Genomic DNA, 72,089 nt, shown 5'->3' with positions numbered 1-72,089 from the left:
TTTATCCATTCACCCTTGATAGACGTTTCAGTCATTTCTATCTTCTGGCTATTGTGAACGGTGCTGCTATGAATATTAATGTACAGGTTTTTGTTTGAACACCTGTTTTCAGTTCTTCAGGGTCTGTATCTAGGAGTGGGTTTGTTGAAGCTTATGGTAATTGTATTTTTTTAATCTTTTTGAGGAAATACCAAACTGGTGTACACATATGCTGCAGTATTTTCCATTTCCACAAGCAATATTTGAGGGTTCTGATTTCTCTACATTGTTGCTAACATTTGTTACTTTCAGTTTTCTTGATTATAACCATTCTAGTGTTTGTGAAGGGGGATCACATTATGGTATTCATTTGCATTTCCACCATGACTGTTGATGTTTGACATCTTTTATGTGCTTGTTGACCATTTGTATTTCTTGTCTGGAGACGAGTCTGTTCAAGTTCTTTTCCATTTTAAAACTTGAGTTGCCTTTTTGTTGATGATTTGTAAAAGTTCTTGATATATTCTGAAGAACAGACTCTTGTCAGATATATCATGTGAAATACTTTATTCTGTGAGTTGTGTTTTCACTTTCTGGATAGCACCTTTTGATGCAGAAAAGTGTTTAAAACTGAGGAAATCTAATCTATCCATTATTACATGGATGTTATAACCTTCTGCCTTTGTTTATCTGTAACTTCCCACTCCAACGATAAGAAACCTGGCTTTTTGTCATTCATTGAATTCATTTCTTGTTCCATTCCAGATTACAGACATAGTAGTTTCACTACTAGCTAATACCCCCATGGGAAAGAACTGACAGAGTCCAGTATTTGTGTATGCTACATTTTGCCTTTGTTCCATGGATTCCGTTCTTTTCCATAGTTACTTAGGTCAGTACCTTTTGCCCCACCACCAACTGTGAGTTTTTTTTTTCATACGTTTCTAAATCAGTTAGATTCTTTGTCATATTCTCTATTCCAACCTGTGACACTCCCATATCATAAAAAAGCTAAATTTAAGTATATTATGATTTACTTGCTAGGTTGTAAAAATCCATTAGAAAAGACTAATGCATAGTGTCAGGTATCCATCACTAAAGTATCATATGTAATATTTCAACCCCCCACCCCATAACCTGTTTACCTTCTCTGTTTTACCTGTTCCAGAATGTCATATAAATGGAGTCATACAGTGTGTAGCCTCCTCAGACTGAATTCTTTCACTTAGCAATATACCTGTAAGATTCATCCATGTTTTTTGCATGGATTGATAGTTTATTTCCTCCTCTTTCTGAATAGTATTCGAAAACGTGTATGGGAGGAAAAATAATTTTCCCTTTACCCTCCTAGGTTCCTGGTTGAGGAACACCCCCTGCTGTGATAAAAGTCATCCATAATCATACAGACAAATGCAAATAGATATAGTATCTTTTTTTTGCAAAATTTTAGCCATGAGTCAGTAAAACTGAGTAATATAATCATCAGTTTATATAAAATAATAGGCTCTGAATTGTGTTTCTGGCAGATGAAACAAGAAAGATTACTTGCTTAGCGAGAACTAAAGCTTTTTACTAATATTTGTGGAGAAGACTTTTAAGATTTGGATTTGCCCTGATATGTAACCTTATGGAGGCTGTGGACCAAAGTCTGTAACAAAGGAACTTCTGGAAATACCATGTGTCCATCTTGGTGTTTTTTAAAGCCAATCTGAGTGGATAAAATATCCAGTTTGTCTACAGTTAGCCTTTTCCTTTTCAGTCTCAGATAGTGCTTTTAGTGAACTAGGTTACTTTCCAATGGTTGGGCATGCAAAGGAAGAAAGCATTGCACTTTTTGGGGGGGAGAGAGAGTGTTAATTGCGCTTCAGGTGAAGAAATAAATGTCTCATACTTTATGACAGGAAGCAAGAAGCACAATTAAAAGAAAGGCACCCTCAAGTTAGACTTATATCCTTGGATGTTCTCATTTAAAGACATGGTTCTCCTACCTCAACATAATAAAGGCCATATACAACAAACCCACAGCAAACATCATTCTCAATGGTGAAAAACTGAAAGCATTTCCTCTAAGATCAGGAACAAGACAAGGATGTCCACTCTCACCACTATTATTCAACATAGTTTTGGAAGTCCTAGCCACGGCAATCAGAGAAGAAAAAGAAATAAAAGGAATATAAATTGGAAAAGAAGTAAAACTGTCACTGTTTGCCGATGACATGATACTATACATAGAGAATCCTAAAGATGCCACCAGAAAACTACTAGAGCTCATCAATGAATTTGGCAAAGTTGCAGGATACAAAATCAACACACAGAAATCTCTTGCATTCCTATACACTAATGATGAAGAATCTGAAAGAGAAATTAAGAAAACACTCCCATTTACCATTGCAACAAAAAGAATAAAATACCTAGGAATAAACCTACCTAGGGAGACAAAAGACCTGTATGCAGAAAACTATAAGACGCTGATGAAAGAAATTAAAGATGATACCAACAGATGGAGAGATATACCATGTTCTTGGATTGGAAGAATCAATATTGTGAAAATGACTATACTACCCAAAGCAATCTACAGATTCAGTGCAATCCCTATCAAATTACCAATGGTATTTTTTATGAAACTAGAACAAAAAATCTTAAAATTTGTATGGAGACACAAAAGACCCCAAACAGCCAAAGCAGTCTTGAGGGAAAAAAACAGAGCGGGAAGAATCAGACTCCCTGACTTCAGGCTATACTACAAAGCTACAGTAATCAAGACAATATGGTACTGGCACAAAAACGGAAACATAGATGAATGGAACAAATAGAAAGCCCAGAGATAAACCCATGCACCTATGGTCAACTAATCTGTGACAAGGGAAGCAAGGGTATACAATGGAGAAAAGACAGTCTCTTCAATAAGTGGTGCTGGGAAAACTGGACAGCTACATGTAGAAGAATGAAATTAGAACACTCCCTAACACCATACACAAAAATAAACTCAAAATGGATTAGAGACCTAAATGTAAGACCGGACACTATAAAACTCTTAGAAGAAAACATAGGAAGAACACTCTTTGACATAAATCACAGCAAGATCTTTTTTGATCCATCTCCTAGAGTAAGGGAAATAAAACCAAAAATAAACAAATGGGACCTAACGAAACTTCAAAGCTTTTGCACAGCAAAGGAAACCATAAACAAGACGAAAAGACAACCCTCAGAATAGGAGAAAATATTTGCAAACGAATCAACGGACAAAGGATTAATCTCCAAAATATATAAACAGCTCATGCAGCTCAATATTAGAAAAACAAACAACCCAATCCAAAAATGGGCAGAAGACCTAAATAGACATTTCTCCAAAGAAGACATACAAATGGCCAAGAAGCACTTGAAAAGCTGCTCAACATCACTAATTATTAGAGAAATGCAAATCAAAACTACAATGAGGTATCACCTCACACCCGTTAGAATGGGCATCATCAGAAAATCTACAAACAACAAATGCTGGAGAGAGTGTGGAGAAAAGGGAACCCCCTTGCACCGTTGGTGGGAATGTAAATTGATACAGCTACTATGGAGAACAGTGTGGAGGTTCCTTAAAAAACTAAAAATAGAATTACCTTTTGATCCAGCAACCCCACTACTGGGCATATACCCAGAGAAAACCATTATTCAAAAAGACACGTGCACCCCAGTGTTCATTGCAGCACTATTTACAATAGCCAGGTCATGGAAGCACCCTAAATGCCCATCGTCAGATGAATGGATAAAGAAGATATGGTACATATATACAATGTAATATTACTCGGCCATAAAAAGGAATGAAATTGGGTCATTTGTTGAGACGTGGATGGATCTAGAGACTGTCATACAGAGTGAAGTTAAGTCAGAAAGAGAAAAACAAATATCGTATATTAACACATATATGTGGAACCTAGAAAAATGGTACAGATGAACCGGTTTGCAGGGCAGAAATTGAGACACAGATGTAGAGAACAAACGTATGGACACCAAGAGGGGAAAGCGGCAGGGGGTGGTGGTGGTGTGATGAATTGGGCGATTGGGATTGACATGTATACACTGATATGTATAAATTTGATGACTAATAAGAACCTGCTGTATAAAAAATAATAAAATTAAATTTAAAAAAAGAAATAATAAAGACATGGTTCGCAGGACCTGGAGAACACACCTCTTGCTGGTAGAAGAGCCTGAGGAGAGATGTAAGCATTTTAAAGAAGGAATTCTGGGGGCATATTTCTTATTATCAGAGGTGTAGGGCAATTACTATTTAAGTTTTTCTTCTTTCTTGAGTGTAGGACAGTTCTTTTTCTAATGACCTGACATGAGAAGGAAGTAGAGGCTTTGATATCGGTGAGATGGGTTGGTGGGCTTTGAATTCCTCCTAGAGCCACAGTTCTGTTTCTGTATCGATGAGATTAGTAAAGCAAGGGTGGCTGCTTTTAATTCTTCAAAGAATTGCATATCCCACTTAGTGATAACATCAAGAGGCTGACGTGCCCATTCAACTTCTTTTTTTTTGCGGTACGCGGGCCTCTCACTGTAGTGGCCTCTCCCGTTGCACAGCACAGGCTCCGGACGCGCAGGCTCAGCGGCCATGGCTCACGGGCCCAGCCACTCCACAGCATGTGGGATCTTCCCGAACCAGGGCACGAACCCGTGTCCCCTGTATCGGCAGGCAGACTCTCAACCACTGCGCCACCAGGGAAGCCCTAACTTCTTTATCTTGAATTTGCTTCTTTATATCAAGGAAAAGATTTCCAACTGAGATGTAAATCAGAAGATTCCTGTGTCCAGATTTAGAGCTGTGTGCCTTTGGATGTTTTCATAGGTCCTTCCACAAAGGCTCGGCATGGCCTCTCTCCCTCAGAGCGCATAGTTCCATTTTAGCCCAGTTGGTCTTAGCAGAGAAGGCCTCACAAATAGCTTCTCTTAGGCCCTGAACATCAGCTTCCAATTGGGCCACGTTCTGAAAATTAGCAAGAGATCCTGGCAAAGGATCTGGCCATTAGCGAACTTGGATTTTCTCCAGGGGACTATCTGGGAGATGGCATGAGCACAGTATAATGTGAGTGGGAGGGCTGATGGTGTAGATGGATTTTAGTTTTTGCTCTAAATCTGATTTCTGTTCTTTTGTTTTGTTAAGGAAGTGTTCTTAGGCTCACCATGATCTTCCTTTGTCTTTCTTTTAATTTGATCATCTGAGAGGTTTCAATAGGATATTTGTTTTAGGGTGAGAACCTTTTAAAAAAATCCTTGCAAATGTCTTATCAGATATTTGGCCAAAACAACCAGTAAATTCTCCTGGCAGTATTGAGCTCTCTTTTTCCTCCCAGGGAGTCTCCAAATGTATATTCCAAACATGACACAAATCCAGTAAGCCATTTTATTGCTTAACCATGGACAAAAAGGTGTCACTAAAGAGGGTAAAAAGGCATCCCCCATGATCTAGTGAGTCACTCCCAAAGACAGCCAAAAGAAATAAAGACTAGATGAACCCCTAAGAGCTGGCAGCCTCCATAGGTAGAACATCAGCCTCAAGTGGGATGCAGCCCACATTTCTGGACAGCCAGCTACAAATTCTGAGGCCCCAAATGTGACAGTTGGCTGTCTACGGATGCAGGGTACACAGGCGGTGTTCCCCGCAGGAGGAAAGCCATAGAGAGAACATCCTGGATCCAAGCCAAGCTCCCAGGACACCAAATAGGGCAAAAGGGAAAGCAGTGCTGCACCTGGAGGGAAAGGACCCCAAAACTGAGGGTCATGCAAGATCACAACACCCAGAGAAGTAGTCCCTCCAGGTGTTTCCTCCTGCCAGTCTAAATTTGGACAGGAGACAAGGAGAGACTGTTACTGCTCTCAGTTGACCCGTTCAGAGCAGATATCTGGGAGGCTGACTTGGTCAAAATTTTTACCGTTTCTTAGTTCTTTCAGACATCCTGAGATCCCGTCACAGCCTCTGGAGTGAGTGGTGTGTCCCAGCCTTGCCTTTGTTTTTGCCAAAACTGTGAGGGAGCAGAAAATTTTCCTCCGCCTTCTCAGGATTAGTGGCTGGGGCTTGTAAATTAAACTTACAGAAGACAGCCAACCAAAAAAGTAACTAACATGGTAAATGGTGAAAGTTAAAGGCTTATAAACCTAACTTAATAGGGGAAACAGAGAGGGTAGAATTGGCTTCTGTGGGAAGAACAGATAGGTTTCTCCAGGAATACAAACGGGTATTTTGGAAAACAATGAGAGTTTGTGACAATGTTTGTCTGTACAAGGATGCGTGATTTTTGCATCTTCTTCAGGGTCATAAAACACCCTGCAGAAGGATTTATGGTAGGTTTACTCTTGGTCTCTCTTCTGGGAAGAGAAGCCACTCTGAAGAGGGAATTTATGGCCATGGTCATTCTAAGAAGTTTCAGCTTTTATTCCGATAAGGGGAGCTCCAAGAAGGCTTTTTTCCTGCATGTGTTGAATCTCACGTATCTTCAGCTTAAATTGTTTTTATACCAACCATGGGGCTCCGCCTGGCTCTCCATACCTCCAACTTTGTTCTTCTTTTTCAAGATTCCTTGATCTATTCTGAGTGTTACATTTTCCACATGAATTTTAGATTTGTTGTCAATTTCTGCAAAACACCACCTGGGTATTTGGTAGGGATTCTTTGAATCTTTTGGTCTATTTATGGAGTATTACCATCTTAATAGACTTAAGCCTACTGATCCATGAATATGGGATTATTTTCCATGAATTTAGGTCTTTTTAAAAGAATATATTTATTATTTATTTTTGACTGTGTTGGATCTTTGTTGCTGAGCGCGGGCTTTCTTTAGTTGTGGTGAGCGGGGGCTACTCTTCATTGTAGTGTGCGGGCTTCTCATTGCGGTGGCTTCTCTTGTTGTGGAGCACGGGCTCTAGGCAGGCTCAGTAGTTGTGGCGCACGGGCTTCGTTGCTCCTCAGCATGTGGGATCTTCCCGGACCAGGGCTCGAACCCGTGTCGCCTGCACTGGCAGGCGGATTCTTAACCTCTGCGCCACCAGGGAAGTCCCTAGGTCTTTCTTAATTCCTTTCAACAAGCTATTGTAGTTTTCAGCGTACAAGTCTTGGACTTCCTTCCTCACCTCCAGTGGATGCTGATTCAGAACATACATTACCTCCTGGAGAAACTTGCCCCAACCCTGCCATGTCCTGCCACCTAGCTGGCCTGGAGCTGAGTCACCAAAAGATTTTGTTCTTTACTTGATTCTTAATTCCTTTAGAATTCATTATTTCACCCTCATAAATGTTTATTATCCTTGTAGTAAATCTTTTAAAAATAAAAATGAAATAATGTAATTTAGTTACTCCATAGATGAGTGATGAATGGAGCACATATGATTATAATCGTTTTGGAATCATAAAGGTAATACACACACATTATAAGAAATTGACATATCACCTAAGGAGAAGATAGTTGCAAATCCCACCCCCAGAGGTGACTGTCCTGAGTGGTTTGGTGCATATCTCTCAGGCTCTGTCTCATTCTGTCTCTATCTCTGTCTCTCTCACTCTCACAGAAGCAGATTCATTTACATCTGCGTTGATTTCACATGTATGTAGTCTTACAGATGGGATCCTGGATGCAGACGGTTGGTCCACCTGCGTCCCACGTAAAGAACCCTGAAGTCTCCCCTATCTCCGCTGTCATCAGGTAGAGACCCTGCGCCCACTTTCCCCAGCTGCACAGCATTCACTCATCTTTGTGGACCAGAACTGATAGATCATTTCCCCCTCCATGAACATTAGTGTTGCTTACAATTCCCTACTATTTCAACCAGGGCTGTGATGAATACCCTTGAAAAGACATCTTTGAAAAGTTGTGCAGAAATTTCAGTGGGATCAACTCTAAGGATTAGCACTGGTAGTAAAGGGATGTACCTGTGGAGCTTTGATGGGTCTTGCCCACTGTTCTGCCCTAGAGGACTGTCCATTCACTCTTCCCTCTAGGGGATCTGCTGGGGCCTTTGCTTCCTCACGTTGTTACCAGGGCTGGTGGTCACCAGACTAAAAACCTGCCAGCGCGATGGTGCCCAATGCTCTCTCCATAGAATTTATGTTTGCGTGTGTCCTAACCTGAGTGGTCAAGCATCTCTAAGATATACTGGCCGTAGGCATGGCCTCTCGTTGAAATTGTGTGTGTTTGCTCTGTTTCTTTTTAGAACATTGATTTTTGAGAGATTTTTGGACTACAGGGATGTTCAGCCTTTCTCTGGGCTTGGATCATGGGGAATGCTTTTCCAGCTTGTGATTTGTCTTTCCAGCTGTCTTTCTTGGTCGGTTGGTTGGTTTGCTTTTACCACATGAGAAGCTAAGCATTTCCCTTCTGTCTTCTGGCTCTGGTGTCACACTTAGAACAGCAGTGTCTACCCCGAAATTATGCACATATTTACTAAAATCTTGTACATCTCATCTTTAATCCATCTAGATTTCCCTTTCAAATAACAAAAATGCTATTTCAAATAAAAACAAAAATTCACCAGTCCCCTCTTAAAATATGTGGGCAGACACAAAAAGCCACCTTTTGTATGATCTCATTTCTAGGAAACATCCAGAATAGGTAAAGAAACAGAGAAATAAAGAGGATTAGGGGTTGTGAGAGGGTGGAGGAGGGAAGAATGGGGAGTGCATGCTTTGGATACAGGATTTTATTTTGGGGGAATGAAACAGTCTGGAACTAGACAGTGGTGGTGGCTGCACAGCGTTGTGAATGTACTTAATGCCCCTGAATCGCACAGTTTGAAATTGAAAAAGTTTAAATTTTATTATTTTACACTTAAAACACTTAAAGTACAGGATGTCATAAATAATGTGAAAGAAAACAATAAAATTACAAAACACCCAAACACAAACAACAACAAGGGAAGTAAAGTAAACTTCAGGTCGGGGAGGGTGGATGGTATAAATCAGGAGCTGACGGTGATGGTGGTTGCAGATCTGGCTCTGCCCATGGGGCTGGTGATTTCGGAAATGGCGCTGGGTCTCCTGCAGGTTCTCCCTGCAGGGGTGGTAAATTAACATCTGGATCTGGGACTCCTGCAAAAGCAGCTGCAGGTTCTCCCTGCCCAGGTGGTGGATCCTCATCTGGCTCTGGGTCTCCTGCTGGAGCTGTGAGAAAAGAAAAGATTACCCACAGGCCTGCCTTTTCACGAGCATTTCCAGGGACAGAAATCTTCCCAGAGCCTTCCAGAGAAGTCCCAGCCCAGGAACCCACAGCAGGATGTCTTCTCTGACTGCAGTCCACCACATGGGTGGTCTGATGCCAGTCTTTGCTCCTGGCCCAGCACCAGCCTCTAGGGACTCCTCCCCGTGTGGCCCGGCACTCACCCCTCCCCACACACTCCCACGCACCCACCCCTTCTCTCCTTTGGGCTCGGCCACAGTGAGAGGCTCCAGGGCCTCCAGCTGACTCAGGCGAAGGTTGACACGGTACTCCAGGTCAGAGCCAGATATGCTGAGCTGCACGTAAGCCGGGGACAGGACCCTGGGGAGTGGCGTGGCTGGTGTCTGGGCAGGAGGCCTTCATCTCTGGGTCCTGGTTCTGGACAGCCCTCCGTGGCCACACTCAATGGGAGCCTGCGTTGGCCCTCGTTGGCAGTGTGGCTCACGGCCCCCTCTCTTGGGGAGATGGATTGGGAGTCCCTGTCGACCAGTCCTCGCTTATCTCCAGAGTGGGGCTCTGTGATGACAGTGACCAGCAGCCGGCCCGGCCCGGCCCAGCCCAGAGGTATCAGAGCCCTGCCCAGCCATAATCACTGATTCTTCTGCCCACTTGACCTCTGCTCCCCGATCAGGCACAGACATGTGTCCGCTCAGATATCCACCCAGGAGGAAGGAAATACATCTGGAGGGCTTGGGGTAAACCTTGGGCAGGGGGGCGCTGCCCCAGCTCTCCACATCCCACCCAGCCAGCTTTAACCTGGGGTGTGGACATGACCGGCCCACCAGGCTTCTGACCCCTCATCAGCCTGCTCTTGCTGAGGCAGACCTACCCCACGTAAGTCCCCCACCTCCACACATACAGGGAGGGGACACAGGGCTACCTGAGTGGGATCAGAGTGGTGACCTGGCCTAGGCTGGCCTGCCCTGGGCCTCCCTTTGTTACCTTTGGATCCCTCTAGGCAAATGGCCAGAGGCATCTGGGGTGAGACCTGACCCAACGTCTGGAGCGTCAGTAAAGGCTCTCACTGTGGACTTTCCTGAGACCGCGTCCTCAGGATATTGGGACACAGCAGAACATATCAATTTGAGCATCTCCAACCAAGTGAACTGGGTAGGGGCTTCTCTAGAATGTGGGTGCATAGTTACTCAGGTTCCAAGCTGTGTTGGGCTCTGTTGCCAGGGAAGTGAGGTCGCTTCCTAGGGTCCCTTTACCCAGGTTTCTTCCTTACACAGAGCTCCCCAAGGGCACCTCTGGGCTGCTGACGGCTCACCGCCTCCCCATGCCATGTCCATGCACAGTGACACCAACACAGCCCACTCCACAGCCCTGGGGAGGCCAGGGTGCAGCCAGGACCCCGGCTGAGGACACAGCTGCTTTCAGACCTGGCTCCTCCTCCTCCCCAGTGATGTGACCCTGACAAGCCATGTGCCTCTCAGGAACTCCCCAGTCTCCCACCTGCACAGCAGAGGTCATTCTAGCAGCTACTTCCTAGGGAGTCCATCACGTGTATAGACGTATAAACACCAGCTACAGTGCCTGTAAAACCCCCTGGGCTGGTATCACATGTAGCTCATGCAGAGACTTAGCGAAGGAAGGATTACATAAAGGGCTGGCGTAGCACAGAATACAACTGAAACAGGCCTGCGTCTGCTCTGGGATCTGGGGAAAGTCACTCCCCTTCCCGCCTGTTTCCCATCCCTCCTCCACCATGGGAGGGTTGAAATTAAATAAAATTCAGACATCATCCCCTTTGGCATACAACCTTCCAGGTTCTCCTGGTATGGTTTTTTAAATTTATTTATTTATTTATTTATTATTTTTGGCTGTGTTGGGTCTTCGTTGCTGTGCGCCAGCTTTCTCTAGTTGTGGCGAGCAGAGGATACTCTTCGTGCGGTACGCAGGCCTCTCATCGTGGTGGCTTCTCATTGCAGAGCACAGGCTCTAGGCGTGTGGGCTTCAGTAGTTGCAGCATGCGAGCTCAGTAGTTGTGGCTCATGGGCTCTAGAGTGCAGGTTCAGTAGTTGCGGTGCACGGGCTTAGTTGCTCCGCGGCATGTGGGATCTTCCCGGACCAGGGATCAAACCTGCGTCCCCTGCATTGGCAGGAGGATTCTTAACCACTGCGCCACCAGGGAAGTCCTCCTGTTATGTTTAGATTCAGGAACCAGTGTCTCATCTCAGCCTCTGTGGTGCCACCTGGTCAAACGTCCTTGTGTAATCCCCACCCCTCCAGGGTGCATGGACATTGTGACTGGGTTCTAACATGAAGACTGATTTATGAAAAGTCTGTGACTTCTACTCGATACCTCTCCCTTGCGTTCATTCTCTTTCTCTGTCTGTCAGTGCCTCTCTCTCTCTGTTTCTCTCTCTCTTTCTTATATGTATGTATGTATGTATATATTGTTAGGGCCCAGAGCAGGTCACTTCTAAATATGTCTTAATGACATATTAATTCTTTTGAATTAATGTTACTTAAGAAAAGACCCATGCAAGAGAGACACTTTCCATATTCTCTCTGTCTCCTGGAAAGCAGGAAATAAATCTCTCCTATGAAAGGTGCACCACCTGGGGGCTGAGGGCTGAGGGCTGCAGGCATGCTGCCTGCTGCAAATCAGTTCATTCTGGGAATCGTCTGTTGTGATTCCTGAGGTGTGAGGTAGCTTTGTGATGACAGAGGTCCTTGTTTTTCTTTGTGGATTGCCTTTTTGTGTTGTGTGTTAAAACTCAAAGCTCATGATCTGCACGACCAAACCCAAGCTCCTATTGATTTTCTTCTGTTTTCTTCTATAATTTTGAATAGTTTTGCATTTTAAGTTTGTCTGTGAATAATTTTGAATGAATTTGGTGTAAGTTGTGAAGTTTGCGTCATTTCATGCCATATGGTGTCCAATGAATTGTTCCTTAACTATTTTTAGAAAAGTTTTAGGACACTCTCCATTTCAGTTTGAATTTCTGCAGTTTAGTGGGTTCAGCAGTTCTGCCAGCAGGGAGCGCTGTCTCCAGTGAACTGTGAGTCAGGTGCAGCCTGCACGTCCCGCCCTGACCACAGACGAGACTGAGCCCGCCTCTCTCACCCACGGCGCACGCGTGTTCCTCCGGTCTTGGCTCTGCGCGCCGCTGACAGGAGTTCGTCTCAGGCGCCGCCAGAGCTTGTGCTGGGATGGCCGGGTCAGCGTCTCTGCTGACAGGAGCTGAGTCTCCTTTAGACTCGCCGGGGCTTGGGCTTCAGGACAAGACGGGGCTGTGTCCATGCTGACAGGAGCTGGGTTTCCTGACGACCCAGGAGACGCCAAGAGGAAAAGGTGAGAAGTGAGGAGAAGCTTCCTTTGTGTGTGTGACTGACTGCTGAGGGAGGGGTGTCCGTCTTCATGCCACCCAGGAAGGGCTTGATGTGGAAAACTGCGTTTTTAGTCAGTTTGGTTTTTGTTTGTTTGTTTTTTTTTTGGTACGCGGGCCTCTCACTGTTGCGGTCTCTCCCGCTGCGGAGCACAGGCTCCAGACGCGCAGGTTCAGCGGCCATGGCTCACGGGCCCAGCCGCTCCGCGGCATGTGGGATCTTCCCGGACCGGGGCACGAACCCGCGTCCCCCGCATCGGCAGGCGGACTCTCAACCACTGCGCCACCAGGGAAGCCCCTTTAGTCAGTTTTGTGTGCAGTGTAACCGGCATGAGTTATGTGGTGTCCATTTTTCCCAGCACTGCTTATTGTGGGGACTGTCGTTCCCCTTGGTGTGTCCTTGGCCCATTTGTCGCAAAGTAACTGACCCCATCTGTGTGGCATTAATTCTGGGTTCTGTTCTGTTCCTCTGGGCCCTGCGCCTGTTTTTGTGCCAGTTCCACACTTTTTTGGCCACTGTAGCTTCACAATATAGTGTGAAGTCAGGGAGCAAGGTGCCTGCAGCCTGTTCTCCTTTCTCAGGGTCGCTTTGGCTATTTGGGGTCCTTTATGGTTCCACACAAATGATAGGATGATTTTTTTTTTTTTTTTTTTTGCCGTACGCGGGCCTCTCCCTTTGCGGAGCACAGGCTCCGGACGCGCAGGCTCAGCGGCCATGGCTCACGAGCCCAGCCGCTCCGCGGCATGTGGGATCTTCCTGGACCGGGGCACGAACCCGTGTCCCCTGCACTGGCAGGCGGACTCTCAACCACTGCGCCACCAGGGAAGCCCTGTTAGGATGATTTGTTTTATTTCTGTGAAAAATACCATTGGAAATTTGGTAGGGATGGCATTCACTGTGTACGTTGCTTTGGGCAGAATGGAAATTTTAACAATAATTCTTCCATTCCCTGAGAAGGGGCTATCTTTCCATTTATTTGTGTCTTTTTCAGTTTCTTCATCGATGTCTTAAAGTTTTCAGTGTGTAGGTCTTTCAAGTCCTTGGTTAAATTTATTCCTAGGTATTTTGTTCTTTTTGATGCAATTGTAATAGGGTTGTTTTCCTTCTCTTTCTGATAGTTCATTACTAGTGTTTAGAAATGCAATTGATTTCTGTGTATTGGTTTTGTAACTTTACTGAATTCATGTATTAGTTCTAATAGTTTTTTTGGTGTGATGATGTAGAAAACTGGAACTTGAAAATCCCACTGTTTCTATCGCATCCAGATCATCCACAACACCAAAGACATAGTGGCTCCTAATCTAATCTTTCCACAGTGCCTGTAGATACCATGTGGACTTTGGGTGAACTGGATCTGGGTAAGCCTTGGCTTCTATATGGAAGTTTGATGTTTTCTCTGCTTTTCTGGCATGGTAATGACAGGGCGTTTTGAAAAGTAACTTACTTCCCAGTTATTTCGAACGTACAAACAACTTTACATACATAAAAACAAGTCATATCTTGATCAAGTATATTCCTAAATATTAATGTTGACATTATTTAAAATGGAATTGTTTTCATAAATTGTTTTTCATCTTATTTATTGCTGGGGTACACATATAAGATAGATTTTCATGAATTGATAATTTGTCCTATAATTTTGCTGAATTAGTTGATAGCTCAAATAATTTTTTGTTGATATAGGAAGTTTTATATACAAGATGTGATCTGTGTTCTGTGAATAGACACAGCTTTAATTTTTCCATTCACACATGGATGCCTTTTATTTCTTACCTAGAGACTCAGGTTAGAACTTCCAGTACACTATTGAGTAACAGCAGTGAAGGCCAGCTTCCTAGCCTTGTTCCTGATTTCAGGAGTAAATCTTTCAGGCTTTAACATTGAGTATGATGTTTTCTGTGGCTTTGTGTACAACTCTTTTTGATACTGAACAAATTTCCTTTTATTACTACTTTTTAAAAAAAATTTTATTGGAGTATAGTTGATTTTCAATGTTGTGTTACTTTCTGCTGTACAGCAAAGTGAATCAGTTATACATATACATATATTCACTCTTTTTTAGATTCTTTTCACATGTAGGTCATTACTGAGTAGAGTTCCCTGTGCTCTACAGTAGGTCCTTATTAGTTATGTAGTTTATATATAGTCGTGTGTATATGTCAATCCCAGTCTCCCAATTTATCCTTCCCCCTCTTTCCCCCCCTGGTAACCATAAGATTGTTTTCTATATACCAATACATCTGTGACTCTATTTCTGTTTTGTAAATAAGTTCATTTGTACCATTTTTTTGGATTCCACATATAAGCGATATCATACACTGTTTGCCCTTCTCTGACTTACTTCACTCAGTATGACAATCTCTTGGTCCATCCATGTGGCTGCAAATGGCATTATTTCATTCTCTTTTACAGGTGGGTAATATTCCATTGTTTATATGTACATATCTTCTTTATCTATTCCTCTGTCAATGGACATTTAGGTTATTCCTACTTTTGAGTGTTTGTATCATGAAATAGCACTGAATTTTGATTATAGCTTTTTCTGCAATAATTGATATGATCATGTGTTTTTACTTCACACCTTTATTGTGGTTTAAATACATTGCTTAGCTTTAATATGTTGAACAAGCTGAAATTTCTGGTGTAGAGACGCTTATGGCATCATCCGTTTAATATTCTTTTGCTTTCATGTTGCTCTTATTTTGTGGAGGATTCTTACATTCCTATTTATAAGTTATACTGATGTAGTTTTCTTTTTTATGATGTGTTTGTATGATTTGATTAGATTTGGCTTGGTGTTAGTGGTTTGGAGGGTTAGTGTTAGGGCTGAGACTTGCGGGGGCTGGGGCTGGGTTATGGTTTATGGTTATGACATATGTACGGTTAATGAATACATTTTACAGTTTATGGATTTGGTCACGGTTGTAGTTTTCTTTATTGGTTAAGGTTTATGGTTTTGGTCTCATTGTGTTAGGGTATGGGTTAGGATTGGGATACAGGTAGGATATGGGTATGAGTATGGGTTAGGTTTAGGGTATGGGCTAGGGTTAAGGTTAGGTCAGGGTTTAGGGTCAGGGTCCGAGTTTAGGATTAGGATCAGTGTCAGGGTGAGTGAGGATCAAGGTTGAGCTAGGCCATTGTTTTTCTGCTCCTCCAGCCCTGGGCCCTGATAGATGAATGTAATGTCTGCTCTGGTCACTCAGCTGATTCAAATTGAACTCAACCTCAGTCAAGGGTACTTAGGGTCTCAGAGGTCATGCAGGGTTTTCCTCTACCCTCCCACCTGGGAAGGGATGCTGGCCCCACTCTGTCTGAGCAGCCACAGTCCAGCGCAGCTCTGACATGCAAGGTACTCTGTAGACATGTGTGGATTTATACAGGACTGGGTGCATCAAGCTGCCGGCCCATCGGTGCTACCTTGTTGAGGGCCGGTGGGGCCCTCCTGGGACTGGATGGATCCTCTGTTCCATCTGCATGGGTGTAAAAACAGTCAAGTCTCAGAACAGCCTTGGCCTCTGAGCATCCAGGCAGGCATCCGTGGTCCTCCAGCTCAGGTCAGCCTTTGCCCCTCAAGCCCCTGTGGCCAATTACCGAGCCGATTGTGCTGCTGGGTAATTGAACAGCTACCTGGGTATCCTAGACAGTTCCTTGGGATGTTTCAGTTCCCAATATCCACGTGGTTGAAACAAATGCCTCCTCCCTCATTGCCTCTTAGCCTGCCAAGAGAGGTAATAACCCTCCAAACATTGAGTGTGGCCCTGGTCATGACAACCATACACAGACTGTGGCCCTGCAATCCTTCAACCTTCTGGTTGTAACAAAGATTGACATTCATATCCATTGAGAATCAAAGGTATTGAAGCACCACCTAGAGGGGCGGGATAGGGAGGGTTGGAAGGAGACGCAAGAGGGAGGAGATATGGGGATATATGTATATGTATAGCTGATTCACTTTGTTATACAGCAGAAACTAACACACCATTGTAAAGCAATTATACTCCAATAAAGGTGTTAAAAAAAAAAAGGTATTGAAGCATCTGGGACTCCTAACAGACAGTTTCACATTGAGGCCATATTGTTGGGGAGATATGTGCATCCCTGTCCCATACCCTGTGGTCTCTGGAAAGCCACCAACTGTGTTATCATGGTATAAAATAATCCTTGAGACTCCCACTGTTTCACTGAGTAATAATTTCTCTACTTTTTGTATAGAGAAGAGACTGGAAAATGAGCAAATTTGTTCTTCATGGGTGGGTGATTAATGGGAACATGGGGCATGATGCCTGGGCTCCCACCTCCCAGGGACAGGAATGAGATCTCTTGCCTTCCGAGGACACACAGGCTATTCTTGACCAATCTCTGAGATGTGTGGACCCGATGCCCAAGGCAGGAGCCCTGAGTTTCCCACCAACAACAAAGTTGCTTTTCAGCAAGTGGAAGAGCTTCTTGCCATCCTGGGAGGACAGCAAGAGCACTGGAAGGGTGGCCACAGCCCCTGACCCTAAGTGAACCGTTTCCCTCCTGGGCTTCAGATTCTGTGCTGTGCAGTGGGCTGTCAGTGATGTGGAATCTGCTGCTTCCCCCAACCCAGCATCTATTCTCAGCATCTCAGCTTTTGGGAATTACATCCTACCTGCTTCCAGTCCACACTTTTGCAGAGGGTTGATCCCATGTTCCACTCACCTCAAAAATGGGCATATGATCCATGTCTAGCCAGTCCCATGTTCCATCCTCTTGTTCAAGGATGAGAATGTGACCCAAGCTGAGCAAAGGTCTTTAAAGCTGTGACTTTTCTTTTTTTTTTTTTTACATCTTTATTGGAGTATAATTGCTTTACAATGGTGTGTTAGTTTCTGCTTTATAATAAAGTGAATCAGTTATACATATACATATGTTCCCATTATCTCTTCCCTCTTGCGTCTCCCTCCCTCCCACCCCTCCAGGCGGTCACAAAGCACCGAGCTGATCTCCCTGTGCTATGCAGCTGCTTCCCACTAGCTATCTACCTTACGTTTTAAAGCTGTGACTTTTCATGGAACCTAAAGAAGGAGAGACCCTTCCCAGTAGAATGGACATGAGTGGATGTCAGCCTGGAGTTGCTGGAGGCCCCTGATACAGAAAGAGAGACTGTACCTGTGGATGGGGCCACCACAAAGTCACTTAGTAGGACAAAGGGACCAGGTCACACTATGAGAGTGTGAGCCCGTGTTCCACCAGGCCCAAAACCACTGTTATAACTGCTTCTTGCAAGTAGAAATAAATATTTCTATTATTAAGAAATTTATTAATTTATTTTTACATCAGTAATTGTGTCCAGTCCCTTGGAATCAAAAAAGTCCTAGCTTACACATCAGAATCAGTAATCCCCGAGACTCCCTCTCGCAGGGTGTTCTCATTCAGGGCGTCATGGTGGGTGGAGGTGAAGACACTGGGTGGGGTCAGATCGTAGGGGAGCTGCTGGACATCTCTGTTCCTGTTCCTTCCCTGTCCAGGAGAGGGAAACCCCAGCATAATGAGGAGAACTAGCAGGGGAAAGAGGTCCCTAGGTGGCTAATTGGTATGTTTGTATTTTCCTAATTTTAGAATCATTTTGTTAATGTGTTTTTATTACAAAATCACCCATTTCCTCTACATTTCCAGTTTGATACAATAGGTTTTTAATTTGATTTTTAATTTTCCCTCCCTTTTAGCTTCCTACAGACCTGTCACAGTTAATGAACACATATTAATACCTTTTTATTAACTGAAGTCCATATTTTATTCTGTTTCCCTTTGTTCTACCTTTTTCCGTTCCAGATCCCATCCAGGGCACCACATAACATATAGTCATCATGTCTGTTCAGGCTCTTCTGGGTTTTGACAGTTTCTCAGACTATCCTTGTTTCTATGACCTCGACAGGGTTGAGGGGGACTAGTCAGGTATTTTGCAGACTGTTCCGCATTGGGATTTACTTGGTGTTTTTCTCATGATTAGACTGGGTTTATGGGTTTTGAGGAAGTTAGGTCAGAGAGGTCAAGTGCATTCTCATCATTTTATGTCAAGGGAGCAGGATCTCAAGGCAACTTATCACCGTTCATGTTAACTTTGGTCATATGGCTGAGGTCGTGTTTGTCAGTTTTCCCTGTGAAGTTATTTTTCCCGTGTCCATACTGTATGTCTCATTTAGGAAGCACCCACACTTCAGAAGAGGGTTGGGTTACCTCCTTGATGGATGGCTGTGTGTCTTTATCAGTTATTTGGAATTCTTCTGCATAGGACATTTCTATTCAACCCAATTCATAAAAATGTTTGTAATCACTTATTTTACTAGTGTGGGCACCTGAATAGTTATTTTATACTTGTGGTTATAATTCAGCACTACAGTATTTGGGTGCTTAATTCATTCTTGCTTTGGATATTGAGAGCTTTTTCATTGTCTTGTGGAATTATGTCAAATGAAAACATCTTGTGGGGTTTTTTTTTCTTGGTACTTCTTTACTTTCTGATAATTCAAGATTATCCTGGCTCATATATTTACTCTCTCAGTCCTAGTAGCAGCCATTTCTTCAAAGAGCCCTGATTCCTTTTATTAGAGGATGGTATTAAAAAACTTACCTTTGGGGACTTCCCTGGTGGTCCAGTGGGTAAGACTCTGCACTCCCAATGCAGGGGGCCCGGGTTCGATCCCTGGTCAGGGAACTAGATCCCACATGCATGCCACAACTAAGAAGTCCTCAACCCCACGTGCCGCGACTAAGACCCGGCACAGCCAAAATAAATAAGAAAATATTTAACAACAACAAAAAAAGATCTCCCATTAAAAAAAAACAACAACTTACATTTGGAAGCCAAATGTACCCAGCTGACAATGCACTGAAATATGTATTCCAACTTAAGCGTATACACCTAATTATAAACATTTTTTTAAATTTTATTTTTGGCTGCGTTGGGTCTTCATTGCTGCACACGGGCTTTCTCTAGTTGAGGCGAGCGGGGGCTACTCTTCATTGCGGTGCACAGGCTTCTCATTGTGGTGGCTTCTCTTGTTGCAGAGCACGAGCTCTAGAGCACGCGGGCTTCAGTAGTTGCGACATGCGGGCTCAGTAGTTGTGGCTCACGGGCTCTAGAGCGCAGACTCAGTAGTTGTGGCGCATGGGCTTAGCTGCTCCACAGCATGTGGGATCTTCCTGGACCAGGGCTCGAACCTGTGTCCCCTGCATTGGCAGGCAGATTCTTAACCACTGCGCCATCAGGGAAGTCCTATAAGCATTTCTATGTGGAACTGTTTGTATCCATGTTAAGCTAAAGATGAGTTTACATAAATGCCACCAACCTGATCCATTATTACATGGATATTGTAACCTTCTCCCTTTGCTTATCTGTAACTTCCTACTCCAATGGTGAGAAACCTGGCTTCCACCATCTGTCATTTTTTGAATTCATTGCTTGCTCCATTCCAGATTACAAATACAGTGGTTTCAGCATTCTTAGCTCCTACCCCCAGGGAAAGAACTTTATAAAATAGAGTCCAGGGACTTCCCTGGACTAATTTTCCCTTTCTTTTTTCTTCATTGAGATCCCCCATGTAATAATGAAAATGAAAGGCAGATGAACTGGAGAAAAACATTCAGAAGTTTAATAACGTGTGTACCTCCTATATGCAAGAGAGATATTCAGGAAAACTGAGTAACGCCCTGAAATGGCCCAAGCCATCACCTTAAATACCATCTTCATCTAAAGACAAAAAAAGGAAGGAAGGGTATGGTTGTTGTGCAGATTTAAGTCTTACCTTCTCCATTGATAAGAGTTTCTTGAGATTTATTCATCCTTCCATTCTTGGTATGGAGAGAGAGAGACCTTTCAAATGGAGACTTCCCTTATAAATGTCAACTTCCTTCACAAAAGGGCAATCTTGACTTGATTTTCACAGATTCTTATGTGTTTTCTTTTTTTAAAAAAAAGAAATCAGCTCAAAGTAATCCTTATGCCAACAGGCATATTTTGGGGTGGCATATTCTGCTCCCCTTGAAATGAATGTACCCCAATTTGCTTATGCATTCTTCTACTGAAGGACATCCTGGTTTCTTTAAGTTTATAGCCATTATGAATAGAGTTGCTGTGCTTAATTACATCCTTGTTTGCACTTGGACATAGTTCTTAAAAGCAGTTGTCTAAATACTGGACGCACGATGTTGGATCCTCAGGTGAGCCTTATTTAGCTTTGGAAAAAACTTCTAAAATGTCTTTTAAAGTAGCTATATATGCATTTCACCAGCAGTGAAGGAGAGCTCTTGTTTTTCCTCACCCTCCATCAATCAGTAATGGTTTTTTTTTGAGTTTATTAGTTCTAATAGGTGTGCAGTGCTATCTCATTGTTGTTTTAATTTGCAATTCCCTGATGGTATATGATGTTATTTACTATCTGTATATCTTCTTTGGCCAGGTGTCTGTTCCGGTCTTTACCCATTTTTAATGGGGTTTGTTCTAGAGTTCTTGGTGTAATTTGAATACATATCTTTTATCAGTTACGTATTTTGAAAATATTTTTCTTTCAGTGTGTAGCTTGTCTTTTGGTTTTCTGAATAAGATATTTCATAGAGTTTAAAGTTTAAAATTCTTTAAATCCATGTTCAAAATTTTATTTCTTAGGCTTTTGAGACTTTGTGTTAAAATTCATCACCAGGGCCTCCCTGGTGGCGCAGTGGTTGAGAGTCTGCCTGCCAATGCAGGGGATACGGGTTCGTGCCCCGGTCTGGGAGGATCCCATATGCCGCGGAGCGGCTGGGCCCGTGAGCCATGGCCGCTGGGCCTGCGCGTCCGGAGCCTGTGCTCCGCAACGGGGGAGGCCACAACAGTGAGAGGCCCGCATACCGCAAAAAAAAAAAAATTCATCACCAAACCCAAGGTTATGTAGATTTCCTTCTATGTTTTCACCTATAATTTTTATAGTTTTACATTTTAAATTTGTCTATGGACAATTTTGAGTGAATTTTGGTGTAAGTTGTAAAGTTTGTGTCTACAGTCTTTTGATTGCATATGGTTTCCGATTTATTATTCTATAACTATTTTTGGAGAAGTCATGGGATATTTGGCTCCATCTCGGTTTGAATTTCCAAATTTAGTGGTTCTGCAGGCTCGCCAGTTGTGAGCATGGGCTCCAGGGAACTGAGAGGTTGAGGTCTGCACTTCCCAGCTGGCCAGCAGGCGGCACCAAGTCCACCTCTCTGATACTTGAGGTGCATGTGTGTTCCACTGGTGGACTTGGCTCATGAAGGAACTTGGCTACTTGTGCCACTGATAGAAGCTCGGTCTCTTCAGGATCCACCATGGTTTCAGCTTTGGAACAACACTTGTCTGAGTCCATGCAGACAAACCCAGTGTCTTCAGGAACCAGCAGGAGGTGCCACCTTGGGAGTAAAAGGTGAGGAAAAATGGGAGAAGCTTGCTGTGTGTGCCTTACAGCTAAGGGTGGGGGCGGGGTGTGTGTGTCCATTTTCAGAGGACCCAGCAGAGGAAGGACTTGATGTGGAAAATTGTGGATTTTAGTTAGTTTTGTATATGGTGTTGATGGTGTCCAGTTTTCTTGGCAACATTTATTGAGGGGACTGTCTTTTCCCCATTTTGTGTTCTTAACTCCTTTGTCGTGAATTTACAGACAACATACAAATGGGTTTCTTTCTGTGCTCTCTATTCTGTTCCTCTGGCCCATGTGATTGTTTTTGTGCCAATACCATACTGTTTTGGTTACTGTAGCTTCATTATGTAGTGTGAAGTCAGGGAGGGAGATGATTCCAGCAGTGCTTATCTTTCTCAGGATGGCTTAGGCTATTCAGAGTTCTTTGTTGTTCCATACAAGTGGTAGCATTGTTTGTTCTGTTTCCATGAAAGATACCATTTGAATATTGGAGGGATTGCATTGAACATGTACACTGCTTCTGTTGCTGAATTAAGTTGTATGGACCCCTCCTTGGAGGTCCATATGACTTGATTCTGTAACAAATTTTAGTGAGCCAGCCAGAGGGTGGCCTTGGATCTGCCATTCTATCCAGTAATTCAGCCAGGACTTGCTTGCTGACCTAGGATTGACAAAGCTGGCTAAATAACTGGGTAGTTTGCCCCAATCCTTGACCTCTGGGCCAGTGAGGGCTACTGAATCCAGTCTGAGATCAAAAAGCAGCCAAGGGTTAGGTAGAGTGCTCCCTAGGTAAAGACCGGTTCCCCACCCTTGCGTATCTATAGCAAGGATGCTTGCTACACATTGGGGTAGTATCCAGGGGACGGCTAGCACAGGGGGCCCTGACCCTACTTCAGCCAGTAAAGCCAAGGTTGGTTGTAGGGGTTGGCTGGTTGAAGGAAAGGATCCTGGCCTGGCTAGAAGCAGACCCCTGTCTAGAGGACTGGACTGGGAAACTGGTTATCTAAATATAGCCGATCCTCTAGTAGTGGGTGAGATTGGATAATAGGCTGTCTAGTTGGACTGGTTCCCAGCAAGGGGACTGGACTGGACAAGAAGCCCTCTGGAGGCCACCACATGGTAAGAACATCGCTTTGTTTTCTGTGTGTATCGTAAGTCCTAGTCTCTGTTCTTTATACAATTGAAGCTTCAGTCTCTGTTCTGTGTGGTCTTATCTGTCCTAATGTCTTGGAAATCCTTAATGCAACTATGGGCACGGATCGAGCACATAAAAGCCACTAGGGCACTCACCACTGGAACACTCCTGTGAAAGGATAAGTCAGTCACAGACCAGGGTAGATGAGCACTAGGCACCCTGCTGACTGGAAACAAATGTCCGTGTAAGTAGGCACACTGTAAAACGCTCAAGCCACCCAGTCCCTGCTGTGTTCCCTATATCCTTTAGGATATAGTCAAAAATCCAAGAGCACGTCTTTTGTGTTGGTCTGTCTTACCCCAATTTGCCATCCCAGGGCAGGGTACCCGTCTCTGTCGGGTAGATCTCTCCCCACTACTGTCCATCACAGATCTCTTGGAATCCCTCCTCAGACGTGAACCCTTTAAAAATCTTATTTTTGTCAGGTTTCAGGAAAATCGCTTTGCCTAGCTGGGGAAAGAAGAAGACCCCCAAATCGTCCGAAGTCCTTGGGTCCTTGTAGCTGGTTGTATAGAGAACTGGACACATGCCAAATGGGCATTTGGCCTCCCTGCTCAATCACCTGTAACCAAGCAGGGACAAGCCCTCTTTGAACAGTCTCCTTGAATGCTGGAGAGGCTCTCTGGGTAATTTATTTGGCTAGAGAACCCTTATTTCACACTCCACCTTCACCCTATCTCCAGGGACTGCTTGCTGAAAGCACCCACCTACATCAGGTATCTCCTACAGCCCCACAGTGGGTCTGGGAATGTCTAATTGCTGACTTAAGAGGGGATCTGGGACTTCCCTGGTGGCGCAGTGGTTAAGAATCTGCCTGCCAGTGCAGGGGACACGGGTTCGAGCCCTGGTCTAGGAAGATCCCATATTCCGCGGAGCAACTAAGCCCGTGCGCCAGAACTACTGAGCCTGCGCTCTAGAGCCCATGAGCCACAACTACTGAAGCCCGTGCACCTAGAGCCCGTGCTCCACAACAAGAGAAGCCACCACAATGAGAAGCTCGTGCACCGTAACGAAGCCCCCACTCGCCACAACTAGAGAAAGCCCGCGGGCAGCAACAAAGACTGAACACAGCCAAAAAAAAAAAAAAAGAGAGAGAGAGGGAGGGGGGACCTTATAATTAAGGCCCTCTTAGATAGCATCTCCCCTCCCATCCCTGACAAAGATTGGTTCACGTTTCAGTTACAGCACCTAGATCACCTGGTGTGGGCTAGATCTTGTGGGATCTGCATCGCCACCAACCCTAGAAGGAGGCCACTGGGAAGTTGGAAACAGACTAGAAATAAGGACTCCTCAGTAGGGGTAACCAAGCCTCTATCCCAGCGAAATCGCCACTAGGGTGCATCTTCCATCACTAGAAATTACTGCCCACTAACAAACAGCTTCTTTTCTTTTGCAACATCACATGGCCCTAGTATAAACTGGTGGATGGAGAAAGTTGGCCAACTAATGGCTTTCTAAATTATAATACCATTTTTCAATTGGACCTCTGTTGCCAGCATTTGAAAAATATGGGACGAGATCCCCTGTGTCCAATTTTTCATGGTGCTTTGCAAAAACAAGGGCCTCCGTGAGAAATGCAAGGTTATCTCTAATCCCTCTCTCTCTCCTGGTACTGGAATCTCAGCCTGAAGATTCTCTTTTTTTTTTTTTTTGTGGTCCGCGGGCCTCTCACTGTTGTGGCCTCTCCTGTTGCGGAGCACAGGCTCCGGACGCACAGGCTCAGTGGCCACGGCTCACGGGCCCAGCCGCTCCGCGGCATGTGGGATCTTCCCGGACCGGGGCACGAACCCACATGCCCTGCATCGGCAGGCGGACTCTCAACCACTGCACCACCAGGGAAGCCCCTGAAGATTCTCTTGACTTCCTCTCTCTGCCAAGCGTAGCTTCTCCCCCTTCTGACAGTTCACCCGAGACTCCTGAGTCATCTACCCCTACCTGACCTGGTTCCCTGACACCTTCTACTCCCTCAAATTCACAGCCACCCTACCTGGTGCCCTTGCCACCTCCCCGACTCTCCCACCTCCATCTCTCGGCATGCCTCCCTTGGGGACTAGTCCAGTTCACACCCGTAGCGGCATTCAGTACCAGCCCTCTGGAAGCAATAGGCTATTCCCCCTTTCGGAGGTCCTTAATGGAGAGGGCAGACTGACCACTGTGCATGTACCCTTATCTTCCTCAGATCTATGTAACTGGAAGGATCGATCCAAGGGTTTGAAAGAAGATACCAAGGGGGTCCTTGCTTTAGTCTGGGGAATATTCCACACTCCTTTCCCCACTTGGGTGGATGTCCAAACCCTCCTGAACATCATATTCTCTGTGGAAGAAGAGACACTGATTATAACTAATGCAACTGAGGAAGCTGATAAGACCAAGCAAAATAATGCAGGACAAGCTCTATACCAGCCTTGAATCCAGGCCATTCCCTATATGGACCCTGGGTGGGACCATTAAGAGGAAAATAGTCAGCAGCACCTCACACATTTCAGGGATTTGATTTTTAAGGGCATTCAGCTGGCTGGGAAGAAACCCATAAATGGGAGTAGGGTTCAGGGAGTCATCCAGAGACTGAAGGAAAACCCCGTGGCTTTCCTGGAATGCCTAAGGGAGTGCCTTTGTGGGTACACGAAGGTGAACCTGGAGTCAGTGGAAGGGTAGGCCATTCTTAAGTCCCATTTCACTTCCCAGAGCGCCCCAAACATTAGAAAATTACAGAAGTTAGAGATAGGGCGGGCGCACTACGCCTTCTTCCTGGGGTGGAGTCAGCATTTCGGGTGTTCAACAACCAGGATCTGGAGGCAAATGCCAAGGAAGATAGACCAGTGGAACCAACTGCCAGTATTCTGGCTTCAGCAGTTCAGGGTCAGTCAACCTCCCAGTGATGATGGGGCCTCCCCCAAAGGGACCCTGTGACATCAATGAGTCACCCCAGGTTTTGAAGACCACACCCACAGTGGAGAGAAGAGCTCAAAGCCAGTCCGTGTGCATACTGCAGGGAGGAGGGCCATGGGGAGGGGGATGCCCCACACATCTCAGAAGGAAGCTAAAGGGACCACCGTGTCCAGGCGCACCCTTGCTGGTCGCACACATGAAAGAAGAAGAGGACTGAAGGGGCCCAGGGGCTCCTTGGAGAAGCCTTGGCTGACCCTGACTGTGGGGGTAAAACACACTTTCTAGTTCACTTTCTAGTCAACACAGGGGCCATCTACTCAGTCTTGAACACCCGACAAGGCAGAATGACCAAGGATAAATGTAAGATAATGGGAGTGGAAGGGAAGCCACAGGAACATAATTTTATAGAGCCCCTTGAGTGCGATCTGAAAGGGAGAATGGTATCTCACTCTTCTATGTACCAGAATGCCCAATTCCCCTAATAGGAAAAGACTTACTATACAAATTGGGAGCTACAATTTATCTCTGAGACAAAAACCTTACCACTGAAAAGCCCAGAATACCCAAGGTGGATGATTAACAGTCATGGGCAGCTGTTCCCCTCAACAGTCACTGCACTGCAGGCCATCCTGGAAGCTCACCAGAGGACACATTATGGGCAGAAGGCCCTATATCAATGGTTCATCAGGGACTTCCCTGGTGGTTCACTGGCTAAGACTGTGCTCCCAGTGCAGGGGGCCTGGGTTCGATCCCCGTCAGGGAACTAGATCCCACATGCTGCAACTAAGAGTTTGCATGCCGCAACTAAAGATCTTGCACGTTGCAACGAAGATCCCACGTGCCGCAACTAAGACCCAGCACAGCCAAATAAATTTTTTTTTTAATGGCTCATCAAATCCATGACTGCCCCCAATTTCTGTAGTCTCCTTAAACAGGTGGTTGAAGCTTGCCCTATCTGCCTCCAGAATAAGCCCAACACAAACCCCCCAACCAGGGTCAAGGGAGTGACCCCCACCCAGCATAGAGGCACATATCCAGGTCAAGACTGGCAACCTGATTTTAAAGTAATGCCCTGGACACAAGGAAATTTTAGATACTTGCTGGTTTTGACTGACACCTTCTCCGGCTGGATGGAAGCATTCCCCACTTGAACCGAGATTGCCTGGGAGGTCTCTAAGGCCCTGTTCAAGGAAATAATCCCTCAGTTTGGGCTCCCTAAGTCCATCCAGAATGACAGTGGGCCTGCCTTTGTTTCCCAAATTACTAAGGGAGTCGCTAGAGCTCTAGGAATTAAATGTGGTTTACACTCCACTTGGAGATGACAATCCTCAAGAAAAGCAGAATAGGGCTTCCCTGGTGGCGCAGTGGCTGAGAGTCTGCCTGCTAATGCAGGGGACGCGGGTTCGAGCCCTGGTCTGGGAGGGTCCCACATGCTGCAGAGCGGCTGGGCCTGTGGGCCACAGCTACTGAGCCTGCGCGTCTGGAGCCTGTGCTCTGCAATGGGAGAGGCCGCGATAGTGAGAGGCCCGCGCACCGCGATGAAGAGTGGCCCCCGCTTCCCGCAACTTGGGAAGGCCCTCGCGCAGAGACAAAGACCCAACACAGCAAAAATAAATAAATTAATAAACTCCTACCCCCAACATCTTAAAAAAAAAAAGAAAAGCAGAATAAATCAAACCCTCAAAAGAAACTTAGCCAAACCATGTCAAAACAGTCATCAACCCTGGATCTCCCTTCTCCCCATAGCACTTTTGAGACTGTGAATAGCCCCTAAAGGAAAGCTCAGGTTAAGTCCATATGAGCCCATGTACAGGAGGCCCATTCCTGAAGGACCCGGCTCCAAGACCAATCTTAAGGATATGGACTGGCAGAAATATACCTTACAGACAGTACGTACTGACATATCTGGGGCCCAATTCAGCCTGCACCCAACTTGCAAGTGGTTCCAGCAAACACACAGGTGTGCTCACAGGCACGCACAGCACACTAACATCTGCACGTGCACAGCACAGATACACACACACACGCATATGAACACATGCATATGCATGCATAGCACATGCACACACTAACGTGTACATGTGCAAATGCACACGCACCCACACATGCACACGCACAGCACACACACGCGGGATAAAGTGAATACTGTAAAGCGTTAATTCCTGAACACAAGTGGAGCTCATATGTATTCTTCCCTTTTTCTTAGCTTTGATGTGTTTCAAAATAAAACGTTTAAGAAAAAAGTTAATGGTAAATGATTTTTGATTCATAGGACTTTCTGAAGTTATTCCACAAATATTATAAGACGTGAGAAGTTAATGTAGGTATTACATGTGTCCTTTGAGGGATGAATGGAGAAGCAAAACACGGTCCATCCATTCCATGGAATGTTATTCAGCCTAAAAAGCTTGAAGGCAGTTCTGACAGGCTGCAGCATGGATGAACCTGGACAGCATTATTCTCAGTGACATAAGCCAGACACAAAAGAACAAATAATGTTTGATCCACTCACACAAGGCCCCTAGAGCAGTCCGATCCATAGAGACAGAAAGTAGGATGGTGGGTGCCAGGGGCTGAGGGAGGGGGAATGGGGAGTCAGTGTTGAATGGGGACAGTTTCAGTTTTGCAAGATGAAAAAGTTCTGGAGGTAGATGGCAGTCGTGGTTGCACAGCAGTGTGAATTACTTCATGTCCCTGAAATGTGCATTTAAAAATGGTTAAGATGGTAAATTTTATGTTATGTGCACTTGACCACAATTTTTAAAACTTAAAAAAAAAACAGTAAATAGTCCATGAATGCAACAAGATGCACACTTTACTAATAACCCAGGGAATTAAGACCATAAGAAAAAATTATGCCTAGACCTACCAGACTGGCAGACATTAAAAACACGGTATCAAATATCAGCGGGATGTGGAGCAATGGAAAGCCGGGTACATGGTGGGCATGCAACCACTTCTGAAACAATCTGGCCTCAGCGAAGTCCCTACACACAGACCCACACTGCTGCTCCCAGTTCAACACAAACCCATGAGCACTGCACCAGGACACACAGTCATGGACTCTGTAGCCACAGGAGCCAAACCCAAAACCAACCTGAAGGACGTCACAAGCAGAGGTAGAAATGAACTATGCACACTCCTACGAAGCATGCTCGTGTTCACCACAGTTTTCCAGCTGCCTTCCCGTAACTTACTCCCCTCAAAAGAAACCCAAAACCCTCTGCTTTGTACAGCCCCAGATGGGTGACAAGCCGGAGTTCTATTCACTCTTGGGGTGACCATCAGTGGGTGCCCCCCTGCATATGTGCGACATCATGAATGCGTCTGTGAACTAACATGATCCTAATGAACTTGTGTGTGCCTTTCTCTTGTTGATCTGTCCTTGGCCCGTCTTGTGCATGGGGCCCCCGCCAGAGAACCCAAGATGGGCAGAGAACAAGATGTTCTCTCCTCCTCTGCAGCGAGACCCTCCCACGATATGTGGTCACCCCAGAAACCTGGTCAGCCCAGGTACCTGGTCATCCTGGATATCTGATTGGTTGCTCATCCTCCACCCCCCCCCAGGTGATGTCTGATTGCAAGGATCCCGGTAGATCAGTTTAGCCAGGATCCCCACTGACCCCCAATGTATAATCTTAGCAAGAGTCCATCTCTGCCTCCTCATTCTGCTCATTGGCTGTAAACCCCTTGCCCACACTGAATTCAGAATGGAGCCTGGTTCTATACAGAGGCTTCTTTTCCCCCATTGCAGTAGCTCCTGAATAAAATCTGTTTTTGTGGGTTTCCCTGGTGGTGCAGTGGTTGAGAGTCCACCTGCCGATGCAGGGGACACAGGTTCGTGCCCCGAGCCGGGAAGATCCCACATGCTACGGAGCGGCTGGGCCCGTGAGCCATGGCTGCTGAGCCTGCGCGTCCGGAGCCTGTGCTCCGCAACGGGAGAGGCCACAGCAGTGAGAGGCCCACGTACCGCCCCCCACCCCCAAAAAATCTGTTTTTGCTGCCTTCATCACCATCTGGCTCTAGTTCTCTTTGAGAGAGGACACAGCAGGAAGAGAAGACAGCGGTCTACACACCAAAGAGGGAGCCCGCAGGAGAAACCAACCCTGCCAACACCTTGAACTCGGAGCTCCAGGCTCTGGAACCCATGAGACAATAAATGTCTGTTGTTTAACCACCCAGTCTGTGGTGTTTGTTACAGCAGCCCCAGGAAACACAGACACCATCCTCTGAGAGACGTGATGAAGAGCTGGGTTTGCACCTGAGCTCCACCACCAGCAAGCCACCCTTGGACCAGTTACCCCACCATCCATGCCTTGGTTTCTCATCTGTAAAATAGGATTGGTAATAGTGCCCATCTCAGAGCATTGTAGGGTGGATTCCGTGAGCTAAAGTGTATGCGGTACTCAGAACTGGGGCCCACAATAACCATGCAGCGTGTTGGCCATCACCCCAACATTTTGGACCCTCTCCTCTGGTGAGGAAGTGTTCCCTCTAGTCTGGGGGAGGCCCACCCACCGGTACCATTTCCAGCTGTTAGAAACTCTTTGTTTACAGCTGTGGGGGATCAGAACTTGCCACCCCAAATATGCCACTTTGGCATAGGGTTACTTTGAGTTGAGATGATTGAGAAGCAGCAAAAAGAAAAAGTCTGCCCTCCTCCATCTGCCTGATGTCCCCCTCCCTTTCCTGTACCAGGAAGGGGAGAAAGAATCTTATGATCTGAGAAGGTACTGGCTTCAGTCTGCATAACCTCACTAAATCAGCTCTGTCTTCCATGATTTTCCCGTTTATTTACCTTCCCACAACTTCCTGTCCCTAGAAACTGAAACCTGTTTTCCTTTGTCTCATCAGTTCTCCAGAAACTTATCACCCTTTGTTAACAGGCACACAAGTCCTTAAGTCTAACTGTCTTTTTGTGTCTCTGCTGCTTTTTTGTGAAGGGCTCTGTAAACAGACATAATAAACCTTTTGCTCCTGTTAACCTGTTGTTTGTCAGTTTAATTTGCAGATCTCAGGTACAGAACATAAGAGGGTAGAGGAAAAGTTTTTCATGTCCTACACATCAGGTACACCAAGAGCCAACCCCCCAATGTTCTTGTTCTGCCTCAGCAGCAACAGACACCAACCCTCTACCCATCTATGAGACACTCAGCTAGCACCCCTGCCTACATCTCTCACAGCCTGTCCCGAGGCTCTCTCAGCTCATGCCTTGTCTCATAAATGTCCCCCCAGGTGTGAGCGTGGGACTGCAGGCCACCTGGGGGGCATGTGACATTCAGGCAGCAAGTGTCCAGGTGGCTGGAGCTGGACTCTGCCACGCAGCACACACAGGAGTGATTCCATCCCTGTGCCATCAGCTACGATGGCCCGCCCATCCCCCACGCAGATTTCTGAAATGCTTGTAGATCAGGGCCAGGGCTCAGACCCCAAAACCCCACCCTCAGGACTCTGCAGTGTGGGACGGCTGCATCCTAGGGACCCTAAGTAGGAGTGTGGTCAGCCCCGATGTAGGGACACACACCTCTGCTGTCCTTATTAGGAGAACAGGGGCAGGTCTGCACCCCTCTAGACCACCCACCCCACTGGGCCCCCTTCACAGCCAACTGGAGTATTGACTGGTATCTGTGTCCTTCTGTATCCTGAGTTGGGCCAGGTCTCAGTGATCCCAGACGCAGGGGCTCAGGTAACTCCCAGGATCCCATGGGGATTCCCCATTTGCTTTTAAAGGGAAAACCACTAGGTTTCAAATGAAGGGAACCAGAACTCACCAACCCAAAATGTGCCCGTTTGGCGTAAGGATTATTCTGAGGGGAAGGCCACTGAGAACCAGGAGACTCAGGAAACGCTCTAAGAACAGGGCACAAGCATTCTGTATGTAAAGGAAATTCACATTGATAAAGAAAATGCTCGGGCTTCCCTGGTGGCGCAGTGGTTAAGAATCTGCCTGCCAACGCATGGGAATCGGGTTTGAGCCCTAGTCCGGGAAGATCCCACATGCTGCGGGACAACTAAGCCTGTGAGCCACAACTACTGAGCCCGCGCACCACAACTACGGAAGCCTGCGCACCTAGAGCCCGTGCTCCACAACAAGAGAAGCCACTGCAATGAGAAGCCCACGCACCACAACGAAGAGTAGCCCCCACTCGCCGCAACTAGAGAAAGCCCGTGCGCAGCAGCGAAGACCCAACGCAGCCAAAAGTAAATAAAAGGAAAGAAAAAGAAAATGCCCATTTGTAGGGCCCTCTCTTTCTCCCATACCTAGACGAGGAGGCCACTTAACAACTCTCATCAATAAAAATGTCACCAGGGCTTCCTGGTCCGGGAAGATCCCACATGCCGCGGAGCAGCTGGGCCCGTGAGCCACGGCCGCTGGGCCTGCGCGTCCGGAGGCTGTGCTCCGCAACGGGAGAGGCCACAACAGTGAGAGGCCCGCGTACCACAAAAAAGAAAAAAAAAAGTCACCAACTTGAATCTGCATCACAAACCCCACTAAACACCCTTGTTCACTGTGCTTTCCTGGCCGCCTTCCCATTAAATACTCCCCCCGAACCCCTTCCTTCTGTCCAGCCCATGATAGTATTTAACTCCCCAGTTCTCACTGCTTCCTTGAGTAACACTGCTTTATAAACTCCCACACCTACATACGTCATTCAAAAATTTTTTTCTCTTGTTAGTCTGTTTTTTCTCATTTTAACTTCTGGGTTCCAGATACTGGACCTGGAAGGGGAGAGGGCACCGGAGATGGCTGCCATCCATTGTGAAAGCCATACTGGCATCTTCAGGAATGGCGTGAGCCATTGGTAACCACAGCTACTGTTAGAAGTTAGCGTACAACCTTACACTGCATAAACTATACTCACAGTAAAGGCAGCAAATTCTCAAAACTCACCACTACTACTGTAGACCTCACTGGTTATCGTACTGCATGTACCACCGTCCCTGCTTGCTCTTACCCCCTCCCACCCATAGTGTGTGTGGTAGAAACGCTCTCTGGGGATCTTCCTGACTCCAAGTTCAGGAACCTCACGTTGGAAACCTGAAACTGGCCACTGTGGAAATACTTGGGAACATCTACACCACAGACACGGCAAATGCCACAACCCAACCTTGGTTGATTGTTTTGTTGGTGGTCTAGACTTAGAAAGTGATGGGGAAAGTGTGACTCGTGCCGACCAGGTGCACAGGTATGTGTCTGCAGTGCTGCACTGTAAAGACAGAACACTCTTCCGCATCTGAAACCCAGGATGCAATTCAGCAGAGCCTGCTGACGTCAAGGAGGAAGGAGTGAGATTCTACACACGTGGAGTTCACAGTCTTACTCCTTAATTACAAGAAAATACCAGGCAATGTCAGAACCGCTCTGGTGTGTCGACTAGGGGACCATGGGTGATGGGGAAACAGGAGCCGGGCAAACATCCGCAGAAGCATCCCTTGAGGCCCTGGGCTCTCTGGAATCTGTACCAGAGTCCTGTCCATTAGTACTTTTTGTGAATTGAGTGCTACACATCCTGTATATCAGTTTAGCTAATAAACGTATGTACCCATACATGCACCTTTTTGGGGAAGACCATGGATAATAGAGGACTGTGTGTTACCTGTTATTACATGATATCAGCATATTATCATCTCTGTTATCTGTGTACCACTCGCCTTCACATCATCTTATTTCATAAACCGCGCACGCATGCTGCCTCTTCCTTCCTTGGAGAGCGGGGTCCTGAACATTGGCCAGCACACTCCTGCCCCCGACCCCGTCACCAGCCCCTGGCAGAACCGGACCCTCAAACATCGGCTGGACTCACACCCAAAACCCAGGTGTCCAGGGGTTTGGATTTTCCAGACTTTTACCTCGATTCCACAACTTGCCAAACTGGATAAATACGGCCACTTTGCACACTCAGAGGTCAGCGACGGCAGTGGGCAGAGTTCCTGTGAGATGGAGGAAGAGGAACACAGTGTGTCCAACCAGCAGGTCCACAGTTACGACCATGGTGAAGCTGGGCACGCTCACGTGAGAACAAGACAAGGATGCTGTTGCTCCAGGATGTCTGCGTCCGGGCACCGTCACCACAGGAGAAAGGGTCACCCCAACAGACCTCAGCCTCACTCATGCCTGAGTAAAGGAAGGAATAAAGGAAGGAAGGAAGGAATGGGTGGTGACCCAGCAGGGTGTCCACAGGCACCCAAGTCCCTCCCCCAGAGAAATTCCACAGTCCCTCCCAACAGGGAGCCTGCCTGACACCTGCATTGCAGGCCCTCCACACACTCCTTGACCCCAGACAGGTTTGCCGAGTGAATGAACAAACGTCACCCCCACATACAGTCACTAGAGCCCCTACGTTTTAAGACTGCCCCTGCACCTTAGAGGCACACAGACATTTCTATCTACAGGGTCCAGTGTTCCTCCAGGAGAATCCAGCTAAAATGTGAACTTGAAAGTGGAAAGATCACCCCTTCCCTGTACCTGTCTTGTAGCTCCCTTAGGCCTGCCCACCTGCTCGGCATCCTCAAGTGCACACACCTGATTGATTTGCCTGTGACTAATATTAGCGGCACTTGTTCCAGAAGCAGGGGCGGTGGTGACTGTTCTATCACTGGTACATTGCTTTGCAATTTTAATCCTCGACTGAGTGAAATAATTCCTGGGGCCTCATCTGCCTTGAGACAGAAAACATCCATCCACAGTGCAGACGGATTTGCAAAGTAGGCAGGAGAACTCGGTTTCTACACAGCCCACCTGGGACTCACACTGCTAAATTCAAACCTCCGGGCTTAATTCTCTGAGAATAAAGGACGACTTCCCCCTTTCCTTTCCTTAGGACATTTGTTTGAGAAAACGTGGGAATTCCTTCTCTGTCTCTTTGAAGTGTGTGCACATCTTTTAAAGACGGACATGCCTCTGACACTCTCACATCTCAGAATGTTTCCTGCAGAACTGGGCGTGTCTCAGAAATGTAATGGAGGAAAAAACCCTGACTCCCAGCTCCAGGAAGGAGAACCTGATTCCAGGGGGGCCTGGCTCCAAACACAAACTCGCCTCCATCATGAAGAAATCAGGGATTGTTTTATCTGGGAACATGGATGGAGCAGGTGGTCTCCGCTCAGCTGCACAGAGGGTAAGACTCTTCCTTCTCTGCAAGCCTCTCAGCAGGTTTGCCCCTGATGCCACCTGTGAGGCGCGCCCCACGGTGGTTTCATGCTGGTTCCAGAATAAACAGGGTCTTCTCTCCTATGTTTGTGGAATGTCCTCTCCCTCCTGGCCCAGGTCAGGGTCTGAGTGACCCCCCCCACTCCTGTCACAGCCTAGGATCTGAGTGTCCCCTTCCTCCTGTCACAGCCCATTGCCTTTCGACAATGTTGAAGTTGACCTGAAGGTCCAGAAATCCCCTCACCCTCTGTGTCCGGGAAACAGCTTTCCGCAAAGACCCTTCCCCGTAAAGGCTCAGCTGAGACTCAGGATCCCCCCTTTCCTGACCAGCCACACAGACCCAGTCCCTCCCTGGGCTCATCAGCCAGGAACTGACCCACTCTTTCTGAGGGTCAGTCAGAACAAGGGCTGGTTACACACACGATCCCATCCTCCCCGTCCCAGCCTGCAGCCAACCACTGTCCTCTGCCTGGCAGAAGCCCTTCTCAGAGCACCTCCTGAGTTGGGGTCTCTGATCCACGTGCCATCAGGCTACCTTTCAAGCCAACCTCACACCCGGGCCTTTTTTTGCACCGGGCCTGTGTTTGCACCCCTCTATGGAGAAACCTCCTTTGTCCCAACTATCCAAATGCTTGCAAACCTTGTTGGAAGTTACCCCTGTTGTCATAGTCCCTGCTCGACAGCAACACTCCTTCTCTATTTTCATATTCCCCCTCTACAGTAATAATCCTCCTCTATTGCTATATCCCACCTCTGTGGTAACAACCCCTCCGCAGAGAGTAATAATCCTCCTCTATTGTCATAGTCCCCCCTCTACAGTAACAGTCCCCCCTCTAGACTAACAGTCCCCCCTCTAGAGTAATAGTCTTCCTCTACTGTAATAGTCCCCCTCTATTGCCACAGTCCCCCCTCTACTGCCACTAATAGCTCCACTCTAGTGTCACAGTTCTCACTCTACGGTAATAGTCCCCTCTGTATTGTCCTAGTTCCCCCTCTGCAGTAACAGTCCTCTATTGTAAAAGTCCTGCCTCTTTTGTAATGGTCCCCTCTGTACAGTAATAGTGCCCCCTCTACAGCAACAGACCTTCATCTGTTGTAACAGGCTCACCTATACCGTAACAGTCCCCTCTCAAAAGGAATAGTCCTCCACGATTGTAATAGTCCCCGCTCTGGTAAAAGTCCACTCTCTACAGAAACAGTGTTGCCTCTACTGTAATAGTCCCCCCCTCTACAGAATGGTGCCCCTTTCCCTTTATTATAAGTCCCCCCTCTATTGTCACAGCTCTCCACATTACCATAGTCCCCCCACTGTAAGATTCCCCCCTCTACAGTAAGCGTCCCCCCACTACAGTAGTAGTCTTCCTTTATTGTAAGAATCCCCTCTTCACAGTAATATCCCCCCACATGGTCATAGCCCCCATTGATTGTCATATTCCCCCCTCTATCATATTAGTCACCTCTTTACAGTAATATTGCCCCTTGTACAGATATAGTCCTTCCTCTGCAGTAAGAGTCCCCCCTCTATTGGAATAGTCCCTCCCCCAGTCTCACCCCCTTGTAATGGTCCCCACTCCTCCTCACAATAATCCTTTTGAAACAAAAGTCTCCTTTCTAGCCCGGATTTGATTTTATTTCATAGGCCTCAAGGGACTGCAAGGGTGACATACAGCAAGACACTTATTGCAGGGACCAGGCGTGGGTGGTGTAGAGGCACCTGTGGATATATGTCCCCCATCATGTAGGGCACCTGTTGGTATGCCTGTGTCACCATCGCGGGGGCACCTGTGTGTGTGTCTGTCACCATTGTGGGGACACCTGTGGGTGTGTGTCTGCATCCCCATCATAGAGGAGGCCTCTCCCCAAACACAAGTCACATGACACTAAGCGTGCCCTGTCCACTCCTGTCCCCATGTCCCCAGGCCTCTCCCCATAACTCAGGTCACCTGACCACTGAGTCTCCTGTCCCGTCCTGTCCCACATCCCCCAGACCTCTGTTTCATCAGAATCTGGGTCACTTTGTAACAAGTCCCTCATCCTCCCATTTGCTCCCTCCTGAGGTCATGGGTTTGTCCATGGTGGGAGGAAAATCATCCCATCCCCGGGGACACCAATCCTGCACTTGCCAGGCACTCACCACCTCCCAGGTACACAGGTGTTGGTCACCCGTCCACTCCCTTGACTGCAGACCCCAGCTCTCTGGTTTCCAAGTACAGATTCAGGTGTGCTCAGCACTAGTGTAAACCCAGAACCGCCCAGGCGATCCCCACTCCCCAGTTGCAGCTCAACCTCCAGCCCTGGGCCAGCACCCCTGGGAGTAAGCTGCGTGCACCTGTGCACCCCATGCCTTCCCCACCCAGCGCTTCCTCAGCTGTATCCACTCCATTCTTTGCCTTCTCAGTCAACATGGGATTCAGATGAGCACTAGGAGAGATTTCACAAAATGCAGCAGCTGCAAGATGAGTTAAGGTTCCAGTCCCAATGACCCACCTGAATGTTCTCAGGTGAAGGGACGCATGGACGTGCACACAGCCGGCAAACCCACCCGACGTTCCCCTCCTCCTCCTCACCCGGCCTCCCCGCGAACGCTCAGCGGGCTCCTCAAACGCTTGCCAGGCTCCCCAAATGCTCACGGGGCCTCCTGAACGCTCACCGGGGACCTCAACTGCTCGCCAGTCTCCCGAAATGCTCACACACACCGACCTGCCCGATGGCCCTGTCCCCGCAGCATAAAGACAGGACAGGAGACCTCAGCCAACAAGTTCTTCCCCGACCCCGACCTGACCTACCGACTCGGTTGGCGGCACTGGAGACGGTGGACTTGTCACAGCCCCAGTGAGCCGCAGCCCCGGGGCTCCTGCGGGCTTAGCGGCTCTGACCCAGCAGGGCGCCCACCTGCCCACCCCACTCCAGCCCCGACTCCCCCGCCACCCCGGCGCTGGCAACAACAGAGCCGGCGAGTGGACGCCTCCCCGCTGGGGGCCCCAGCCCTCCAGCCCCTCCTGCTGCCCCTCCAGACCCCGCGTCCCAAGAAAGAAGGAGCCGAGGCCTGAGGGGAGCGCGGACCACCCTCGACCCCCGCCCCACCTCGAGACTCTTGAGTTCAGCCGTGCAGGTGGTACCCACCGCGCCGTCCAGCGGCAACTCCAGCTTCCGCGTTCCGTCTCTCACCGCGGGAGCCTCTGGCGCTTCCGCAAACGCTCTGGGCCGTGATTGGATGTGAAACATCCACTCCTGTGAGGGCGTGGGCGGGGCTGCCTCCCGCAGCTGACCTGACCCAACCCCAGCGCGGGCAGCAACCCCCCAACTCCGGAGGGGACCCGCTGTGGGAACAGCACTGCCCCCAGCTGGTGGAGGGATCCCCAGATCCTCACGCCGGACAGTCTGGACGGACCAGACCCTCACAAGGGACGTGAGGGCTTTCTGAGTGTGACCATGGCATCCAGTAGTCAGATGGCGGCGTGTGAGGACGTCCTGGGTGTGACCTCGGGGTCCAATGGAATGTTCCCAAGATTATAGTTGATTATGTTGGTAAATAATATTCAATTTAAGCTCAGCTACAAGTTGCTTGACTTGTGTTCAGGCCTCTGATGACCATAGCTGACTTACAGCAACCCCCAGAATTAAACAACACCAAATGCATGAAACCAGTTATGTATGAGCATAAGCTGATCTGATAGTCCATCCAGATGTCTTATTTAAGGGGAAAGAGCGGGCAATTTTAGGTAAGATGGCCCTGAAGTAAGAACCAGATGCCAGATATCATTCATTTATAGAAATCCCCGTGGTTCTTGGGCCCAGAAAAGGGGAGAGGCACGTTTGTGGACGGGCTGATGGTTTATCAAAGTTTTCTGATTAAGCTCTCTGGTTATTGGTTATGATAAGCACGTTGACTGGAAATGTTTGGACGAATTGTGGTATGTACAATTAATAAACATGTTAGGAATTCCCTGGCAGTCCAGGGGTTAGGACTCCGCGTTTTCACTGCCGAGGACTAGGGTTCAAGCCCTGCTTGGGGGAGTAAGATCCCACAAGCCACACAGCGTGGCCAAAAATTAATAATAATAATTTTAAAAATAGGGGCTTCCCTGGTGGCACAGTGATTAAGAATCCGTCTGCCAGTGCAGGGGATACGGGTTCGATCACTGGCCTGGGAAGATCCCACATGCCGTGGAGCAACTAAGCCCGTGTGCTACAACTACTGAAGCCTGCGCGCCTAGAGCCTGTGCTCCACGAGAAGCCACCGCAGTGAGAAGCCCGCTCACAGCAACAAAGACCCAACACAGCCAAAAATAAAAACAAACAAATAAATAAATTTATTTAAAAATAAATATATAGGGCTTCCCTGGTGGCGCAGTGGTTGAGAGTCCGCCTGCTGATGCAGGGGACACGGGTCCGTGCCCCAGTCCAGGAAGATCCCACATGCCGCGGAGCGGCTGGGCCCATGAGCCATGGCCGCTGAGCCTGCGCATCCGGAGCCTGTGCTCCGCAACGGGAGAGGCCACAACAGTGAGAGGCCTGCGTACCGCAAAAAAAAACACACAGGATTAGAGAGGTAACATGACTTAGAAAGAAAAATGAAAAGTATCTGTGGCTTTTTGTTATAAACATTAAAAGAACTGAAAAAAGAAGTGATCTTTTAAAGCATGAGTTTATTCTCCAGGTTTTCTTAAATATCCACAAATTAGTGCTTTTATTGCAGCTATATCCAGAAGCTGGAAACAATTTAAAATATGTTCTTTTATCATACATTTAACACTTATAAGAGATAAAATGGAAGAGTATGAACTTTAGAGATGTTTTTCAATGATTCAATAAAAAGCATATGGAAATTGATTACAGAAATGATTGAACTCTAAAATAAAAACATAAATTATATAGAAATGAAAGGGTAAAAGGTGTTTCATTAAAAACAAACAAAAAAACAGTGGCTCATCGACTCTCCTGCTGGTTAGTAACCCAATGAAAACAATGAGTCAAGTATTCTCTTCTCCATATGAAAACAAAGTGGTTCCAACCTTTTCATGCATGCCAGCTTTAGGTCAGAAATGCGAGCCAGGATTTTAGGTTCAGAATATCTCAAATATTTTACTGCCTTAAGCTAATGGATTCTTCTTTGTAACACGAGAAATTGGTAATAACTCTTAAGTTTGCTTGGACAGAAAAAACAATGGATGAGCAGTTAATCAAGTCAAGTGGGATTTGGTCACTGGGACACAGTTACAAATGGCGCCAAATCAGAACACACAAAAAGCTTAGTTTGAGGGTGAGCACGTTAAAATAAAAAACAAAGAAGAGGAGCATTTGAGACCTTTACAGCAACATATGTGGCCAAACAGTCTAGGTTTGGCCAAGTACAAGGGGAATGAGTCCCTAGAAAGATGAAGGTAATGAGAAGCTAGATTCAAATTAGTTCCAACTCAATTTACAAATTAACAATGCAAAATGATTTTATTTTCCATCCTTTTCATTCAAAAGAAAATTAAAAACTATATTCTTACTGCTAATGTAAACTTCTGATGTTTCTCCCCTTGCCATATTTTTCGTTAGTTTTTAAAGATAAGTGATAGCAGATATTGTTATTAATGTGACCAGTACATTAAATTTCCAAAGAATAAAATTAGATTAATACTATGTTATTATTCACAATAGAGGTTCTACAACTGTCCCCAGCCCTGGGATCACGAAATAGGACGATTTAGTGATCATTAAATGGAAAATGAATTGTGAAAACTGTTGTTTCCAGAATGCCTTTCCCTCTCTACTTGTATTTTAAAAAAAAGATCTTATACTTTCTTCATTTAAACATATTTTAAATAACCTAACATTGTTTCCTTTTTCCATTTTCTCTGAAATCAAATTTTAAAACTTCTAAAATTTGCTCATAGTAAGTGATCTCAGATGTTTCTTTTAATAGTAAAACTACTTTGTTTAATTCTGTTAAAAAAAGTGTCAACACTATACCATTTGCCAAGAGGGTGGCCTGAAGTCTCTTTTTTTGGTCATTTTAATGCCTTTTAGGTTGTTATCTAGCATGCATATAATGGAATTAAAGTTCCTATAGGAGAGAATGAATTTGGAGCATTAATGATGTAATTACATATGGAAGTTAAAGCCACAAAGGAGTTATAAAAATGACCTTGGGTATTAACCTCTGTCAACACAATTAGTTCAACAACTGGTCAAGTCAGGGAAAGGGGGTAAAAATAAGCTACTGTGATTGAGACTAGCTTGACTCAAAAAAAAAAAAAGTCTATAGCCTACCAGATAGCTCCGTACACACTCAATCTAGAGACTTTCTGCCACAATACTAAAATACAGATTCTTCACAAATCACAACTTCATCCCAAATGTTCTTATACGTTCTATGCTGCTTTTTAAATTCTACTAAATAATCGATAGCTTTACAACAAAATTACTTTTATTTAAAAAACACTTAAATCACTATCCCACAAAATGTTTAGAAACACAGGTAACCATGGAAGGTAAACGTGTATATGCTGCTTTTATTATTATAGTTACGGTTGTTAGCTGAATGAAAACAAATAGTAGCTAAAAAGGTTTCCAATGATAGAATAACGTATTTAGGTAAGTTAGGACAATTTTTTGACTCAGACAATAGAAATGTATTATATATTTTTGCACCAACTGCACATGCAAAGTTGACAATGACATCGAGGAACTTGAAGATAAAAAGGGGCCCCAAACACATTCACTAGCTTTTAAATGTTAGACAAAAGAGCTGAGAATAGGGAAAACAAACCAAAACAACATATACACCACAAAAGTCTTTTTCTTTTTTAATGGCTTCCAATTTTAACTCTTTTCTAAAAGCACTAAGGGCATGGAGACGCTTATTGTAGATTATGTATCATCTCCTCTTTGGCTATGAGGTGCGTGGTTTTGTTAACTAGAGACATCAATGAGTTCAGTTTCTGAGACCAGTCATTTAATAAATTATTTGGATCCTTGGGTCTCTGGAAGTTGATAATTCCTGCCAACCTGTCTACTTTAGCAAAGATGGTCTTGTTAACTACTAGATTCGAGAGAAAAGCCTCTGACTCCTGCAAGAGAGAGACAAACTGGATTAAGACAAGATAATTTTAATTATCAATAAACAAAATTTAAGGAAAGCATCTTCTAAACTTTTCACTCAAGAATATGCTGAAATTCATTAATAGTTACAAACTGCTGATTTCCTGCAATGATGTACTTATTTTACTAAGAGTCTAGGGAATGATTAGAATGAGTACACTCGAAGTCAGCGTTCAGTTTGAACCTCCCTGCAAACTTAATGCTGTGGGTACTGCCTAAGAGCCTGTTGCCAACAGCAACTTGGTCTACCTTCTACGTTTCCCCCTAAAAGGCAGTATTATACAGTTAGTTTCCAGAAATGCTGGGTTAGAATATATGCTCTGCCACTTGCCAACTCTGTAGCCAAAGAGAAGGCACTTTACTTCTAAGGACCCAGGCACCCTCGTCCAGAAACGAGAAAAGCTAACGAACTAACCGAGGATCAAGCCCTCTAACCCCAATATGCCACGACTCTTCCTTTTCAGCTAAACTGTCAGACTCCTTCTGGTGACAGAAATGGCTTTTCAGACCATTACTATACACTTTGCTTAACTCCTATCTCTTTGTTATTGTACATTTTACCAACATGAAACCCAGAACTGAAGATGATATTCCTCTAACATGTCCTGGGTCCTTTTCAGGTGAACTGCAATCAAGTCTCCCTCATACATTTTATTTCTACAGTTCACTTTTGGGAACCTAGACATATTTATTATAGAAATATATACTTTATCTTCAAATTAATCACTGTAAAACTACCATATTTAAGTGAAGATTTTAACTAGTATAAATAATATTAATGTAGCTATAAACTTGATACTTAGGCTACTCTTTGGTATTCAAGATAGCTTGGGGAAACTTTCTATCACCTAAACTTAAAATTAAGTAATAAAACAAAATTGATTTTCTTGCTCAATTTTTACAAGTCAATTGATTTTCAAAATGAATGGTTACAAACAACGTTCACTACTTACATCAACAGATAGATCCAGAAGTTGTGCCATCCTCTTCATTGTTATCCTCGTGTAATACTTGGCCATTATTCTAATATTCTGAGGAGAGAGTAGAGGGCACGGAGGACACAGCTGTCAGTAAGGCCAAAAGCCCATCCCATTTGTTTTCATATCCAAATAGGTTTAGTTAAAATGCCAATACTCAGAGCTTTTATTTTGCTATAGTCCACCACTGGAATGAAGCTGGTTCTAAATGTCAATAACGAAACTAAATATTTAGATATTTTGGCTTCTGCGGTTATTTTTAGTTATTCTGAGTACACTCTACAACTCTTCTAAAATATATATAGTCAAAATATAGGCTTAACTAAATTAGTTGTTAAAAGTTGTAACCGTACTAAAATATTTTTGCTAAATGCAAGAATCTAAAGTTAAGTTTTTCTAATTATGACACAAATGTTTAAAAGGCTAAAATTTTAAAAAGATCAAAATCATCTCAAAACGCTACCATATCATCATTATAACTATGTAAAGATAACTCAAAATTAAACTCTTAATTTAAGAGGTGCTAAAGTTAGAGAGACGCCCCTTTGTTATTCTTAATGTTACTAACAAAGCAGCAGCACTCACAAGGAAAAAGGGGGATGGTGGGGAGAAAAATGAGCTCATTTTTGAAGAAGCTGCACCTCCTCCCATCTCTAATCAGGGCTGATGGCAACACCAACCTCTCAGAAAGCATGAGAATCACTCAAGACTCCCTGCTTTTCCTTCATCCTTTAAATCTAACCAATGACCAAATTCTATTTTCTTCTTTAAAACAGTTAATTCCATTCCGCCCACTCTTCCTCAATACCTTGGCTACTGCCTTAATTCAAGCCCATAAAGCCACTTAGCTAGTCTCATCTCCAGTCTTTCCTCTCTCCAAATCCACTCTTCACACTTCCTCCCAGAGGAATCTTTATAAAATACAAGCCTGGTCATTATGCTCTCAGCTTTGTTACGACCCAGACCTTTTCCGTACCTCCAACTTCCTTTCTCACTGAGCCCTTTCCTTGGAGGTCCCCAAGTTCCCCTGCTGGTTTGCTGCCTCCATGCCCATCTGCCTACTGGGACTGCCCTCCCTTGTCTGCCTGCTGACTACATACTCTTCTCACAAATCTTACCTCCCACATCGATTCCTATGTATCCGGCCTGACCCTTCTTCCTGGTGGAACCAATCAACTCTCTTCTTGTGCTCCCCTCTAGTACATGTATCCTTGTACCATAATACATAATTTATAAATGCATCTTCCACTGTGATTTATTTTTAAGCATTTTGAAGATAGGGACCATATCTTATTCTCCCATGTGTCCCAGCACTTTGTACAGTGTGTGGCATATAGAAGGCTCACAATAAATGTTTGTTAATGAATGAATGTTGACATAATTCAATTTGTAGTGACACCAAGAAGATCAAAGGTCAGGTTTAAGACATGCTACCCATTTCCAAAACTACCCAGCGAGTACCAGAAAGAAAACACTCCCTCCACCCCCATCCATCCCTCACATTCTTAAGAAATTCCTTCTGATTTATATGCTATAAAACTTTGGATTCTTGAGAGGTCCTCTCAAAATGCAGCATGCTAACACAGTTATCTTTTCTGAAAAGCTAGAAAGAGGTGGGGAAAAAAAGACAAGAGGGGTAAGATAAATTCTGATATGCTTTGGGAAATAAGACAATAAACATCTGAACAACAAATTTACATCACTACTACATTGGGCATAGGAAAAAAAAAATCCTAAAGTGAAGAATTAAAGACATAACATCCAAAAGAAACATTTGAGGAATAAAAGTTTATGCTCAAATTTGCCAAAGTTTACTTCTAAATTGTCATCTCCATCATGCCAGATCCTTACATGTTCAACAACTCTGTTTTTCAAGTCTTTCCACCTTTTTTCACCTTCCTCTGTATAACCAAAAACATCAGTTGCAGGACTCTCCAGAGAACCTTTTCTTAATTCCATTCCGTAGTCTTCAACAAGTGTGGACCAACGCATCAACTCCATTGTGGTAAAAAGCTTTAAAAGATCCCTGTAAATTAAATAAAACTTAATATATTCCAAATCTGTAAAAATTAAGTTGCATCTAATAGCAAATTTTGAAATATCAAGAAAGAGGATTTTTACAGTTTTGTTTGTAGAACAAGATGCAAGTTATTACTTATTTTACCAACTTTACTACCATTTTTTCCACAGTAATTGTGAAAAGCACATTCCCCTACTTATCATTTTGCTATCTCCTCTATTGTATTTGCCAATCTCTGGACTAATTGACTGTAAACTTACTAATGAAACAGATAAAAGAAAAATAGCTTTAAAAAAAAAAGCACAATGTGCTTATGATAAAGCCTATGTCTGACTGATTGATTGATTGATTGATTTATGGCTGCATTGGGTCTTCATTGCTGCTCGCGGGCTTTCTCTAGTTGTAGCGAGCGGGGGCTACTCTTTGTTGCAGTGCGTGGGCTTCTCATTGCGGTGGCTTCTCCTGTTGTGGAGCACAGGCTTTAGGCGCGTGGGCTTCAGTAGTTTTGACACGCAGGCTCAGGAGTTGTGGCTCGTGGGCTCTAGAGCGCAGGCTCAGTAGTTGTGGCGCATGGGCTAAGTTGCTCTGTGTCATGTGGGATCTTCCCGGACCAGGGCTCGAACCTGTGTCCCCTGCACTGGCAGACGGATTCTTAACCACTGTGCCACCAGGGAAGCCCATGTTGTATATAATGGATTTTCAGAAGCATCTACTTCTGAAAATCACAAAGCCCCAAACATTTACAAATGATAAAATTTATCAAATGATTAATTAAACAAAAGTGAGCTTGAAACAAGACTTCTACTTGATAAGTGGCTTAGAATGGAGTGTGTTATAACCTCACGGCATTAATTTCAAATGTAGTCCTAAAAAAACACTTTATTTTCTCTAGTTTTATTCTCTAATACAATCTATCAGTAACCAATTAAGAAGTATACATTTAGGTTAACCAATTTTCTTTCAAAACGGGGCTTCTACTGAGACATACTATACTAATTATAAAAGTACTTACTTGTATTTAGGAATTTCTTCTAACTTCTTGTCACCACTTATTCGGTGAACCAAATCTGACTGTTCATTGTCAAAAGGAGCCAAGATAACATAAAGGACAACACTTTTCAGGGCCTAAAAAGGTTGTACAATGCAACAGTTTACATACAAGACTAGAAACAAAATGGAAACTTTGGCAAAAAGTGAAAATTCATGGAATAATTGTATATACTCATTTTTAATACTGTATTCAAAAGTCAGGGGAAAAACCTTATCAGATTGCTCTTCATAGTGCTTTTCTTTAATGTTTACTTTTCATAAAACTATTATAAAACAAATGCAGCGAATCTTTGCTAATTTTTTTTCCTTTCTGGCTGTGCTGCACGGCTTATGGAAATCTTAGTTCCCTGACCAGGGATCGAACCTGCACGCTCAGCAGTGAAAAAACAAAGTCCTAACCACTGGACCACCAGGGAATTCCCGAATCTTTGCTAATTTGAAAAAGTACCTGGGTTGGCTTTTTTTTTTTAATTGAAGTACAGTTGATTTACTTAGTGTTAGCTTCAGGTGTACAGGAAAGTGACTCAGTTATATATATATATATATATATATATATATTCTTTTTCAGATTCCTTTCCATTACAGGTTATTACAAGATATTAAATATAGTTCCCTGTGCTATAGGGTAAATCCTTGCTGTTTATTTTATATAATACATAGTGGTATGTATCTGTTAATCCCATACTTCTAATTTATCCCTCCCCCAAACATTTTTTTAAAATAAATGTATAAAAAAAAGGTTCTTATAACAAGTTAGCATCAAAAATGTGGAATCCACATATAATCTATTCACAAACTTTGCAAAATAATTTTCCAAAGTAATGCTGGGTCTTTATCAGTGACCTTTGTTAGAAGGTAATCTGCTGTACATGTCTTAAATAGTAAGCCTACATGTCTTCAAAGGCCACAAATAATTCATCTGAATCAGTAAGGATAAAGTAAACTATCAACAGACTGAACAGAAAGCAGTACCACATAATTGCATGTAATTACTGAAGTTAAAATTATTTCAAAAAATGCAAATTCTTCCTAATAAGTATCAATGTCAAGTTTAAGACTATATTCTTACCTGTTGCCACTTTTCACTTTCTGCCTGTATACAGGGAGTATCATAGATTGCTCTGTAGTGCTTACAAATAGACAAATAAGATCCTTCATGTTGATCCAGCTGAATCATTAAGTTATAGTATTTCAACTTTAATTTCTGAAAAAAATTGACAAAGTAAATTGGGGTTTACGGGGTTTCCCCCCAACATTTTCAGAGTAAACTTATAGTAAGATATAGGCTTACCTCTGTATTTTCTTCCTGGAAAAATTTGGTGTTAATTTTCTTGCTGATGATTTGTGTACGAATGTAATCCTTCACAGCTAGGCAGAGCCGCATTTGCTCCAAAATAAACTCCACTCGCTCTTTCTTTTCCATGGACCCATACGTTTCCACCTAGCAGAGTAAGCCCCCAACTAAGATTATAATCTTTAGTAATATTTTTAAATTGCAACAAAATTAAATAGGCATTAAAAATTCACACTTGATAAATAATATGAACCTTAACGCATATTGAGAGTGTTGATGGTGATATAAAAAGCTAGTTTCCTCCAGGAAATTACAATTTAAAAAATTATACAGTAAAATGGATTTTCTTTTGGTGTAAAGTGCTATGAATTGTAACACATGCACAGATTTCTGCAACCACCATCACAATCAAGACAAAGAACAGTTCCATCACCCGCATAACTCCCTCACATGCCCCTTTAGTCACACTCATAACCCCTGAAAACCAATGATCTGTCCTCCAATACCACAGAACTGTGTTTTCTTTATTATTATTTATTTATTCGTTCATTCATTCATTTTTGGCTGCATCGGGTCTTAGTTGCGGCACGCTGGACCTTCCGTTGCGGCACACGGGCTTCTCTCTAGTTGTGACGCAAAGGCTCCAGAGCGTGTGGGCTCTGCAGTTGCAGCACGCAGGCTCAGTTGCCCCACAGCATGTGGGATCTTAGTTCCCCGACCAGGGATCAAACCCACATCCCCTGCATTGGAAGGTGAATTCTTAACCACTGGACCACCGAGGAAGTCCCCCAGAATTGTCTTTTCAAGAATGTCGAATATAATATGCAACCTTTTGAGACTGTGTTTACTCAGCATAATGCTTTGAATAATGAGATTCATTCAAGTTGTTGTATAAATCAAACAGGTCGTTCCTTTCTATGGCTAAGTAGTATTCCATGCGTGGATGAACCCCAGTTTATCCATTCACCTGCTGAAGAACAACTGGGTTGATTCGATCTTTTGCCTATCACAAATAAAGCTACTCTGAACATTAGTGGACGAGTTTTGTGTGAACATAAACTTTCCTTTCTCTTGGGTACCCAGGGATGGGATTGCTGGGTTATACAGTAAGCGTATGTTTAACTTTATAAGAAACTGCCAACCTGTTTTCCAGAGTGGCTGCACCATTTTGCATACCGATCAGCAATCTATGAGAGTTCCAGCTGCTTTGCATCCCTGCCAGCTCTTGGTATTGTCAGTATTTTAAAAAAATTTTAGGTATTCTAATAGGCATGTAGTAGTATCTCATCATGGTTTTAATTTGCATTTTCCTAATGGCTAATAAGGAAATGACAATTCTAAAAATGAAAAAATATATCAGTTGCAAGCTCATTATATAATAGTTGAAACCATTATACAAAAAAGAGGCACAGGTCTTTTTAAAATTCAGATGACAAGGCTGATATGACACTCTATGGATGCAGAATGTAGAGCTACAGTAGATACCCACAAATATAACAGAGAATCAATTATATCAAATACTATGAAAAAGTTTCTAATATAATATTTGGCATACATATATTATAAATGATTTATAACGTCTAGAATGACACTTTTACAAAGTAGAATGAAGTAAGGCTATTACTACTACAATTTGGTCTGAAATGTTTTTATTTGACTGTCTTGTCCTTCGTTATTTTTTTTAATAGTTATTCAACATATTGTGTGCCAGGCACTGTGCTAAGCACTCTATGTACACTAATTCTCCTTTGTAATTTCTTAAGGAAAATAAAAACACACACAATGAACCATCAATGTTTCATTTTGACATGTTCACTCACTCTCCATGTGTCAATTACTTTGAAGCAAATCTCAGACAAGATATTATAAATAAATATTTCAATATGTATCTCTAAAAGATAAACTGAAAAAAATACCATACCTAAAAGTTCTTTATATCTAAATATCTAGTCACTCCTCAACAGTCTCATTTATTTTTTTAATCAACTCAGAATCCAAATAAGGCTCATACTTTGCAATTTGTAGATATGTTTCTTATGTCTCTTTTTTCCTTGCCATTTATTCATTGAAGAAATCAAGTCAATCATCCTATAGTTTTCTAGAGTCTGAAGTTTGCAGACTGCGTCCCTGTGGTATCATTTAACAGGCTCCTCTGTCCCTGGTATATCTTAAAAACTGGAAGTTAAACCTAGAGGCGTTATATAACTGAGGTTAATTTTTTGGCAAGAATACTTCACAGGGGATGTTGAATCATGAGGCATATAGTCCTCCTGGTTGGCAAATAGAGTCGGGAGGCAAAACTATGGAGCAAATAAAAAGATCAGTGGTTGCCAAGGGTTAGGGAGAGGAAGGGATAAATAGGCAGAGCACAAAGGGTTTTCACAAGCAGTGAAACTATTCTTTATGATACTACAATGCTGGAGACACATCATTATATGTTTGTCAAAATCCATAGAGTGTACAACACTGCAAGTGAACCCTAATGTAAAACTCTGTACTTTGGGTGATAATGATGTGTCAATGCAGGCTCACTGACTGTAACTAATGAACCACGCTGGTTTGGGATGCATGATAGTAGGGGAGGTTGTGTGTGTTGTGGCAGCAGTGGGTATACGGGGTATCTCCGTACTTCCCACTCAATTTGCTGTGAACCTAAAAATACTCTAAAAAAAAAAGTCTTTTAATTGAAAAGAAAAAAAAAAAGGTGTGTGTTTGGCGGGGTGGGGGGCCTGAAGCCAAACAGAACTAGTGGTAATCCAACAAGTTACTTAACTCCTTTGAGTCACAATTTCCTTGGCTGAAAAGTGGGGATAAAAATAGTGTTGCATGTGACCATTAAATGAGATCAAGTATATAGAGAAAATGTTTTTAAAAATGACAACAAACACAATGCATGCTGTACGAGTTCCTTCCAGTATTATTTTTTTCCTTTCCTTTATCTAAAATGGATAAGGTACATGATTGAAAAGTTAAAATAATCGATTTAACTTAACAGGGAGCCTTTGATGGACTAAAATTATAAGCAAAAATTTGAGCATAGGGCTTTCCTGGTGGCGCAGTGGTTAAGAATCCGTCTGCCAACGCAGGGGACACAGGTTCGAGCCCTGGTCCGGGAAGATCCCACATGACGCAGAGCAACTAAGCCCACGAGCCCCAACTACTGAGCCTGCGCTCTAGAGCCCGTGAGCCACAACTACTGAGCCCACGTGCCACAAATACTGAAGCCTGAGCGCCTAGAGCCCGTGCTCCGCAACAAAAGAAGCCACCACAATGAGAAGCCAGCACACCACAACGAAGAGTAACCCCGGCTCGCCGCAACTACAGAAAGCCCGCGCAGCAGTGAAGACCCAACGCAGCCAAAAATAAATAAATAAATAAATTTTTAAAAAAAAAATTTGAGCGTAGTTTATGTACATTTCTCTGATAGGAGAAATGGCTTTTCTCAGATTTCTTAGCACTCTGCTATCTCATTTTAAGGCCTCTCTTAAAAGCTGTCCCGAAACACAGCAAACTATGAAGGAGTTTTTCTTTGTTAAACCAAAATAGCCTAGAAGTTGACCACCAATCAAATATTCATTAAGAATGAAGCCAACGATAAACAGTAAATTCCTAAGGCATAAGTAAATGAACGTGAATTACTGGTTTTATTTAAATTCTAAAGAGAATTAAAATGTTCAAATAAGGGCACAAAGTTAAGACTAATTTGCTGATCCTACTTTTCTTCAAAACTTTTTTAGCAGTTAAATTTGGTTGGGAACATAATTACACAACTTCCAGCTACTTAAATAACCTCACACTCTGTAGTACTCACTCTTAATCCGGTGGTTCAGAAGAAAGTGATAAGGTGCCAAAATAAACAATTACAAGAAAATACTGCTGACTTTTTTTTTTTTTTTTGCTGCGCCACACGGCTTGTGGGATCTTAGTTCCCCAACCAGGGACTGAACCTGAGCCTTCAGCACTGAAAGCGCCAAGACCTAACCACTGGACTGCCAGGGGATTCCCAAAACACTGCTGACTGAATGCAAAATTTTACATACTCTAGAATGCAGCACCTTACCTGTAACTCTTGTAAAATGGAGGCTGCCTCTTTGACGTCACCATTTTGCTCTTTTATAGTTGCTAATGTTTTAGTCAGCCGAGCACGCTCAATTTCAACGTAAATCTACAAATACGAGAGGTTTATGTTATCTAAATTCCTACAGAAACGTGCTAAAACTGAAAAGGTAGAACTGAACTATTATTCAAACAAGGTATTTCTCTTGCAGCTGTCATGCACTTTATCCTCCACGTACAAACAGCACTGTGTGACATTTTACATTTCACAATCACATAATTTTAAAGAAAATATCTCTATAAAACGTTATCCATATTTTGCACTCTGCTTTGAGAACCTAAGTATGAAATCACTGTGCTTAACAACTAACAGGACCAAAAACTAAATAAATCGCACAGAAAGTGCCTTAAAAGAACTGATTATTTGAAAAATAACACTTTGCAAAGAGCGTATGCAGTCTATTATCTATAATTCAACCAATACTCTCATTCTGATTTCTCTTTAAATGCAAGGCTACTTTCTCTAAAAACATCTGATCTTGCTAAGTTAAAGTTACTAGCATTTTTGTAGCCATTTGTAATGTTAGTAGATTTATAATTTCCAACAAATTAAACATTAATAGCCTAACAAAGTCTAGGGAACTAATTTTCATGCTTGGGCTTGCTGACCCATTTAGCCTTTGCTCTGCAGCAACTCCTTTTCCCCACTCCAGTCCCAAATCCTTAATCTCCAATGATAACAAACTGCTTACACTTTCCTAAATGTACTAAGTGTTTCTCACTCTGATATCTCTGTATATAATTTCCCGTATGTCTTAAATGCCCTTCTCCCTATGCTCTGGCCCAGTAGAATTTCTATTCATTCTTAAAAAGCCAGCTGAGCCACCATAAACTCTCTGAGGCTTTCCTGGAGTCCTCAGCCAGTCAACCCCTACCTCTGTGCTGCAGGGAACAGCAAGCACATTGCTACTGTCATGACCAGCACAGTAACTATTTCTATGATTGATCTCTTTTGAGGTTAAAAATAGCATCCTGCCTGTTTTGGACCTCGCACAACACAGGTAGGTGCTCAATAAACGTTTAATGAACTAAACTATCAAAAGAGGCAGTAAGTTATATATAAACTAAGTTTTTGTCTTCAAACCACAAAAATCTACCTAGAAAGAAATGTATCTACCATAGCCACCATTTCATACTTGCCCTTTTTAGAGAAACACCAGATTGGGGGTGGGGATGGGGCACAGGCATCGAAAGAAATACAGATCGATTCTGGCAAGACAGTGCAAGTTTGAAAGCTAACCTCACACTGTAAACACTCTAAGAAACCTTAGCTATCCCAAACATAGACTTCTTGAGCAGATCTAGGCCATGTGAAGAAATAACCTTATGTTTAATTATTACCAAATGTAAATTTGGGATAAGATCACTAATTTCTAGAAAAATCTGGTTATACTAAGACCGTCACTATTTAAGTATATTCACTGGCATATGGGAAGACACTAGAAGGAGATGTATTTACAAAGATAGGGGTTAAATTAAGATGATGACATTCTGTGTATTCCACCTTAAAAACACATACATATGTACTTATATAAAATGTTTAAACACATAAGTATCTCTGAATACAGGTAAGAAAGTACTTACTGTGAGTTCTGCTAATAGAAAACTTACCTTTCCTTCTGTAACCATTCGTAGAGTATCAATTAATCGAAGTTTGATTGGAAGGTCTGTGATTTCCTCAACGTAAGTACAGCACTGTTGAACCATTTTTGCAACAGCCTAAAATAATAAAAACCATTCATAAATTAAATTCATTCCTCATACATGAAAAGGAAGTATTTTATTGATGGAAGTGCTGTGGTCAAATCTGGTCTTCCCAAGCAACTCTAGATACTGAATTGCCGATTAAAAAAAAATAAAAAATAACCCCCCCAGGCCCACCCCTGCAACCCTTAGCTAAGAAGTACTGAATGCTCAGTGACAAAGCAGTAAAGGTTAGGAAAACCTCAGGTGCAAAGACCTTTCCCCTCTCCACTACAACTGGTGGGTGGGCTGATTACACAACAGGAGAGGTGGAAGAGGCATGTCTGGCAATGTCCGTTAGAAGGCTGGCTGGCTAGCGTTTTTACAGTCAAGAAGAAAAGTATGGAAGAACTGGCAACAGATTAAGGGCAGGGAAAGGTGGGGGGAGAGAGAAGCAGAGTTTAACAGTGGCTGTGACAGTAGTGAAGCCATAAAAAAGAGTCGGTGGCAGAAGCAGAAAGTAAGACAGTTCCACCATCTGGGCGGGGAGCAGGAGCCACAGCCAGCCACGCCCACCTCAATAAAATGCGACACTGAAAAAAAAAAGCACAGCATCTCTTGCCCACAGTTCCCTGACAGGTAGTACAAGCAGGTTGTATGACATTTCTTCCAGCGCTAACAGTCTATGATCTAGGTCAGGGGTCAGCTGACCTTTTCTGTGTATGTTTATAAGTATTTACACAGTAAGTATTTTAGAATTTTTGAGCCATAGGATCCTCTGTGGCAACTATTCATTTTTATTTTTTATTTTATAAGTAAATAAATTTATTTATTTATTTATTTTTGTCTGCTTTGGGTCTTCGTTGCTGCATGCAGGCTTTCTCTAGTTGCGGCGAGCAGGGGCTACTCTTCGTTGTGGTGCGCAGGCTTCTCATTGCAGTGCACAGGCTTCTCATTGCGGTGGCTTCTCTTGTTGCAGAGCATGGGCTCTAAGTGCGCGGGCTTCCCTAGTTGTGGCTCACGGGCTCTACAGCGCAGGCTCAGTAGTTGTAGCGCAGGGGCTTAGTTGCTCCCTGGCATGGGGGATCTTCCCAGACCAGGGCTTGAACCCGTGTCCCCTGCATTGGCAGGTGGATTCTTAACCACTGCGCCACCAGGGAAGTCCTGTGGCAACTATCCAGCTCTGCCTTTGTAATTCCACAGATATGCCATACATGACAAATGGGTGTGGCTCTCTCCCCCCAAAATTTTATTTACAAAGGTGGCAGGTAGGATTTGGTCCTTGGCCCATAGTTTGCCAACCTCTAATCTAGATTCTAAACAGCATATCATAATCGTTGATAATAATAATTAGGACTCAGTTATCAGGAAAATGTTAAATTACATTAAGCATATTTTAAGATAGCAGAAAAGTAAACAGAATATCTTGCTGTCAATTCTGTCTCAGTAAAGCTTTAAAAATAAATCCCATGGTATATCTTGCAAAGATTTCCTTGAAAAACATTTAATGTTCACATAGCTCAGATCAGACTTAATTATCTGAAAATTAGCTGTTTAGAGACTCCCAGGAGTTCCAGAAGGCAAAGGTTTTATTGTAAAATATAACTCTTTCAGTAAGTGCAAAGCTCTGGAACACCTAGTCTCTCACAAAACAGATGATCCCTCTAAAACTAATTATAATAATGATTTCTAGAAGGGCATACAACTTGATCATTCTAAAAGCTGTGCAAAAAATACATTAACAGAAACCAGATGGGGAAAAGAAAAGGAAACAAATCAATATTCTAATGATAAGTGAACATCTTGCTGCTCCCTGAAAAAACTGTAGGGAAGTCATTAGGGAAGCTACAGTTGGCGTGATGCTGACGCTCTGCGCTGAAGTGATAGTGAGTTAGAAAACGTTAATCTTAAGCAATCTAGAAAAGGTTATTTTAAGAAGTTACTACTTTCTAACCCTGATAAAGCAAAAATGAAAAGTTTGAGGTAAAAAGTAATTATGAGAAAAGGAAAGAGATATTTGGAGTCCCTAAGTACTTCCCAGCTGTGAAAACATAACAATGTTAAGGCACAAAGAGCAGCGCTGGTTCCAGTTCTGGGGATGTCACTAGCAGGCTGTAACACTGACTCCAACTCCTCTTTCCCCAAGAAGCCTTCCCTAATAAACCTAAGTAAAACCTTTCTCTTCCTCCTTTCATATATCTTAGCATCTTTACTATTCTAATGTCACTTACTATATGTTGCCATGTATGCAAGTAATTTTTTAAAAATTTAAAAATCAATCTTGGGACATGTTAAAGATTGCTATGATTACTTGCGATTTATGTTCTGTACTAAGCTGTAGGTCACTTACACATTTCTTCACATTCCAAGAGCCTTACATATAAAGTTCAGTTTCTCTATCAGAAAAGTAACAGAGTAAACAGTCCCTCTACTAGTTCTAAAATTCTATGACTCTATGAAATTAAATCTGTATTTTAGGATATGTGCTTTGAACTTTATATTAATACTATATAAAACATATACTTTTGTTTATTTTAACCCAGGTTGCCCCAAGATTTCTAATTAAGTAGCCCTTTCAAAATTGTCCCATAGAAAGCAAGTCTCTTAGAAAATAAGAGGAAGATGATGGCTTATCCATGTTAGTCTGTCAAACCACAGAAATGAGCAGCAAAAAGCATATTTAAATGAATTTCACATTCACATGTACTAGAGAGCCTCAATTAAATCTATGTTAATTCTTAACAGTGAATTTTATATGCATGTTAACTTATCTAAGAAAAAGGAAAAAAACCAATCACATTAACTTTGCTTTTTGCAAAAAATAATTTAACCCACTCTAATATCAAGCTCACTCTCAGAGCAGACTAATTAATAAAATAAGGGCTTTGGACAAGAACCCTGTACTTCTATTTTTTGGTTCTACTACTACCTTGTTTTACAATGTCATCACCTTTATCATTTGAAAGCAAAAAATAAAAACCCATAAGCTACTCGGAACAGCATTTTAAAGATAAAATATAAATGTAAAAAGTGGAGTCTACTTCTATAGAGGATCATTTAAATATATCTCAAGCAGAACAGGAAAGCAGTAAAGAAAATCCAGCTTCACAAAAACACCAAAAGAGAACACATATAATCTTTAAACAAAATGAGTAGTCTGAAATTTTAAACAAAATGATGTCTGAAAATGGCCTCAAAAATAAGTTAAATAGGGGCTTCCCTGGTGGCTCAGTGGTTGAGAATCTGCCTGTCAATGCAGGGGACACGGGTTCGATCCCTGGTCCGGGAAGATCCCACATGCTGTGGAGCAACTAAGCCCGTGTACCACAACTACTTAGCCCACATGCCACAACTACTGAAGCCTGTGTGCCTAGAGCCCGTGCTCCGCAACAAGAGAAGTCACCGCACTAGAAAGCCCGTGTGCAGCAACGAAGACCCAACGCAGCAATCAATCAATCAATAAGAGAGAGTAGCCACTGCTCACTACAACTATAGAAAGCCCGCACGCAGCAACTAAGACCCAAAACAGCCAAAAAAAAAAGTTAAATATTAAGTGTTTAATAAAGCCTTGATTAAGTAAATTACAGATTATCGACTTGACAGATTATATAACACAACCATTTAAAATGATAAATATGAAGGAGCAACATGGAAATAGAAGAAAGCTGCATCAACACTCTCAGAACAATTTTGTAAAAATATGCAAATATATAAAGATTAGAAAACAAAAATAAAAGCAGCTGTCATGAGAATATGGATAGAATTTTTAAAAACTCTCTAAATGTTGTGATGTTGATTTAACAGTAGATTTAAAACAGATTCATAGAAAGGTTTTTTTTCTGAAAGTCCTTATTTAAATTTGAATGTATTTGTTTTTGATCAATCATGAACTCACTTGTTTTAACTGACTCCGTCTTTTTGACAAAAGAATAATATTTTCATTAAGTAAATCCCATTCTTTAGCCTCATAGCACATCTTCACTACTGCAACTAAGATACGGGATGTAGACACCATATCAGAAGCCTGTAAGAATGAAAATATATTGAAAGTTAATGGAAACAGTGTCAAATGAAATTAATGGCAATTGAGGTTTTCATTATAATCTACTCACAGTTCGGGTCTGTTTTTCCAAAGAGAGAAGGGTTTCAATGACTTCTTGAAGTCTTCCTTCCTAAAACAAAAGATAAATGAACAATGAAAACACCAACAGCACAAAACCAAATAACTTAGTCTAACGTGAGATGTTTCTGACACAGAAAGACAAAATCAATAGCCTATTTTAGAGGAAAGAGAGTACTGTTGTCTTTTTCTCCTTTTCATGATACTGCCTGCTTCTCCAGAGGATTCCAGAAGTCAGTGGTTCCCAACTTGGGGCCCACAAGCTACTTTTTTTTTTTCAATAGATCTTTATTGGAGTATAATTGCTTCACAATGCTGTGTTAGTTTCTGTTGTACAACAAAGTGAATCAGCCATACGCATACATATATCCCCATATCCCCTCCCTCTTGAGCATCCCTCCCACCCTCCCTATCCCACCCCTCTAGGTCATCGCAAAGCACTGAGCTGATCTCCCTGTGATATGCTGCTGCTTCCCATTAGCCATTTTACATTCAGTAGTGTATATATGTCGATGCCCTAACCCACTACTGGGCATATACCCTGAGAAAACCATAATTCAAAAAGAGACATGTACCCACAATGTTCATTGCAGCACTATTTACAATAGCCAGGACATGGAGCCAACCTAAGTGTCCATCGACAGATAAATGGATAAAGAAGATGTGGCACATATACACAATGGAATATTACTCAGCCATAAAAGGAAATGAAATTGAGTTATTTGTAGTGAGGTGGATGGACCTAGAGTCTGTCATACAGAGTGAAGTAAGTCAGAAAGAGAAAAACAAATACCACAAGCTATTTTTAACATTTCAAAATGCCTAGGAGAAACTGACTCTAGAACAACAACGATTTAACACTCAAGAAAAACATCAAGTCTTTGTTTTGGATTCTAATTCATCACCTCAGTGTGGTAACACCTGTTTATCTTGTTCTGAAGAGACTCTTAACTGGCTGTCACCCGTGTCTTTGAAGAATAAAAATGGGAAAATGGGGCTTCCCTGGTGGCGCAGTGGTTGAGAGTCTGCCTGCCGATGCAGGGGACACGGGTTTGTGCCCCGGTCCAGGAGGATCCCACATGCCGTGGAGCGGCTGGGCCCATGAGCCATGGCTGCTGGGCCTGAGCGTCTGGAGCCTGTGCTCCGCAACGGGAGAGGCCACAACAGTGAGAGGCCCGCGTATCACAAATAAAAATAAAAAATAAAAAAAGGGAAAATGATGATTTCTTTATAAATTCACCAAAAGTTTTTTTTTTTGTTTTTTTTTTGCGGTACGCGGGCCTCTCACTGTTGTGGCCTCTCCCGTTGCGGAGCACAGGCTCCGGATGCCCAGGCCCAGTGGCCATGGCTCACGGGCCCAGCCGCTCCGCGGCATGTGGGATCCCTCCCGACCGGGGCACCAACCCGTGTCCCCTGCATCGGCAGGCGGACTCTCAACCACTGCCCCACCAGGGAAGCCCCGAAAGTATTTTAAAACATTAAGTTCTGAGGAGAAATAAAAAGGATATTTGGTGGTAAAAAGATAGGAAACCCTGGTTTAATTTTTCAATGACTTTAGAAATAAATTATAGTTGTGCTTAAAGAAAAGAAAGCCTACCTGAGATTACCCACGCATGCTATACCAAGTCATCAATTGACAATAATCTCCATCTCATATATAAAAGCAAAACATTCTCCCTGGGGCATACATTAAGAAATTGGAAAAACAAAATTCAAATAATATAAATCTAGATGATAATACACCAGGACTAAAATAATCCATCATATTAGGAACCACACATTTTGTTAAAAACAAAACCAACCCATAGCACAAAGAATGCATTAATTTGGGCTTCCCTGGTGGCGCAGTGGTTGAGAGTCTGCCTGCCGATGCAGGGGACACGGGTTCGTGCCCCGGTCCGGGAAGATCCCACATGCCGCGGAGCAGCTGGGCCCGTGAGCTATGGCCGCTGAGCCTGCGCGTCCGGAGCCTGTGCTCCGCAACGGGAGAGGCCACAACAGTGAGAGGCCCGCGTACCGCAAAAAAAAAAAAAAAAAAAAAAAAAAAAAAGCATTAATTTAAGATATTGATATTACTAACACTGAATGAATTGGAAATGATGAGGAGGGTTTCATTTATAAATCTCTTTTCTAACCGTAAAGGAAATTTATTTTTATTTTAATGATATTCATAGATGGTACATGAGTACTACTCTTTTACTGATGAGAGAAACTAAACAGCTTTTGAATTAAGGGCACAAATAATGTTTAGACTTTTCAAAATACTGTTCCCATATTTTCCAAGATAACTTTTAAACTATGAATTTTCTAGGCAGCACAGAAAATGCACTGTATAGGCATTGTTTGAATTTATTTTAATTAAATCTAAAACATACAATTACTAACATTTTAACAATGTTTCCCATGCAAAAGGGAGCACCAGTTCTGAAAGCTGTATAGGTTTACGTGTACAATAAATGTTGGCTAAATGTCCATCAGAGCAGAACAAAGAACAAATCTATAAATTCTCCAAAGTTAAAGGTTAATAAATCATAAAAATCAAAGAATTGAAACCTGTGTTGTTCAAAGGTCAACTGTAATTTCCATAGGGAAATGGTTACTACTTGGCAACAAAATTAGTGCAAAAATAGCTAAAATGCAAAATACTGTTTACTGATGGTCCCCTCTTGTCACTTTTGTAATTACTATTAGTCACATGATTGTGATCAACAGCATGTAGTTTACTGTATGGTATTTTAATTCAGAAATATGGATTTTAAAGAACTGCACCCTACAATGAAGGAATCACACACCACTCTGCAGCTGGGGTCTACCAGTATCAACAAAACATTAAACGTCACCGTCACCTTCTCAGAAAGGCGTTCTTGGATAACGCTCTCTAAAGTCAGGAGTCACTCAGCACCTCCTTTAACACTCCAGCCCACTGACTTTCTGCTTTGCAATGACCCTGTACACAAAGAATGTCACCTGCCATTTCAGTAAACAAAGGATGTTGCCCTGTAAAACAGGATACTGGCCCTAGATAGTTAAGATGTATATCAAAGAAATGATTTAAATAAGCCCAGGCTCCTGCATCTTCCCCTACAGAGAAAAACACTAAAATCATTAACTTGAGATGTCTGTTTTTGTGACTAGCAGTAATCTTTTGAGGTTCAACTACATGTTTGTTTTATTTCAGCCAAAACTCCTATGTATTCTGGCTCCTCCATCACCTCTTTGGAACAGTCCCTCAGAGCTATCTGAGTGGCTGCCTTCCTGGGCTATAGTTCTCAGTAATGCCCCAAATAAGACATAATTCTCCACTTTTAGGTTGTGCATTTTTTTCAGCTGACAACCCCAAACTCTTTTCCATTTTCATGTTCACTGTCTTTCTAATCTCACTAGAATGTACTCTGTAAGAGCAGGGGCCATGTCGACACTGTTCACCACTGTAGCTCAGAGCTCTGCACCTGCCCAAGCATATAATGGTGTTTCTGTAGATATTCTGGAGCATCCCTTTATACCCTGTACCACAGTTATTAGTGTGTATGTCTTGCCTCCTAAGTGGTCTATAAGTTCTTTAGGGCTGGACGTTGTTTGATTGTTTCCCTTACACCAACCTGCACACAGTATGTGTTCAATGGATTGACATTGACCTGAACTATTCACTTGATCTTGGCTTACAATTCCTGATTCTTACTGTTACAGTAAGTAGGATGTGACAAATTATATGGCTGACAATTCAGTGCTATCTGAGAAACGTTACCATCAATTTCATTAAATACAACTCCCAATTCTCTAATCATCCCACTTTGCCACCCAATCTTCCATGTTCAAGCTTATGGCTAAACATCTTCCTCGTTCCTTTCCTATCTATTCACATATCTTCCTTGAAATTCTACCTCCTCAATACTGCCTTTCAACTCAGAGGAACAAGGTGGTCAGAGCTATCAAAACCAAGTTGTTAGAACATGTGACTTTCGTGACTCCTTTTTCTCATTAAAATAATCCTTGTCAATGAGGTAAATGACTAAGGAGTTTATTCAACATCAATACATGTTGGGTATCTGTATATTCTGTATGTTTGTGTCCTTTAACTCCTAAATGATCCAATCTTTTAATGATTTCTTAAGCAACCTCAACAAGTAAGAAAAGGCCCATAAAAAGTTAACCACAAATAGTTGAAATGTAAGGCAAATCCAATACTTCTAAATGACCTATTTCTTGAAGGGGTCTTTTGTCCAAGCTACTAACAATCAGTAAACTGTTTTACATTTCACCTCCTCTTTATTTTTAGTGCTAACCATGAGAAGAGGTTGCAGGTGACCAAATGAAATGAAAAGACATTAAGAGGAGGGAGAGGGACTTCCTGGTGGCGCAGTGGTTAAGAATCCTCCTGCCAATGCAGGGAACACGGGTTCGAGCCCTGGTCCAGGAAGATCCCACATGCCACGGAGCAACTAAGCCCGTGCACCACAACTACTGAGCCTGTGCTCTAGGGCCCGCGAGCCACAACTACTGAAGTCTGCGCACCTAGAGCCTGTGCTCCGCAACAAGAGAAGCCACCGCAATGAGAAGCCTGCACACCGCAAGGAAGAGTAGCCCCCACTCGCCATAACTAGAGAAAAGCCCACGCGCAGCAACGAAGACCCAACGCATCCAAAAATAAATAAATAAATAAATAAAGTTTTTTTAAAAAGAAAAAGAAAAATCAAATGGCTTTAATTTTACATAGTTTAACAGGCCCCAACATTCCCTGTTTCAAACATTTCCATCACCCACTTGACACCCAAAAAATCATTTGGCATTTGAGTTTGCAAATCTCGACTGTCTTGAACGTAACAGCGATGTTCTAAATAAATGCCATACATTGACTGCTGGGACAACTGTAGCAGCAAAATATTCTTTTCTTACTGGCCTATAAGCTATTTGAAAGCAAGAGCTTTGTCCACTAATCTTTATACCCCCATGAAGTCTAGCACTGACTGGGTCTTGCACACAGTAGGCTATCAGAAGAAATCAGTAAGGGGAAGATTTTTTTCACCCTAGTCTCAGTTCTTGGAACAACTGGACTCCTTTAAAGCAATTAGCTTCTTCCTTATGGCAACTATCAATCTATTAATTCCAAAGAGGTGGTTTGGGGCGGACTTTGACCTGTACATATGTTTTGTCTGATCTACATGGCATTGGCTCAAATAGTGCTTTAAAACAGATTAGTGTCCAGTTTCTAAATATAAAGGCAATTCATATAAAAATCCATATTCCTGGTCTCTCCCTCAAATTAGAGGAGTTCATAAAGCGTGGCCTTCATTCGCAATTGGCAAAGATTAACCTGAGGTGCAGAGTTCCTACTCTCTTTCCTTGAGCAGGTGCTCGGAAGTTCAGGTTTCATTACACTTTGTTCACTAGGCAGGACACTCGGTGAAAGCAGAAGCTCTAGAATCAGTATGCCTGGGTTTGCATCCTGGCTCCACCACTTTACTAGCTGTATGATTTCGGAGCATGTGACTCAACTTCTCTTAGACTGTTTTCCTATCGTAAAATAAGAATGATAATAATACCTACCTCACAGGGCTAAGGTGAGGATCAAATAAGTTAATACATGAGTGCCTGGCACTGCAGAAAGCACTCAATAAATGTCAGAGATTGTTTACCTGTCCGGCGCTGGAGGTGTTTGAGTTTTCCAACCTCTATGTAACTGGTGATGTTTCTTTTATGTAACTGGTGATGTTTCTTTTATGTAACTGGTGATGTTTCTTCATAGTAGCAGCTAGAAAGCTCAGAGGTAAATTGATGGCTACCCTCTACTTAGGGTACTGAACCTAAGAAATACAAATGTATCAACTTCATCATCTTTCCCTAACCTTGTCTTTTGTAAAGCCCCACTAAATTCTTTATTGGAAAAAAAGAGAAGCATTAAAAGGGTTCTTTCTGAGAATTAAATGTGAAGTATTACTTCACACTCCTCCTGCCCCTGAATTTATTATGTTTTAATGTACTTAGGTAGTAAGCTCCTTAAGAGACAAAAACAACCCTATTAGTGAATGCATCCCAGATGAATAGCAATACATATTTGTGGCTGAATTGATCAAGGAATTTAAAGAGGCCTGAGCACAACCCTTAACAACGTTCCCTAATGAAGGTGATGCAACAACCATCCAAACCCTAGTCAGGCAAACCTAGGTTTAAATCCCTGGTTCTACCTATTACTAACTGTTAGTATGGACAGACAACTCTAAGACTTGGTTCCTTTACATGTAAAATGATACACAAAGTTTCCTGACACACAGCATCCCATGTTGCACGATAAATGTTCGGATCAAGTAAAATTTCTATTTCATGGGAGATATGCAGCTGGGCTAAACTACTGTTAACGACCTCCATTAAATTATGTTACTTTGTACTTCTGTGCCTGTTTGTCTTTACTCGTGCAGTTCCCGCTCCAGGGATGACTCCTCCCCAACCCAATCTTATTCTTCAAGGCCTGATACAAACGTCAGCTTCTCTGTAAAACCCTCCCTTAACCGACCAGTAAAAACGAACGGCTTCCTTCTGTGTTCCAGTAAGACTTTCATACTTGTATGGCACTCACTACCACGCGTAACTTGTGTAATTTGTTGTGTACACGGACTCCTTAGGGACAGGGGTCCTGTGTTAATCACCTTCGTCCCTGTCCCTTTCCTGTCCCTTCTCCTGGCCAAAGGCCAAGCACATCGCCACGATGCGTACGCAACTTAACCAGAAAAACTGATTCGACAAGAGCCACAGAACTAAACTCTCTGATCTAGCGTGAATGCTGAAGCGGCCTTAATCCCTGAGAAACGACTAAAGTAAACGTGAAACAGTATCCAAGAAAAGGTAAAAAGTACTAATGGAGCCCCAACTCCTAAGGGAATGAAGTGACCATCTGTCCTGGGGAGGTTCTGGGAAGCTGTATGCACTAGCGTACTCCGGCTGCGGGGTCTCCCTGGTCAGGCAGACCTGGGATCTCCTACTTCTGCAGGCCTAGCTCGGGCCGGGCAAGCAACAGGGGGATGCGCGCTCCAGCCCGCAGGCCCCCTGAGGCCTAAGCAAGCTCGGCGCCGTGACTCAGCCCCTGGCGCCCGCCAACAGCCAGTCGGCCTCCCCTCACCTTGGCCAGCTTCTCGCACTCCGGCAGTCGCTGATCCACCGTGGCGCTGTAGTCCACCTCCATCTTGACGATGCGCCCATCTGCTCGCTCCGAGTCGGCGTCCGCCATGGTCCCTACCTGAGCGTCCCTTGATGTCCCCCTAATTCGGCACCACTAGTCACCCACACCGGAAGCCGCCGGCGCACCCGCTCAGGCAGTGCGTCGGCAGCCCGCGCGAAGGACCCCACGAGGCCCCCTGCGCTGGCCGCCAGGCAGGCAGCCCTGCGGACAGCCCTGGGGGCGGAGCTGGGGCGCGGGGCTCGCCTGTGCACCCTACGTCCGGTTTTGTCTTTGCTGACAGACTTCTCATCTACAGTTTGCGGTGAGAAAAGCTAGTGTAATCGAATAGGCTATGATACATATTCTTACACCTCTGCTTTGAAATATTATGATTTCTCAGAGCCGTGGGCAAGTCGCTTAACTTTTCTTGGATCTCGGTTTTCTCCTGTCTATAGGAGCAGGCTGAAATAAACGCCGAAGAAAAGAGTTCTCAGGTTTCATATGGTTGAGAATCTTGGTGGCTTAATCTGTGGGATCTCTTAAAGTTAACAAGAGAAGGTATGGAAGTGGCTCAGTAGTATAATAGGTAAATAATATTATGTTGGTAAGAAGAATCTTTAGAAAGACGTTTTATTTGCTTTCCCTCTCCCTCTTGTGAGCATCAAAAGAGATCACGTATATCCGAGCCGATTTTCCAATTAAGGACCATACAAGTTTTCTTTATTATCATCCACACCATCTGGGTCCCTTTTTTAAAAAAAAAGCTTAAGATCCTTGAACGTGAGAATGAGGCTGTGTGTGGTGTGGTCCAAGTGTCAACAGTAGCCTGGGAAACAAACGGGAAATCTTGGAGCGGTCTACTGTTATGTTAGTGATTCTCAGTTTAATCAACACCAACCTCCCTTTATATATGCTGAATAGACCTTAAAAAAAAAAAAAAGAACTGTTCTGGGGACTTCTCTGGCGGTCCAGTGGTTAAGACTCTGTGCTTCCCATGCAGGGGGCGTGGGTTCCATCCCTGGTCAGGGAACCAATATTCCACATGCTGCATGGCTTGGACAAAAATATTAAAAAGAAAAAACAAACAAAAAAAAACTATTCTGGAATGAAAATCATGGATAGTATAACCCATCTGCACACATAACTAAAAAACAATCACGAAAGAAGAAAGCATCCTAGCTGTAAAGGAGAAACATTGCAAAATAGCAAAATAATAATATATTTCAAAATATAAAGGCTAAAACATGTCTACAGTAGAAATAAAAAGAAGTAGCCATTTGCTTGTACACATATACAATACAATAACTATAAATGCAAACGTTACAGCTGCCACAGGCGTGTTCTTTTGGTTCCTCAAGCATAAGGGTGGCATGATTTTTCCAATATGGTGTACAACGTCTTGGTAAAGTTCTGACTATATCGAAGTATAATCTTCCATTGTTTTTCACATAGAAGAAGTCTTAGAAAATTTTGTGTGTATTAAAACTTCAAAAAAAAAAAAAGCTTGGCATATGTATAATGGAGTTAGGCCTCAGACACATAAGGAGGTGTCTGGCAGGACATTGAAAAGTCTGATGGAATGTGAGACGATATTTTATTGTGTAGGTTTGTTGCATTGCAGTTGTTCAGCATCCCAATTACATGTTGATACCTTCCTCATCCACCGTGACTGTGACAACCCCAAATTCCCTTATAAATTTCGAAAGCACACTCTACAGCTCGTTGAGACACACTAGGGTAAGATGTTTTCTGGCTCTACATTTGGTGGGCAGTTGCTTTGACTAGAGTAGACAAAAAGATTTGTTGGAGTTCTACACTTTGTGTGAAAAGTTTGAAAAAACGAAAAGTAACAAAGGTGTGATGGACCAAACAGATTTATAGTTTACGGAACTCAAAAAATAAGAGTGTAAAGAAGGCAAATAGGTGGAGAAAAGTCAGTTGGCTCCACACCAAACTGAAGCCCTTCCTCGCTAGGCTTGGAGGTAACAATAATGAAAGCCAATTGAAATCTAAGGAAAAGCTTGCAAAGGAAACAAAAAGTTAAAGTGAAGTAAATAAAGAAGGAAACCAGTAAAAGTCTGAGCAATGGGCAGAGAAAATAGGTAAAAGTACTGTATTATAGACAGACTTTTTATAAATCTATTATTTGAGTGAGTCTGAGATTAAATTTGTGGCTTTGTAAGAAAGAAATTGGTTTCAGAAGAGAAAAATGGGCAGTGGAAGAATAAGGAATAAGGAATCTAGGAATTCCCTGGCGGACCAGTGGTTAGGACTCCAAGCTTCCACTGCAGGGGGCACAGTTTCCACCCCTGGTTAGGGAACCCGCAGGCCACGCCTCAAGGCCACAAAAAAAAAAAGAATAAGGAATCTAAAATGAAGGGAGAAATACTGATTCGAAAAAGTTTATTCAGAAAGAACCATGGTAATATATATTATGATACTAATTATTGAAAATAATGTGCCTATATATTAATTACTACATTGGTATATATATATTTTCATATTAGGCATTTCTGGCACTTTCAGCTTATTGGCTGTGCACATATCTGACCCAAAGTTCCTGCCTTTGTGAAGTGAACATTCTAATGGGGAGGAAGACAGAAAATCAACATGTAAATATGTGCCAGGGGTGATAGTGCTTGGGAGGTGGCATCACCAGTAAGCCAAGACCTGAAGTAAGGGAGTCTTGCAGGTCACTGGGGGATGAAGATTCCAGGCAGAGGCAGGAGCAAGAACCCTGAGCTGAGAGCAATCAGATCATGCCTGGCTTGTTTGAAAAACAGAATGAGTAAGGGTGAGAGTTGTAGGAGATGATATTTAAGTCAATTTGACCATTAGAAGGACTTGGTTTTTAATCTGAGTGAGATGGAGAGCCAATGGGAGTTTGGGGCAAAGGAGTGGCAGGACCTGATTTACATAGTAAAAGAATCACTCTATTTCCTAAGAGACAGAAGCTGTTTTCTGCTGGGCAGAAGCTGGGAGACTAGTTAGAAAGTTTTTGCAATAATGCAGGAGGAAAATGATGGTGTCTTGGATGGGGGTGCACGCAGTAGAAGTGGTAAGAAGTGGCTAGATCCTGGATATAATCTGAAAATAGAGCCAAGATAGGACTTGTGGTTGGTTATGAGAGGAAAGGGGTCAAACATGTCTGCAAGATTTTTGAGCTCAATCTCTGAAAAGATGGAGTTGCCATTTGCCAAGATGGAGCAGACTAGGGCCAAGAAAGTCAGAGGGAAAAGGACAGGAGTCAGTTTTGGATATGTTAATTTGAGGTGCCTATTGGGTATCCAAGTGACAATGCTGAGAAGGCAAGTGGATATACAAATGTCAAATTAAAGGGAGTCATTTGGGCTAGAGATTTGAAGTTAGGAGGCATTAACATACTGATGGTATTGAAAGTCGCAGGGCTTTCATTACAGAAAACTTCCTGAAATGTGTGTAAAATATTTGTTTTTATTTATTTACTTATATATTTTTTTGGCCGCACCGCTTGCGGGATCTTAGTTCCCCAACCAGGGATTGAACCTGGGCAGTGAAAGCGCTGAGTCCTAACCACTGGACCACCAGGGAATTTCCAAAATATTTGTTTTTATAAATTGCTTATTTTAAAGGCAATGGGAGAACTTGATATTTTCAAGTCTGTTATGAATCATTTTGTAAAGAAAAATATTTTATCTTTTGGGTAAATGTCAGGTGAGTAAAGGCATACCTAAGTCATTGTATCCATTTACTCTTGCTGCTGTAACAAATAACCATGAATTTGGTGGCTTGAAACAAAAACAACTGATGCTCTCACAGTCTGGAATCCAGAAGTCTGAAGTCAGTGTCAGTGGGCTGAAATCAAGGTATGGCAGGGCCATGTTCTCTCTGGAGGCTCTAGGGGACAATCTGTTCCTTGCCTCTTCCAGCTTCTGGTGGCTATGGGCATCCCTTGGCTTGTGATCTCATCACTCCAATCTCTGCTTTCATGGTCACAGTGCCTTCTCCTCTTCTGTGTGTGTGTGTGTCAGATGTCCACCTGCCTTTCTCTTACACAGATACTTGTGACTATATTTAGGGACACCCAGATAATCCATGATAGTCTCATCTCAAAGTCTTTAACTTAACCACATCTGCCAAGACCCTTTTTCCAATACGGTAACATTTTCAGTTTCCAGGGCTTAGGGCCTGATGTCTTTGGGGGCCATTATTCAGCTGCACTGTAGTCACCTACGCAATTTCTAAACTGGGGTTTTGATATAAATGGTTACATACTCTTAATAGCAAACATAATTCCTTCTTCTCTCTGGGGACATTTAAAATGTTCCACAAAAAAGTCAAATTCCATGACGTCTCTATGGCACTACATAGCTAAGAAATACTATTTCTGGATCTGTGTTGACATCATTTGATGATACTAGGTCAAATATACTTTGGCATTAAAGAGTTACCGTAAGTTATGGTTGCACAGTTACTTCCTCTTAAAGGATACTCAGGGTCAAGGACAACATCTTCTTTCATCACTAAAATTTCTCTCCAGTGAGTATAGGTTACAGATCCTCTCATAATTCATCTCAAAATATTCCAATGTTTTGCCAACTTCTGTAAAAACAGGTAATGCAATAAAAAGTGAAACCTTCATAAAATTTATTACTAGCTTATTTATTTAAAAAAAGAAGACAAAACCATATGTTTGGCCACAGATCCTCCAGGTTTTTTTCCATGTGAAGCAATTTGTACCACATCATTGTCAATTATCTTTATTTTATGAGCATTTGCTGCACAGCTATAAGCAATTCCACATCAAAGGCATTCTCCGTATTTAATAGAGGCCTGGTAAATGGGTCTACACATAAGAATTGCTTCGGGACTTGCTTTGTGTAGTTTTATTAAGAATGAATTTAACATTTGCATAGGGCCTAACAAGGTTAGACATACAAGTGTTTAAAACACACACACACACACACACACACAGAGGAATATATAGACATAGCCTTCTCTGGAATTAAATATGTTTAATAAAACAAAAATTAATTGCAAAGTATAACTTTGATTTTCAAAACTCACCCTTAAAGAGGGGGAGGGGCATGTCAAAAGGACGCAGGAACCGACCTGGAAGAGCTACCAGTGGCCAAAGCTGGACCAGTGTGAACAACAGAAATAACGTCGTATTGAATTATAACTCAAAGTAGAGAAGAAATATGCCCGAGTCCACACTGATATAAATAACTAATTGAATGAACACACAAATGAGGGAGAAAGGACACATCTTGCAGGATACCGTATTGTGTGTGGAGATACCCTCCCCTTGAGGGGGTGGGGCTTAGCTCTGCCCCCTTGAGTGTAGGCTGCACTTCAAGACTGCCTTCCAAAGAATAGAGTATGGAAAGGGGAAACTAGTCACTTTACAATAGAAAAACTTGGTAGACATTACCGTAACCAAATGATCAAGGTTAAAGTTAAGCCCTTTATCAAGGGCTACTTGGCTAATAGAAAGCAGAGCATGGGAATGAGAAGGGGATATCTTTATAGAACTGTGATGTAACAGTTTTGTTCTGTTCCTTCTCTCCTTAGCTCTAAAACAAGTTGAAGTTCAGTCTCTTCAAAGCTTCTTTGGAGTAGCTACACATTTAGATAAGATTAATGAATGTTACCTAATACAGTGATTCTCCACTGCAGCAGTTCCCCCCCTCCACACCCATCCCCATATCTGTCAATGTACGTGGGTGGGTAGGTGGGATTGCTACTGATACTCAGTGTGTAGAGAACAGGGATGCTGCTGAATCCTACAGTGATTCCCCCAGCAAAGAATTATCTGTTATCAAATGTCAATAGTGCCAAGGTCGAGAATCCTGAACTCATATGCACACATCTAATAGAGCTTTATTGGGTACCCACAATATCCCTCAAACCAGGCTACACTTTCCAGATGACACAATAGGACACGGTCCATCTCCTCAGGAAGCTTACCATCAGGTTGGGGAATTGGAGAACAAGTGAAACACTTCAAGTAAAGGATATGACATTATATATATAAAGGCCACACTGGCATACAAACCAGAACCAAAATGAATAGCCTAGATCAGTGTTCTGGGTTGTCTAGAAAGGTAAGGAGTTATCTAGAATGGCTCCATGTAGGAGATAGGATTCTCATTGGGCCTTAATGAACCCACAGACTTTAGATCTAGCAAGGAGGAAATAGGAAGATGGAAAGAACCACAACAGCTTACTTTACAAGTACCAGGGATATTCCTGGAATAAAATATGAAGAGTCACGAAGTCTGTTGACACACTCTTCTTTCAGGTCCTAGTTACAGACAGAACCCTACAGTTTTTTTGGGTTTTTTTCCACACAAACTGGGAAGAGGTTTCAATGTGGGGGAGGGGTGAGTCAACAGAATTCAGGTGAAGACAATGGGTTGAAGAGCTCCTCAGGTGATTGATTGAGATGCACACCTCCCCCATCTCGCGTTCTGAGAACCCCTGCCTTCAGAAGGTGTCACCCATCTGAGAATATATGCTGTCATAGACATGAGTAGGCTAATACTCTTTTCCTTTTGGTCGCATCATTCCTCACTGGTAACTTTACTCTTGGTTCTTCTTTTTTGCCCTTTGCTCCCCATCCACACTTTTTAATAGGTGATGATCCATAACTGTAGAGTGTACGTTGTTACTGGAACATCGCTACCATCCACAGTGATGCTAGCAACACCTTCAAGGCTCTTTGGAAATGGATATTGCGAACTCCATTGGTTGAAAAGAAACAAAGATACGGTTCTCGCCAGACTCCTGCTGACGAGGCGACTTAAAACATTTTAAAGCAAGGTATCTGACCAGTAGATGGCGCCCTCCTCCCTTGTGTGAATGAGTTATGAATGAATAAGCTCTCCCTTTGCCTTCCCCTCTCCCAAGCACTGTTGTAGAGAAAACCCATCGGTTCCCAAGTCCTATCCATGTCTTTTAAATTCATCGTCTTTTTTTTTTTTTGCGGTACGTGGGCCTCTCACTGTTGTGGCCTCTCCCGTTGCGGAGCACAGGCTCCAGATGCGCAGGCTCAGCGGCCATGGCTCACGGGCCCAGCCGCTCCGCGGCATGTGGGATCTTCCCCGACCGGGGCACGAACCCGTGTCCCCTGCATTGGCAGGCTGACTCTCAACCACTGCGCCACCAGGGAAGCCCCATTGTCTTTTCTTGATTCGCTGTCTAATTCAGACCCTCCCCATTTGTCTCCTTTAGAATTACAGTCATATAACCTCTGGCCTCTGCTATCCTTCTGTCCCAACCCATCCAACACACTACCATCAGAATCACTTTCCAACACAGATTGTCAGTGCCCTGCTGCTTAATTGGGAGGGAGGGAGTGGGAGAGGATTCTCTGTGAAGGCAGTGGCAAGAGCAGAAGGATCGAAGTAAGTGGAGCCCTTCTCTAGACAACAGAGATTTTTCATTTGGCTGGAGTAGGG

At 43.4% G+C, this 72,089-nt stretch overlaps 1 protein-coding gene and 2 long non-coding RNA genes across 3 annotated transcripts in view; 2 read left to right on the top strand and 1 right to left on the bottom strand.

The window, feature by feature from the left end:
• Positions 1–2,570, top strand: part of LOC309792840 — a 13,740-nt gene extending 11,170 nt beyond the window's left edge. Inside the window, exon 3 of the long non-coding RNA XR_014291811.1 lies at positions 1,881–2,570. This is a non-coding gene — a long non-coding RNA (uncharacterized lncRNA). The remainder of the gene's footprint in view (positions 1–1,880) is intronic.
• Positions 2,571–12,198: 9,628 nt separating this feature from the next.
• On the top strand, positions 12,199–27,656 carry LOC309792839. Its single transcript, XR_014291810.1, has 3 exons — positions 12,199–12,480; positions 21,618–21,916; positions 23,531–27,656. It is a non-coding gene; the product is annotated as an uncharacterized lncRNA (long non-coding RNA).
• An 11,779-nt stretch (positions 27,657–39,435) lies between these two features.
• Positions 39,436–64,808, bottom strand: PSMD12 (proteasome 26S subunit, non-ATPase 12). The gene is made up of 11 exons (XM_082602715.1): positions 64,609–64,808; positions 57,490–57,549; positions 57,273–57,401; positions 53,306–53,413; positions 51,639–51,743; positions 47,576–47,725; positions 47,354–47,488; positions 46,247–46,359; positions 45,066–45,240; positions 43,191–43,268; positions 39,436–42,206 (listed from the first exon to the last, which is right to left on the bottom strand). Exons 1-11 carry the CDS (start codon positions 64,714–64,716, stop codon positions 41,997–41,999), a joined length of 1,371 nt encoding a protein of 456 aa, XP_082458841.1. The 5' UTR covers positions 64,717–64,808; the 3' UTR covers positions 39,436–41,996.
• Positions 64,809–72,089: the final 7,281 nt, after the last annotated feature.

This window comes from Mesoplodon mirus (genome assembly GCF_964341445.2).
Source record: "Mesoplodon mirus genome assembly, chromosome: 18".
NCBI lineage: Eukaryota > Metazoa > Chordata > Mammalia > Artiodactyla > Ziphiidae > Mesoplodon > Mesoplodon mirus.
This window is presented reverse-complemented; position numbering and strand designations above follow the sequence as displayed.

Excerpts from the sequence above, each read along its gene's own strand:
- PSMD12 (XM_082602715.1), bottom strand. The coding sequence starts at position 64,716 with ATGGCGGACGCCGACTCGGAGCGAGCAGATGGGCGCATCGTCAAGATG. Across the intron at positions 46,360-47,353 it reads AAAGTGAAAAGTGGCAACAG|GCCCTGAAAAGTGTTGTCCT; the intron begins GTAAGAATATAG and ends CAACCTTTTTAG. Across the intron at positions 43,269-45,065 it reads AAAACAGAGTTGTTGAACAT|AATATTAGAATAATGGCCAA; the intron begins GTAAGGATCTGG and ends CTCTCTCCTCAG.